Raw genomic sequence first — 72,089 nt, forward strand, 5'->3', positions numbered from 1 at the left:
GGCCACCTCTTTGGCCTTTCCTGATAGTAAAATTTCCTTACAGTCAATGTCTTTTTAACCACCTCCAAATAAATTCTCTACTTTATTTCCGATCACTGCTTGAGTGAAGATGTTTTCCTTAATATCTGATGAGTAAAAATATCACCATTTTTCCATAAGTTATTGCCTCAGTCTTTAGAGGTTAATCACTGTCACGACTGACTCTCAATCATACTTAGAACATCTTTTATCTTAAGTCCTAATTGCCCTGAACAATTTCGACCATTACTGGTTCGATCCATACTTTATCGTGGTTTAACACGTGCCCCACTTGGCAACATTATAATTACGTCATATTTCCTTTATCAACATTTCCATTCTTGAAAATTTTGAATATTACCTTTCTCATTGCAAAACTTCTAAGGTTATCCTTGAATCATTCCTCCTGTATTCCCTAGATACAGGGCATATCAAAATACCATTCACTATTACTAGAACCCTTGTCTATATACTTCTGAAAAATTTCTCCACTGATCCTTAAAGGTTATTATTACCTTAATGCTTTCCAATTCATACTGTCAAAACTCATACTATCCCTATCAAGGGTGAAATGCCAACCCTTATGCATTCCCCTAGGATTCGTTTTAAGTTACCGATGTTCTATCCTTAATTCCACCTTTAAAAAGGTACAAGCATCCTTCCATGGATAAATAAAGTCATATATCCCTGATATGGGTATCTTATTCAATCATTCCCACCTCGATAGTAAATGCCTAATTTCACAATAACATCTGTATACAAAATGAGGTTAATCAAAATGGCCTCCAAAAGATAACAACGGTTATCCGCTTTTCTTGCCTAATCTGGTAACGATAACATGGATGTTCTGGAAGATATTGGTCGTGTTCAACGTGAACTTCTTCTTAGTAATTCCTTATTTACTTTTGTTGTTTATCTCAACAGTCACCTTAATGTTGGGATATCTTTCATATCTGGCGTCTCCCTTTCTGGGTATCATGCCACCGGTCTTACACTTCACCTTCTTGAAGGTCACTTCCTTCATCCAATTTTCTTAATTTCTTACTTTCTTATCCCCTTAGTCTATCCGCGTCTCATTATTTATCCTTCGAATTATCTCAAGGTTTCCTCGAATCCTCCCAACTTACAGGGGATAAACTATATGCATCTCTTATGCCTTCAACCGTCAACTTTAACTCATGGTGAATCACCCTCATCCTGACGATCATATACTTTTCTATTTCTATTAATAGGAGTCTTTAGGGTTTCCTCATACCCAACTCCCTTATCATTCCTCAAACTCTGTTGCCTTTTTATTCCTTTCCACTTCAATTCCTTTTTATTTTCCTTTCTCTTATCATTATTTCATGAACCAACACAACATAAGCATTGATTTCAAATATCCCGTCATTCTGGATTCGCGTCTTCAGAACGAATCTTAACAACTTTTACAGCTTAGATTCATAATTCATCATACTCGTCTGCCTTTGTTCTGGCTCTAAAGCTTTTACACTATTCCATAACCTTGGGAATTACGATCCCGAAAACAATTGGCTGAACTTTAATCAGTTTATTATAATCTCTTGCTCCGTGCCTTCCTTGGCCTTTCACCAGCGGGTGGTCTCTCTCTTGGGAGGGTAAGTGACAAAATAGTCTTTTGTGGTTCGTCAATCATTTAGAATCTCAAATGATTCATCTATTTCCTTTAGCCAGGCTCTTGCCTCGACTGGGTCAGCTTGTTCCTTGGAACTCTGAGAGCTTAGCGACTTAAAGGTCATGAAAGAATTTCCCACCGCACTGTCTCCTCAGAGTGGTGGTTGGGGATAATAGTCTAAGTTCTGTCTAGACAGGTCTATGAATTGCCATATAGGAGTACCGTCTCGGGTCTCCTTTCCTTACTCGACTTTCTGTTTCCTTATTATGAAATGTTTCATCCTACTCCCCATAATCGGGGTCATCTTTTAATTTAAAATCCTCATTTTCCACTCCATTATGTCATGGGTTCCTTCTATCTTGATGGCGACCTCCCTGACTATCGCGTTCAGGGTTTGCTCTAAATCTTATTCCTCAAACTAGCTTTCATCTAAGATTTCATCTTTAGGCTCTTGAACATTTGGAACCCAATTTCTATAGGAATGCCTCATTATTCCTTTATCATCTTTCTCGGTATTAATCTCATATCTATTTGTTGGCTCTCTGCCTTCATTCATCACTTTTACTGGCACAATATTTTCTTTTCCAATAATTCGGGCTGTATTGCAATCTCAAACAGCTTTTCGGTACCGGCTCCGGTTACCTTCACTTCTATTTCCATTTTCTCAAAATCTCTTATAAACTCCCCAAAAGACATTATCATCTTGAGTCTCTCCTTTTTACTAAGGGCATCAGCCACCACATTGGCTTTCCCCCGAATGATAAAGAATCTCATAATCGTAATCCTTGATTAGCTCTAACCGCCTCCTCTGGCGTATGTTGAGCTCTTTCTACGCAAAAATGTACTAGAGCTCCTATGGTTTGTGTAAATCTTGCACTTCTCTCCATACAAGTAGTGCCTCCAATCTTTAGGGAAAAACTATTGCCATGAGCCCAAGCTCATGGGTGGGGATATCGAATTTTATACTTCCTTAATTGTCTTGACGCAGACGCGATTATCTTGCTGTGCTATATAAGAAGCACCCTAATTCCTTATGCGAAGCGTCACTTACAAATCACAAAATCTCATTTTTCATCCGGCAACGCCAACATATGGGCCGCCACCAACCTTTGCTTCAGTTGTTAAAATCTTTTCTCGCATTTCTCTGTCTATTCGAACTTCTCAGTCTTATGAGTAAGCCGCGTTAAAGGGGTTACTATCTTTACAAACTTGAACGAACCTCCGGTAGTGACCGGCCAATCCTACCTCTGGTAGTCGACCAAACCATGGTCATCAATTCATCAGTGGTCCTTTATCCAATCCTGTCAGGATCCTGCATGGGGTCCTCCTCAACAACTATCCCTACTAGGACAACATCCTCAATATCAACATCATCCGATCCTACATTAGGACACTCTATCGGATCCACAATCCGATCTCCAATTAGTAATAAAGTATCATCGCGATGTTGCTCCTCAACCTCAGGGTTCGGAGTCCTGCTACCATATACGATAACGAACTACGCTCCTATCACGATATTTATAAGGGTTCCCATAAGGGTTTTAACTGTCAGTGCTACGTTAGGTAGCCCGACTATGAACTTGGCAAGAGTTCTTATTATCTTAGTTAACTTATTATCTTAACATCCCATCATCTCTGAGGTTTATAACGCTTAGCTCTGATACCATTTCTGTAACACCCCCAGATCCGGGGTCGGGGATCCGGGTCGTCACGGTCTTTCTTTCCACAATATCACTTCACTTAATTAATAATAACCAACCTTATGCTGTGACCCCACACTAACATACACCACAACCCGTTATAGTCTCAGAGATGAAATTCAAATAAGTACAAGTCTTTGAATCCACAATTTAAAAGTTATTACAACCCAAAACGATTACTTGATAAATTTACAGTTAATTGCCATTATCTGCCACAAGTTATAATTATACATAATTGATTCTCGAAAGCAAATGGTCTAATCTACAATAGATCTACCTCTGCAGCTATAGCAGCTACGACATCAACGGGAAGACGCAGAACGCTTTCCACGCGCTTGCGCTGGGTCTGCTGGAGTCTGGTCATCTTTCCTAACTGTTGTTGTGTGATGAAAGAAGAAAGCAAGGGTGAGCAGCAAGCCCACCAAAATAATATGCATAATTATTTACAGTATATGAGTCTACTCATAATACTCATGAAAGTCTTGGTCAAAAGAAATGAACCAAGTTGATCACTTAATGCGATGAAGTCGCAAAATATTCAGTATATATATATATACATATATACTTTTCAAAATATTGGAAGTCCGCTTCCATGCATAATATACACAAAGTCCCAGTGTATAACTGTAAAAAAAAAATATATCGTTGCAAGGTGATCTCATATATCTAACCTTGTCTCAACGTTTTTCTGAAAATCTTTGTCATTCATAAGACAATTATTAATTAGATATAAGTTTAAAGGATGAAGTTACCAAATACTTCACTACACTTATATCATTCCCAAATACTACTTGAACTACCACCGTTCAAGTTATAATCAATTTCAAAAGTTCATCCCACTGATGAGACCACAAGATAAGACTTGAATAGATTCAATCTTTGAAATATTATTGAATGAAAAAGTTATGAGATACTTTATTTAGCCCCGATATATATATATCCACATATATATCCCTTTAAACATTTCCTGGAACCTCTGTTATGCAAAGTATGAACAGAGTTTGAAACATCCAATGAATTTTGGAAAGGAAAAGAATTTTGGCATAAACCCGATATCTCGCTGATCAGGCAAAGATACCAATAAGTAACCTTTTCTACTAGTAGATGGACGAATTCCCCACTGGTCATCACCCTGGTCATAATTAAGACCTATGCTGGACTGCCACTCAGCCACCTATGCATTTGATGGACTCCCACTGAGCCACTTACACAATAATAGACCGTACCTCGGCCTGTCGCTTATGCCGACTCAATGAGAGGGGCTTACTTCCCGAACGTTGGGCAAGTAATCAATTCATTTACCAAATCTGCAACCTTGTTGCGAATGTAAATACACCACAGAGCCGGATTTCCCAGGTTTTGAGCGAGTATTTAAATCCCCTTTAAAAAGGAAGATCTTAAATATAAAAATGAGTTTTGGGATCCGCTCTGACTTTTAAAAATCATTTTGAAGACTCGAAAACACTTTAAAGAGTGTTTGGAGTAAGACTGATTTAATGAAGTAAATCAGTCCCCAGAATATTAGAAAATATCTGAATATTATTAATTAAATAATATTCCCATAAAGAATAGCCTTTATAAAAATAATTGAAGTAGAAGTATTAAAATTTATACTTGAAACGAGTATTAAATAACCAAAGATATACTTATATGAAAGTATTATCTTCATTTGAATAATCGAAAATAAGTTTGATTATCGACATCTTATTCTTTAATAAAATAAAGAATATATCTCAGCAAATAATCGGAGTCATAGATCCTCAAATGAATATTCAAATAATATTCAATAAATAAAATAAGCTGAGTCATAATACCTCGAATGAATATTATAAATAATATTCATTAAATAAAATAAAGGAGTCATAAGTCCTCCGATGAATATTCAAATCATATTGAAATAATAAAATAAACTGAGTCATAACCCTCGAATGAATATTCAAATAATATTCATTAAATAATATAAAAGAGTCTTAAGTCCTCGAATGAATATTCAAAATAATATTCATTAAATAATATAAAAGAGTCATAAGTCCTCGAATGAATATTCAAAATAATATTCATTAAATAATATAAAAGAGTCATAAGTCCTCGAATGAATATTCAAAATAATATTCATTAAATAATATAAAAGAGTCATAAGTCCTCGAATGAATATTCAAAATAATATTCATTAAATAATATAAAAGAGTCATAAGTCCTCGAATGAATATTCAAAATAATATTCATTTAATATAAAGGAGTCATACGCCTTCGAATAATATTCGAAATAATACTCGATAATAAAATAAAGTTTAAAGTTATCGAATAAACCTTATTCGATTAATAGTTTGGAAAAACTATAACCATATATATATATAAATATATAAATATATATATATATATATCCATATCCATATAAACTCTACTCGGGATCCTCGACTCCCGGTTTTAGAAAATATTTTCACCTTTGGGTCCCTATACTAAGGGTATATGCAAGATACCGCTATCCTCTAGCATAGGTATTATCAACTGAACCAACAGATATATATTTCAAGAATACGAAACAGGCATGCATATATACCATATCACATGCTACAATATATCGCAAGAATTTGCTAAATAACCAACATGCATCTATCGCAAGATAATGCATATACAAGTGTATTCATCACAACAACAGTATAACGGATAGAATACTTGCCTGAGCGACTGGGGGTTACGAATGGCTCGGGACGAGTCTGGTAACCTATAAACAACAAGTAAGTTGGAATTAAACCAAAGTCACTTGTAAATCTATACTTTAACTAACTTAGACTCTAACGCTTGTTTTGCGCTCACTGATTCGCTTAAGTCACTCGGGTACCCTCGGCTCCACCATTTTTAATAATTTAACCTTTACGAGTTTTAAAGCGATTCCTTCGCGAGTGACTTACCAACTGCCTAAAACACTTACCATAAATGTTTCATGCATTAATTAACCCTTTTTGGTCTTTAACCTACATTTCAAAGTAAGGCGAGGGAAAAAGTTTCGTTCGCGAAACGCCGTTACTTGAAACGGTCGTTTCTCCTAAACCGTAAATCGGAATCGAACGAACTACATATCAAAACGAAGCTCGTAACATGAGCTATCTAAACATGGCAGTGGTCACAATCTAGCAGGGGGTCCTCGGGTCCTAATGTTATGTACAAAACAGTCTAAAGAAAATCGGACGTTACGACGGCTATGTTTACGCGATTACCAATATTTATACCACTCCAATTCTTTACCAATTCACTACAAACCACCCAACCATCATCAATACATCAAACACAACTTATATCAAGGCAAAGTCAGTCCATAATCTCAAGGTTTTCCAACTTATTCAACCACAAACATGATCTACTAATCCATAACTTAAGATTCATTAACCATTAACCAAGATTCATATCCAAAATCACCACAAATCCAACCCAACTATCTAACATACATGGATCTTGCTATACATACATGGATATTTCTATATAGACATTAATCCATCCATAAACTCATCAAAACTCAAAGTTCAAACTATAAGTTAAAGGTGAAAGTTGTTTATACCTCCTTGAAGCTTCCTAACACAACCCAAGAGCTTTGAATGCCTAAAAGAACCTTGATCCTTGCTTGTATAACCTTAATCTTTCATAAAAATCCAAGAAAACTAAAGTTATTTCTTGAAGGTTACTATTCACCATCTTTTTCCTTGATTTATAGAAAAAGATTGGCTTGGAATTAGAAGCTTAAACTTATAGGAAGTATGTAACTTAACTAGGAGAAGCTAGGATAATTACCTTGCTAAATAATAAGTGGTGGAGCTTGGATCTTCAAATTTTAAGAAATGGGCCGAGAGCTAGCTTGGGAAGAAGATATTTTTGTGTTTTGTTTGATGAAAATGAAATGATTTGCTTGGTTGGTTGATTTTTGTGTTGTTTTTGGTTAATGACTTAATTAACCTTGATTTTGTGTGGTTATAATTCAACCACACTTCCTTCCCTTCTATGTCATGCTTGTGTCACCTTGCACATGTCATTATGCTCCCACTTGTCCACACCTTGTGGTTTGATGATGTCACAATCCCTGGCTTCTTGTACAAGCTTGTCTCTTGGTCACTTATTTGTTTTACGGTTCGCTTATCTTTCGTTCTCGTTTATCGTTTGAGGGATCATACCCGGGATCTTATTACTTAGGTTCCCTTAACCTTTCTCAATATATTATATTCCTTTTATGATCCTCTCCTATAATCCTTTAATTTCAATCCTTTTTATCCTGTTACCTTATACTCAATTCTCTCCGTATCTTGTGGATTTCCGGGAAAAATCAAAGTGTTCGGAATTGGATTCTGACGATCTTTACATACACTTATATACCACATAGAGTACTAATAATATCCCATAAGATCAATAACAGAACCCCTACATAGCGTGGCATGAAAAATTTTCTCGTTCAGCAAAAACACTATTCATAAGGGTTTCAAAATTTCTCAAAAATTGGGGTTATTACACCAGGTATGGGCCTTATGAGTTCTTGGTAATGTCCTTTGGATTAACCAACGCCCCAGCGGCTTTCATGGATTTAATGAATAGAGTATTTAAGAAGTACTTGGACAAGTGTGTGATAGTTTTTATCGATGATATTTTGATCTACTCAAGGACTGAGGCGGAACATGCAGAGCATTTGAGAATAGCTCTAGGAATACTCAGAGAGGAACAGTTGTATGCCAAATTCTCGAAGTGTGAATTCTGGCGGAATGAAGTACAATTTTTAGGACATGTGATCAATAAAGAAGGAGTATTGGTCGACCCCTCCAAGATAGAGGCGGTCTCGAATTGGGAAAGGCCAACCACACCCACAGAGGTAAGGAGTTTCATAGGATTGGCCGGCTACTATCGTAGATTTGTACAGGACTTTGCGAAGATCGCAGCCCCTTTGACACGACTTACTCGTAAGACAGAGAAGTTTGAATGGACGGAGAAATGCGAGAACAGTTTTCAGGAATTAAAGAAAAGGTTGGTAACGGCCCCGGTGTTGGCATTGCCGGACGGAAAAGGAGATTTTATGATATATAGTGACGCGTCGCACAAAGGATTAGGGTGTGTGCTTATGCAGCACGGTAAAGTGATTGCGTATGCGTCGAGACAACTGAAGGAATACGAGATTAGATATCCTACTCATGACCTTGAGCTCGCGGCAATAGTATTTGTCTTAAAAATTTGGAGGCACTACCTGTATGGAGAGAAGTGCGAGATTTTCACAGACCATAAGAGCCTCAAGTACATATTTACGCAGAAAGAGCTCAACATGCGCCAGAGGAGATGGTTAGAACTAATCAAGGACTATGATTGTGAGATTCTCTATCATCCAGGGAAAGCCAATGTGGTGGCTGATGCCCTTAGTAGAAAGGAAAGACTCAGAATGATAACGACTTCGGAAGAATTGATAAGGGATTTTGAGAGAATGGAAATAGAAGTAAAGGTAACCGGAACCGGAACTGAAAAGCTTTTTGAGATCTCAATGCAGCCAGAGTTATTGGAAAAGATCAGATTGTGCCAAGAGAAATGGAAGAATCAACTTGGGAACTAGAGAGCGCAATGCTAGAAAAGTACCCCCATTTATTTTCTATTTGATTCCGGGACGGAATCCTTTTAAGGAGGGGAGACTGTAATAATCCCCAAAATTTTGAACTTTTTGTAACCCTTGTGAATAGTGTTTTAGCTGAATGAGAAAACTTTTCATGCCATAATATGTAGGGGTTCTGTTATGGATATTCTGAGATTTTATTAGTACTCTACATGGTATATAAGTGTATGTAAAGATCACCAAAATCCAATTCCGAACACTTTGATTTTTCCCGGAAATCCACTAGATACGGAAAGAATTGAGCATAAGGTAACAGGATAAAAAGGATTTAAATTAAAGGATTATAAGAGAGGATCATAAAAGGAATATAATATATTGAGAAAGGTTAAGGGAACCTAAGTAATAAGATCCCGGGTATGATCCCTCAAACGATAAACGAAAACGAAAGTTAAGCGAACCGTATAACAGATCAGCGGTCATTAGGCAAACAACTAGGAAGTTAATCAAAGAGATTAGTGGGGATGATGTCACCCAACCAATGAGAAGAGGACAAGGAGGGAAAGATGACATCATAGCATGACATAAGCATGACATGAGAAGGAAGGAAATGTGGTGGATTATTAACCACACAAAATCAGGGGCAAATAGGTAATTTACCAAAACAAAAACAAAACTACAACCAACCAAGCCAAATAATTCATTCTTCATCAAAAAAAAAACCAAGGCATTATTTCTTCATTGCTCTCGGCTTTTACTATTGCAAAGGAAGAAGAAATTCAAAACTCAAGATCAAGGCTTCCTAAATTGGTAAGATAATTCCCTAATCATCCTTATGCATAGTTATGGCTATATAATGAGTTTAAGCACCCCATTCATTCTCAATATTCTTCAATAAATCAATGAAGAAGACAATGAATAGTGACTTCAAGAATTTTAACTTGATTTTCTTGTTTTTCCTTTAAGATCCAAGCTTTCCTAAGACTCCTTTAAGCTACTCCCACCACTTCAAGGAAGGTATATCATCTCCAAACCCTAGATTCCTTTGTATTATAAGATGATTTTGATTATTATGGTGATGTAGTAGCTTAATTCTTGTGGTTTAGAGTGTGGGTTGGAGTGGTAGTGAAATGGAATGGTGAATCTTGTTGTTTTGGTTAAAAGAACTTAAGTATAGTTAAATTCAAGCTTAGGCATAAGTATAAATGTTAATATTGAATTTATTGGGGCTGTTATGATGTGATAAGGATGGACTTTGGTTGTATGAATGGATTGAGGTTGAATTGTGATGGTTTTTGAATGGTTTAAAATTGGGAAATCGCGTAAGCATAGCCGTCGTAATGTCCGATTTACTTTAGACTGCTTTTGTTCATAACATTAGGACCCGAGAACCCCCTGCTAGATGTTGACCATTGCCATGTTTAGATAGCTCATGTTACGAGCTTCATTTTGATATGTAGTTCGTTCGATTCCGATGCACGGTTTAGGAGAAACGACCGTTTCAAGTAACGGCATTTCGCGAACGAAACTTTTCCCCTCGCCTTACTTTGAAACATAGGTTAAAGACCAAAAAGGGTTAATTAATGTATGAAACAATTATGGTAAGTGTGTTAGGCAGTTGGTAAGACACCCGCGAAAGAATCGCCTTAAAACTCGTAATGGTTAATTTATTAAAAATGGTGGAGCCGAGGGTACTCGAGTGACTTAAGAGAATCAGTAAGCGCAAAACAAGCGTTAGAATCTAAGTTAGTTAAAGTATAGATTTACAAGTGACTTTGGTTTAATTCCAACTTACTTGTTGTTTATAGGTTATCAGACTCGTCCCGAGCTTTTTATCACCCCTAGTCGCTCAGGCAAGTTTTCTATCCGTTATACTGTTGTTGTGATGTATATGTGTATATGCATTATCTTGCGATAGATGCATGTTGGTTAATTAGCAAATGTGCGATATATTGAAGCATGCTGATATGGTATATATATGCATGCCTGTTTCGTATTCTTGCCATATATATCTGTTGGTTCAGTTGATAATACCTATGCTAGAGAATAGCGGTAATTTGCATATACCCTTAGTATAGGGACCCGAAGGTGAAAACATTTTCTAAAACCGGGAGTCGAGGATCCCGAGTAGATTTTATATATATATATATTTATATATATATGGTTATAGTTTTCCAAACTATTAATCGAATAAGGTTTATTCGATAACTTTATTTTATTTAATGAATATTATTTGAATATTCATCTGAGGGCTTATGACTCAGTTTATATTATTTAATGATTGTTAATTGGTTAGTCATTTGAGGATGTATTGACTCCTTTATTTTATTTAATGAATATTATTTATAGTATTCATTCGAGGTATTATGACTCCGCTTATTATTTAATAATATTCTTTATTTTATTAAAGAATAATGTTTCGATAATCAAACTTATTTTTGATTATTCAAATAAAGATAGTACTTTCATATAAGTATATCTTTGGTTATTTAATACTCATTTCAAGTATAAGTTTTAAAACTTCTACTTCGATTATTTTTATAAGGATTATCTTTATGAGAATATTATTTAAATAATAATATTCAGATATTTTCTAATATATCGGGACTGATTTATTTTAATAAATCAGCAGTACTCCAAACATTCTTAAAAAAATGTTTTCGAGTCTTCAAAATGATTTTTTTTAAGTTAGAGTGGACCCCAAAACTCATTTTTTTTATATTTAAGATCTTCCTTTCAAAGGGGATTTAAATACTCGCTCAAAACCTGGGGGATCCAGCTCTGTGGTGCATTTTACATTCGCAACGTGGTTGCTGATTTGAGAAAACAAATGAATTGATTACTTACCCAACGTTCGGTAAGTAAGCCCATCTAATTGAGTCGGCATAAGCGACAGGCCGGGGTACGGTCTATCAAAGTGTAAGTGGTTGGGTGGCAGTCCATCAACGCGTAAGAGGCCGGGTGGCGGTCCAGCACAAGGTCCTTATGTGGCCAGGGTGATGACCGGTGGGGGATTCATCCATCTACTAGTAGAAAAGGTTACTTATTGGTATCTTTGCCTGATCAGCAAGATATCGGGTTTATGCCAAAATTCTTTTCCTTTCCAAAATTCATTGGATGTTACAAACTCTGTTCATACTTTACATAACAGAGGTTCCAGGAAATGTTTAAGAGATATATATGTGGATATATATCGGGACTAAATAAAGTATCTCGTAACTTTATTTCATTCAATAATATTTCAAAGATTGAATCTATTCAAGTCTTAACTTGTGGTCTCATTTATGGGATGACTTTTTTTTTAAACCTATAATACTTTGAAAAGTGGTAGTTCAAGTAGCCTTATAAATGATATAAGTATAGTGAAGTATTTGGTAACTTCATCTTCCTTTAAGCTTATATCCAGTAAGTAATTTTCTTACTTTCGATAAAGGTTTTCAGTAAGTTATCTATTAGATACTTGCATTATTGATTACACTATATATTATCTTGCGAGCTGTAAGGCTCACTCTTGCTTTATTTCTTCATCACACAACAACAGTTAGGAAGGATGGCCAGACTCCAGCAGACCCAGCGCAAGAGCGTGGAAAGCGCCCCGCGCCTTCCCGTTGAGATCATAGCTGCTATAGCTGCAGAGGTAGATCTATCTGTAGATCAGACCATCTACTTTTGAGAATCAATTATGTATAATTATAACTTGTGGCAGATAATGGCAATTAACTGTAAATTTATCAAGTAATCATTTTGGGTTGTAATAACTTTTAAATTGTGGATTCAAAGACTTGTACTTATTTCAATTTCATCTCTGAGACTATAACGGGTTGTGGTGTGTGTTAGTGTGGGGTCACAGCATGAGGTTAATTATTATTAATTAAGTGAAGTGATATTGTGGAGAGAAAGTTCGTGACTACCCGGATCCCCGACCCCGGATCTGGGGGTGTTACAGTGTGTATAGAAGGTTGGCCTGGTTGGTACGATTAAGATGGTAGGATAAATTAGTATAGCTTATTAATAAAAAATTGCTACTAAAAATGGTTGCTCAGATTGTTTTGCAATGTATAAAATTGCATATATTTATAACAGGTAATAAATAATGATCAAGATGTCCCAAATAAAGGATTTGTAAGAGTGTTTGTATTATGGTTGTTGAGTGGCATTTATGACACTTTATAACGCTCCGTAAGCTCTGAATTGATGTATTTGTACTCAAGTTATTGGTGTTTTAATGTGTTTTTTAGTGTTTTTGCATTTCATGCATTAATCCGGTATTCAGGTGAATTAGCATTGATTTGATGCTAATATGGTGTTAGGATGGTGTCCAAGGAATAAAGGCTCGTGAAGACCAGCTCATTGTAGTAAGAAAAGTAGGCAATTTCAGTTTTTCCAGAAGGTCGGCGCCACGCGCGGTGCTAGCGCGCGGCCGCGCCAGAGAAGCAGAATATCAGCGCGCCCGCACTGGTGAAGCGCGCGCCCGCACCAGGATGGGATTCCAGATTCCTGTTTTAATTAGAAGACTATTTTTATGGGCTTCTGGATTAATTGGGTTGCTATTTAAAGACAATAAAAAGACGTTTTTCATAACAGAGCTTAAGGAGAAGACGACAAGAAGACCTATAGCACAATTCAACGAAGGCGAAGAAGATCTAGTTTTATACTTGTAGATATTTATTCTAAGTTGTAATCTTGGATGCTCATTTCTTATTTTGTTAAACCTAATACTCTGGATTACGTACTTAGTTTATTATTTGTTTTAAAAAGACTACGTTTATTATACCATGCTTTCATCGAAACCTACGTTGATGATGAGTCTGATTATGGGCTAATAGTTATCGTGGGGTTCTAGCGAATTTATTTATGGATCTCTTTAGTTAATTTGTTTCAATGCCTTAGTGTGTGATGATTGTATGATAGCCTAGTATTGGTTGTGCTTATTCGTCTTATGAGCGTTGTGAACTTATAAGATAGCGTGTTAATCTTTAATATAGCGAAATTGAATTTAAGGGTTTAGAACTTGTCATGCTAGCATAGGTTCATGTGTTATTGTTATGCATGATTCGTAGGTAATTTTAACCATCTTACTTGCCCTATGTAATCACGATAGATAACTTGTACATTAAATCGTTATGTTGTCAAATTCTATAGAAATATAGGGTCTCAATATAATTGATGTTTATCCAGCTTCCATCTCTTTTGTGGATGTCTGGTAGTATGGTATTCGTGCAACGAAAGTTGGTGTTTATCAGTTTCGTGTTATCTGATTAGTGTCATCACCATTATATGCTAAGGTTAAGAACGAAAAGGCTATTGAATGAAGTATTTAACAAAGTTAGAATCCCATGTTTGTGTTATATATTATTCAATTCTCTTTAATCTCTTAATTGATTTTCTCTAGTATAATTCTCAATAGTTAATTGTAGTTATAATCAAAACCCAATTTGTTATTCGTCTTAGCATTGAATAATAGCCATATCATTGTTGCATAAGTGCATAAATCACAAAGTTAACGTAAACCAGTCTCTGTGGGAACGAACTAGAAATAATTCTATATTACTTGCGAACGCGTTTACTTGCGTGAATTATTAGCACGTGTTTAGAGACTAACAAGTTTTTGGCGTCGCTGCCTGGGGCTCAGTGTTAACTTTTAGTTTATGTGTTTGTCATCAGTGATCGTTAAAGTTCATTGACTCGAACATTGTTACTTACCTACTCTTTTCCTTGTTGTGTTCAGGTACTCTAGCGAACGTGTATGCTTACGCGTTCGTTATAACAGTGGATGCTAGTTTTCTTTATGCTTTGAACCTTAATACTCTTGTGACGTACTTCATTATTTATTAAGTATTTTCATTAGTTTATATTATTGTGTTATTATCATGCTTTCATATGAACCCATGGTGACGATGAGTTCTATTATGGGCTAATCGTGATCATGGGATCCTAGCGGATTTACTATGGATTTCTTTGGTTAATTGTTTAATACCTTGATATGTGGTGATTGTATGATATCTAGCATAGGTTGTGCTTATTCATCTTATAGGCGTCACGAACATGTAAGATAGCCTGTTAATCTCTTGTGAAGCAACAGTGAATCTTGAGATTTAGAACTTGCCATGCTAGCATAGGTTCATGTATTGTATGCATGATTAGTGGGTAACTCTAACCGTTTTACTAGCCCTATGTAATCATCATGAATAACTTGCGCTTAAATCGTTATGTTGTCAAATTCTGTCACACCCCAACTTAAACAGCAGATTAAATATAGCTATTACAACATTTAATAATTAAATAAACATACCCAAAACCAAGATCTTAAAGTTTAGGGTTTGGAACAGCCCAACACTACCATCTATTACAACTGATTTTAAATACCGAATCCTCACACAAACTACTATCACTTATTCTACCTGAGCTCGAACATAAGCATCAGCATCACAGGTCTTACCAGGCAGTCTGCTTGAATCTAACCATAGCTGCTAGCTGTAATATCAGGGTAAAGCAAGGAGTGAGCCAAATGCTCAACAAGTGCTAAACAATACGATACAAAACATAAATCGAGATATATATTAAAGAATGTCAATGGGAAGATATAACCAATGATAACGAGAGATAAAACTTTGGGTGATGGCATCATTCCGTTTATATCAAAACAATTTCAAAATCATATCTTAATTAAAATCATTTTATGACGCTACGGATTACAGCCAGTGATCAGCCGCGAAGTAATCCCAAACCTCGCTGGGTTCTAAAACATTAATGGGAATCCCTAGGCAACTTTTAAGCCTAATATAAGTGTGGAAAGGACTCGCGTCTCAGTCCAGATCCACTATTCAAAGAAAACATTTATCCCCCTTTGGGACTAAAAACCCATATTTTATTTATTTCAAAAACTGATGCCGATTTATAACAAAATCTCTTTTACAGTAAACATTGTCACACCCCCAACTTAAATAGCAAAATAATTATAGCTATTACATCATTTTATTGAGTACTACACAACCAAAATCCAAGATCTTACAGTTTAGGGTTTGGAACAGCCCAACACTACCAACTATTACATCTGATTACAAATACCGAGTCCTCACACAACTATTATTACTTATTCTACCTGGGCTCGAACATAAGCATCCGCATCACAGGTCTTACGGGCAGTCTGCTTGAATCTAACCATGGCTGTTAGCTGTAATATCAGGGTAAAGCAAGAAGTGAGCCAAAAGCTCAACAAGTGCTAACAATACAACGCAAAGCATAAATCGAGATATACCTTTAGGAATGACAATGGAATGACATAATCAATGATAATCGAGAGATAAAACTTATGTAAGTTGGCATCATTTTGCTTGCATCAAAACAAATTTTAAAACCATTCTTAATCAAAATCATTTTATGACGCTACGGATTACAGCCGGTGATCAGCCGCGAAGTAATCCCGAACCTCGCTGGGTTCTAAAACATTATTGGGAATCCCTAGGCAACTTTTAAGCCTAATATAAGTGTGGAAAGGACTCGCGTCTCAGTCCAGATCCACCATTCAAGAAAACATTTGTCCCCCTTTGGGACTGAAAAATCCACCTTTTATTCATTTTGAAAACTGATGCCGATTTATGACAAAATCTCTTTTGACTGAAATCATTTTTTTTTATCAGGGGATTATAGATCAACTTGAAACACTGGAAATATGACACTAAATCTCAGGGCCATGATCCACTAGACTTTACTATATTAGGGTAATCGAGAGATTTCCATAAACAAGAATTTTGACAAGGAAATTAAGCAAGGCTATTGGATAATATGAAAGAGTAATGCCAAACTAGGCTGAAAGCAATGGTTGTAGACAAGGTATAGGTATTAGAACATCAAGAAGATAAGCATCACTGGTTCCAATAGGATAGAGGTGTTAAAATATAAAGAAAGTGATCATCAGCTCAAGATATAACAGGGTATCAAGCTTTTAGGGTAAGGATAGGGTTATCAAACAATCATGAATGAATTTAAGAAATGATTGGCTTTTAGGTATCAAGATAAAGTTTCTATCGAGGTTATTTCAAGAGTTGAATCAAAGCATCAGGGTGCAATATCAAGATTTCTCAGGGATCAATAGCATGATAATCAAAAGGATCAATAAGGTATTATAACAAATCTCTATTTTATCATGGCATTAAACTATCATGAAAGACTTTTGAACTACTTGCAATACGTACTCGAGGGTTCATGGCATCTCTATGTAACTCAAAGATAAACAAAAGATACTCTTGATTTAAATATATCAAAATGACTCAGGATAATTGCATCGATATATATATGAACTGTTTACAGCAAATACGAAGGTCAAGTTGAATCACTTGCCTTGAGATAGACTGGTCTGGTCTGATTGGTAGGAGCAACAACTGGAGCTTCACTCGACTTTTATGGCAAGTTTTCCCTCGTCTCGAGATCCTACATAAATAGTAATAATCCTCATTATAATATATTCTTTCCATCTTAACCTATTTACAACCCGAAATTAAACATGGATGGCACTTAGGCCTATACACACTTAATTCATATCCACCATTTATATTTTCAAATGTACACACGTAGCCACATAATCACATATCGTATATTAATACCAAATAACATCACATACACCATAACGCCACACTAGGCTTGGATGATCTCGACTCACCACTTAAATTACTTGGTCGCTAACTAAGCGAAGTCTTCGAATTTGGGCTTCCTAACTCAATGTGCCTTTCCTAAATTATCCAAAACCTATTGACCCTCACTTGTGCCTTTTGTTCTACTGACCTTATACTATCTTACAACTATGGTGGTCGACCTAATACTCACTTCTAAGTGTCCTAAAACTATGTGATAAGTGAAAGTGCTCACTGGTGTAAATTTCAGAATGGTAACTAAGGTTTCTTGAGTGCATTAGACACTCTTAAACTACAAGTTTTTCTTCAAAATTTTTACACAAGACTCTCCTGACCTAAGGGCATCTCATAAGCTTGATGTGGCTCAAAGGCCTGGCTTGGGCCTTCTTGGGCCTAAGCTAAAAGTCCAAGGTTCCCCTGTTTTTTTCTGGGCAGAAAATGCCCTGACTTGAATTAACTTGTGGCACATGGTTCTAGCTCATATCCTATGAACTATGGTTGGAAAAACTTCTCTGACATACCCTCTAACTAAGGCCCAATGGGCCTAATGAGGGCCTACCCATGACATGGCCAAATCTCCCTATTTCTAAGTTGCAACAAAACTGTCCCCTGCTGGACAGATTTTGTTATTCTACTTGTGCACCTAACCAAATGACATGCAAACCTCCAACCAACTCCTAAAACCTATTATATACTCCCCATACTAACTTCTGGTGGCTTGGGCCTCAAAGTGCACATCAATGACATGGTCAAAACTCACTCTAAACCTCAGGGTACTAAACTGATTTTTCTGCAGAAACTATAACTCTCATTTTCCAAGGTTTTGACTTGACAAACCCAACTAACAACAACTAAATACTTAAACCAAGACCTATACTTGGTATTCTACTGAACTAACTCCCTTTTTCTTAAAATACCCTTGGTGAGATCATCCTTACCTAAGGTGCAATTATGGCAAAACAAAAGAGACTACTCTTAACAAATCGCAAATCTTCATGCTTTTGAAACAACAAGATATATATTTTTATAAAAGATAACCACAAATTATTACCATGCAACAAGAAGCATAAATCAATATTATCATATTATTCCTACTGAAATTAAGGCTCACTAACAAAATCTTTTCCAAATGATCAAAATCTTACAACAAACTAAGAGAATTCCACATGCATGCATGCCTTCGGGTTTTTCAAACCAAAACAACATATTTTCTACATATATTCCATCTTAAAATTGACATGCAAGCCTAGCATAAGGTATACCTAGATGATCACTTAGCATGCAAGGAGTTTTATCAAATTTTCACCACAAAATTCAAGTCATTATCACATAAACATGCAAAAATTGAACAAAACAACAAGAATGATTTCAAGGACCATTCATTCGGCTCCCATATGGTCATGGCCGAATGAAATGGATGGAAATGGCCATTAAATCATCAAGAGTTTCCTTCTCAAGACTTGGCACTTATCCATTTATTGTAGTCCTCTCGAAAACAACCTTAAATCCATAAGAATCAAGATTGTATTTTGAGTTTCACTAAAACCTTTACATGCAACCCTCAAACTTAAACTTTCTACTCAAAACTCTTTGAAATATGAATGATCATGATATAGGAAGTAATATTTACTTGTATGGAAGGTGGAAACTTGAATGTGGAATGAAGAAAAGGGGAGGGGGTAGGTTTTCGGCTTAAAACCCGAGAGGAGAGGGGGAGGGCCGAGAGGAGAGGGAGGAGGGAGGAGAAGTGTGGAAATGGTGGAGTGAAAGTGGTGTGTTTGTCATGTTTACTTGGTTTTTATTTGCCCATAAGTGAGTGGATGAGAGAAATTACAATAGTAACCTTCCAATCATAGTTAGGTAGATTTGCATGCAAGGACAAAATAGTAATGTGGCTAGTAAAATGAAAGTGAGTGGGGTTGGAATTGCCCTCCTTGCCCCTTGGTTGAATAGAAGAGAGTTTGCATGCAAGGGTAATCATGTAATTTGATAATTATTAAGCAACTAATTTCCAAAGATTTATTTTTATATAATAAAATACAAGTTCAAAAATTATAAAATTTATACCATAAAATAACTTGGATTTTTAGAGACTTTATAAAATCATTTTCAAAATTTTGTGAACAAAATGTCTTTTAAAAGAAAATTTTTCCAAAGCTTAGAATATTCCTTATAAATCAAAAATAAAGAAATTAAATAAATTCTTGCTTTGAAAAATCATATACTACCCAAAGCAAATTTATAATGCAGAAATTTTCACTCACACAAACGTACAAGCATTGAGTATATTTTTATTTAACTTAATATTATTCACAAATAATATTACATAAAATGCCGGTCGTAACATCCTCTCCCCCTTAAGGGATTCTGTCCCCAGAATCTAAGAGAACAGATGAGGATACCGGGAACGCATATCAGACTCTAACTCCCAAGTCGACTCTTCGACCTTAGGGTTCCTCCAAAGTACTTTCACTAACTTTACTGATTTATTTCTAAGACTCTTTACTTGCCAGTCGAGTACTTTAACCGGTTGCTCCACAAATGACAGGTCTGCCTGAATTTCTACAGGTTCATATTCTATCACATGGCTAGCGTCAGGATTGTACTTCTTAAGCAACGACACATGGAACACATTATGCACATGCTGATACTGAGGTGGTAAGGCCAACTCGTAGGCCACCTTTCCTACTTGACTCAAAATCTCAAAAGGACCTACGTATCTAGGTGCTAACTTTCCTTTCTTGCCAAATCTTATCAACCCTTTCCTAGGTGACACTTTTAGCAACACAGCTTCGCCAATTTGGAATTGAACATCCTTACGCGCTGGATCCGCATACTTCCTCTGTCTATCTTGAGCAGCAAGCAACCTTTTCTGAATTAACTTGACTGAGTCATGCAACTGTTGTACCAATTCTGAGCCGAGAATTCTTCCTTCTCCTACTTCATCCCAACTTGTTGGTGATCTACATTTTCGCCCGTACAAAGCTTCATATGGTGGCATGCCGATACTGGAATGATAGCTGTTGTTATATGAAAATTCAATTAATGGCAGGTGGTCGTCCCAACTTCCAGCAAAATCGATTGCACAACTGCGCAACATGTCTTCAATTGTTTGAATTGTTCTTTCACTCTGGCCATCAGTCTGCGGGTGATACGCCGTGCTCATATTCAACTTCGTGCCAAGACATTCCTGGAATTGCTTCCAGAATCTTGAGTTAAATCGGGGATCTCTGTCTGAAACTATTGATACAGGTACTCCATGCCTTAATACGATTTCGTGCACATACAGATGAACCAACTTGTCCAGTGACGACTTCTCATTTATTGGAAGGAAATGCGCCGACTTCGTAAGACGATCAATTATAACCCATATTGCGTCATGTCCGGACTTTGTTCGTGGTAGTCCTACTATAAAGTCCATAGCGATGTTTTCCCATTTCCATTCTGGAATCTTCAGGGGCTGAATTAATCCGCTTGGTCGTTGGTGTTCTGCCTTTACTTTCTGACAGGTATAGCACTTCGCAACCCATTCTGCCACGTCTCTTTTCATATTTGGCCACCAAAAGTTCTTCTTTAAGTCTTGATACATCTTGGTGCTTCCCGGGTGGATTGAAAATTTCGAATGGTGGGCTTCATGGAGGATCTCATTCTTTAATTCAGATACATGGGGAATCCATATTCTGGATGAAAACCTTAGTATTCCTTGCTCATCCCTTTTAGTATTAATCTCTTCTCCAGATAACTGATTTTTCTCTTTTTCCATTACTTCCTCTTGATACTTCTTTATCTTTTCCAGTAGTGTTGGCTGAAAGGTCATTGCATGACAAACTTCTTTGACTTTCCCATAAGCACAAAGTTCCAATTCAAATTTTCCGATTTCTTCAGATAACTCTTTTGATGTTATCATTGCATTCAATCTTTCCTTCCGACTCAGCGCATCGGCCACTACGTTCGCCTTTCCAGGATGGTAATTTATCGAACAGTCATAGTCCTTAATCAATTCCAGCCATCTCCTCTGCCTCATATTGAGCTCTTTCTGAGTAAAAATGTACTTTAAGCTCTTGTGATCCGTGTAGATTTCACACTTTTCTCCATAGAGATAGTGTCTCCAAATCTTGAGTGCGAACACTATGGCGGCTAGTTCCAAGTCATGCGTCGGGTACTTTAGCTCGTGCGGCTTCAACTGTCTTGACGCATATGCTATTACCTTACTGTGTTGCATCAACACACAACCCAAACCCTTATGTGAAGCGTCGCTGAATATTACAAAATTCCCTTGATCATCTGGAAGTACTAACACCGGAGCTGTTACCAACTTCTGTTTTAACTCTTGAAAGCTATTTTCACATTCTGCACTCCATTCAAACTTTTGATTCTTTCTGGTTAACTTGGTCAATGGTGTGGCGATCTTCGAGAAATCCTTGACGAATCTTCTATAGTATCCGGCCAATCCTAGAAAACTTCGCACTTCCGTAGGAGTCCTTGGCCTCTCCCAACTCATAACTGCATCAATCTTCGCCGGATCCACTTTAATTCCATCATTTCCAATAACATGCCCCAAAAATTGAACTTCCTTTAACCAAAACTCACATTTGGTAAACTTGGCATACAACTTCTCTTGTCGGAGTATCTCCAATGCTATCCAGAGGTGCTGCATATGTTCTTCTTCCGATTTAGAATAAATAAGGATGTCATCAATAAATACCACGACAAATTTATCCAAATACTTCTTAAATACTCGATTCATCAGATCCATGAATGCGGCCGGAGCGTTGGTCAATCCAAACGGCATTACTAGGAATTCATAATGCCCATATCTGGTCCTAAATGCGGTCTTGGGAATATCTTCTTCCTTGATCTTTAATTGATGGTATCCCGATCTCAAGTCAATCTTCGAAAAACATTTTGCTCCCTTTAACTGATCAAAAAGGTCATCTATCCTTGGTAGCGGGTAGCGGTTCTTGATCGTTGCTTTATTCAACTCCCGGTAATCTATGCATAGACGCATACTCCCATCTTTCTTCTTCACAAAGAGAACAGGTGCTCCCCATGGCGACGTACTTGGTCGTATCACTCCCTTATCCAATAATTCTTGTAGCTGGTTCGCCAACTCTTTCATTTCTGCTGGTGCCATCCTATACGGAGCCTTTGAAACTGGTTCCGTGCCTGGAGCAAGGTTGATCTCGAACTCAATTTGTCGATCTGGTGGTAAGCCTGGTAGTTCGTCGGGAAACACATCGGGGAACTCATTAACTACAGGAATATCTTCCATGCTGGGGCTGCCTCTCTCTGAATCCACTACATATGCTAGGAACGACTCACAGCCTTTTCTAAGTAACTTCTTAGCCTGAATAATTGTAAGAAATAGTCGCTCTTGCCTCTGTCCCTTAAATACTACCTTCTCTCCACTCTTCGTCTTTAAATACACTCTCTTGGTCTTACAATTTATCTGAGCGCTATTCTCTCCTAACCAATCCATTCCTAAGATTATATCAAACTCTCCCAGCTTGAAGAGTATCAAGTCGGCCGAGAACTTATATCCCGAAATATCAATCTCACATTTTGGACAAAATTGATTCACAGGAATCTTCTCTTGGTTCGCAATTACCACATTTACTACCTCACTCATAGCCGTTTTATCACATTGGATCTTATCAACAAAAGATTCTGATATGAAAGATCTTGTGGCTCCCGAATCAATCAATACTTTGGCTTTGACATTATTGAGTAAAAGTGTACCTGCTATCACCTCAGAATTCTGAACAGCATCTTTCATCTTTAGATCAAATGTCCTTGCTGTTGCTTGCGGGGTTGGTGCGGGTGGTGGAGGTAATGCCAATACCTCAGCTGGCACGCTTGCACTGGTACTTGCCACGTTCATCAGAGCTCTGACTGGTCCTGTTGCCTTACACTCCCTAGCCATGTGTCCAGTCTTCCCACATTTGTAGCACGTAACTCCTGGCCTCGGCATCTTGCACTCATTTGCCAAATGTCCCTTCTGATTGCACCTATAACAGGTCATACTCAGCTTATTGCATACTCCGGGGTGCCTTCTTCCACAGTGCTTGCATTCTGGCCTCTGGAACCTGTTTTCTCCAACTTGCCCTTGGCTTGCCTGATTGTTCCCTTTTGATTCTTGCCTTTTGCCCAAATTTCCTTTCCTTTGAAAATTTCCGCCCTTCTGGAAACCAATCCTCTTTACATTCCGATCTTGCGAATTTCCAGCTTCAGACTTTTCTCCATAAAATGGAACCTTCCTCTTCTTGTTATCCCTCTCTTTCCTTGACTGCATCCCATTATTCTCAATCAGAGCAGCTTTCTGTACTACTCCCGCATAAGTCTCAAGTTCAAACATAGCCACCCTATCTCTGATCCAAGGCTCCAATCCTTGCTGAAATTTCTTTGCTTTTTCTTCCTCAGTGCTGGTATATTTTGTCACAAACCTTGACAACTCAGTGAACTTCTTCTCATATTCCAGTACAGTCATGTTTCCTTGCTTTAACTCAAGAAATTTTAGCTCCATCTGATTCTGCATGTACTTAGGGTAATACTTGTCCAGAAATAACTTCTTAAATCTCTCCCAAGAAATCTGCTGAGTGACTTCCATAGCTTTTACTGATTCCCACCAATAAATGACTTCTCCCTTCAAGAAGTAAGTGGCATACAGCGTCTTCTGATCGTCCCCTAACTGTACCAACTCAAAAGCCCTTTCTATCTCCTTGATCCATGTGTTTGCTATCACTGGATCAGTGGTATCATGAAATACAGGTGGATTCACACTCTGAAAAACCTTGAAAGTGACAATTTGTCTTGGTGGTACTGGTGGTTCAGGTGGTTGATATGGCTCACGGTTATCTTGGTTTTCAATTCGTTGTTGAAGAGTTAGTTGTTGTTGAGCTATAGCATTGGTTTGCTGTTGCAAGGTTTCCAGTAGTTGAAGAATGTTTGGGTCTGTGGTGGAGGTGGTTGTTGGGTTCTTCTTTTTGGGAGGCATGATCCTGAAATAAGAGTTGTGTTATAACAAATATGAATGATAAAATGATTCGAGGGTATCGCATGGCATTCTTGTTTACATATGGGGTCAAGTTTCCAGATATGATGACAAAACATAAAATAACAGTTGAGAGCAGATGGAACAATAGCACATAATTATTGAAATTTTAAAGGTCACAGTACATAGGATTGGGACATAGTCTGATTCTAGAAATAACAGGCTTATTTAAAGGAAAGACGGAAACAACTGGGGATTCCATAGAGTCTGATAGTACAACAACATGAAAGGTAAATGGAAAGAACTAAGGCTCCACTCCATCTGAACGGGGCTTGGTAGACTTTTCCTCTCGAAGTGTCTTCACAATGCTCTGGAGCTCATCCGCCACCATCTGAATGACATACTGGCTGGTACGGTCCCGGTGTGCTGGCATCTCCTCAAGCTTAGTGTTAACGTACCGAACCAAGGTCTCAAGTCTCGCAATCATCTGCTCCTTGGGCTTCCCTTCGTAGTTTCGGCTGTCCGGATACACGTTCTTCAGTCGGTCTATCAGTCGGTCGTACTTGCCCTGAAGCATGTCGAACTCGCGCCTCAACTCAGCATACACAGAGAAAGCAATAGCGTCGTCCGACCCAGAGGATGACGAGGAATGCGCCCTTTGCTGACAACCAATAAGAGGAGTATTAATAATAATTTACTTTACCTACTCTCTCGCATAATATCTATAACCTACTCACAAGTCCTATAACCTATTTGGGCTGTCCAGGGACTCTAAACCGTAGCTCTGATACCAAAACCTGTCACACCCCCAACTTAAATAGCAAAATAATTATAGCTATTACATCATTTTATTGAGTACTACACAACCAAAATCCAAGATCTTACAGTTTAGGGTTTGGAACAGCCCAACACTACCAACTATTACATCTGATTACAAATACCGAGTCCTCACACAACTATTATTACTTATTCTACCTGGGCTCGAACATAAGCATCCGCATCACAGGTCTTACGGGCAGTCTGCTTGAATCTAACCATGGCTGTTAGCTGTAATATCAGGGTAAAGCAAGAAGTGAGCCAAAAGCTCAACAAGTGCTAACAATACAACGCAAAGCATAAATCGAGATATACCTTTAGGAATGACAATGGAATGACATAATCAATGATAATCGAGAGATAAAACTTATGTGAGTTGGCATCATTTTGCTTGCATCAAAACAAATTTTAAAACCATTCTTAATCAAAATCATTTTATGACGCTACGGATTACAGCCGGTGATCAGCCGCGAAGTAATCCCGAACCTCGCTGGGTTCTAAAACATTATTGGGAATCCCTAGGCAACTTTTAAGCCTAATATAAGTGTGGAAAGGACTCGCGTCTCAGTCCAGATCCACCATTCAAGAAAACATTTGTCCCCCTTTGGGACTGAAAAATCCACCTTTTATTCATTTTGAAAACTGATGCCGATTTATGACAAAATCTCTTTTGACTGAAATCATTTTTTTTTATCAGGGGATTATAGATCAACTTGAAACACTGGAAATATGACACTAAATCTCAGGGCCATGATCCACTAGACTTTACTATATTAGGGTAATCGAGAGATTTCCATAAACAAGAATTTTGACAAGGAAATTAAGCAAGGCTATTGGATAATATGAAAGAGTAATGCCAAACTAGGCTGAAAGCAATGGTTGTAGACAAGGTATAGGTATTAGAACATCAAGAAGATAAGCATCACTGGTTCCAATAGGATAGAGGTGTTAAAATATAAAGAAAGTGATCATCAGCTCAAGATATAACAGGGTATCAAGCTTTTAGGGTAAGGATAGGGTTATCAAACAATCATGAATGAATTTAAGAAATGATTGGCTTTTAGGTATCAAGATAAAGTTTCTATCGAGGTTATTTCAAGAGTTGAATCAAAGCATCAGGGTGCAATATCAAGATTTCTCAGGGATCAATAGCATGATAATCAAAAGGATCAATAAGGTATTATAACAAATCTCTATTTTATCATGGCATTAAACTATCATGAAAGACTTTTGAACTACTTGCAATACGTACTCGAGGGTTCATGGCATCTCTATGTAACTCAAAGATAAACAAAAGATACTCTTGATTTAAATATATCAAAATGACTCAGGATAATTGCATCGATATATATATGAACTGTTTACAGCAAATACGAAGGTCAAGTTGAATCACTTGCCTTGAGATAGACTGGTCTGGTCTGATTGGTAGGAGCAACAACTGGAGCTTCACTCGACTTTTATGGCAAGTTTTCCCTCGTCTCGAGATCCTACATAAATAGTAATAATCCTCATTATAATATATTCTTTCCATCTTAACCTATTTACAACCCGAAATTAAACATGGATGGCACTTAGGCCTATACACACTTAATTCATATCCACCATTTATATTTTCAAATGTACACACGTAGCCACATAATCACATATCGTATATTAATACCAAATAACATCACATACACCATAACGCCACACTAGGCTTGGATGATCTCGACTCACCACTTAAATTACTTGGTCGCTAACTAAGCGAAGTCTTCGAATTTGGGCTTCCTAACTCAATGTGCCTTTCCTAAATTATCCAAAACCTATTGACCCTCACTTGTGCCTTTTGTTCTACTGACCTTATACTATCTTACAACTATGGTGGTCGACCTAATACTCACTTCTAAGTGTCCTAAAACTATGTGATAAGTGAAAGTGCTCACTGGTGTAAATTTCAGAATGGTAACTAAGGTTTCTTGAGTGCATTAGACACTCTTAAACTACAAGTTTTTCTTCAAAATTTTTACACAAGACTCTCCTGACCTAAGGGCATCTCATAAGCTTGATGTGGCTCAAAGGCCTGGCTTGGGCCTTCTTGGGCCTAAGCTAAAAGTCCAAGGTTCCCCTGTTTTTTTCTGGGCAGAAAATGCCCTGACTTGAATTAACTTGTGGCACATGGTTCTAGCTCATATCCTATGAACTATGGTTGGAAAAACTTCTCTGACATACCCTCTAACTAAGGCCCAATTGGGCCTAATGAGGGCCTACCCATGACATGGCCAAATCTCCCTATTTCTAAGTTGCAACAAAACTGTCCCCTGCTGGACAGATTTTGTTATTCTACTTGTGCACCTAACCAAATGACATGCAAACCTCCAACCAACTCCTAAAACCTATTATATACTCCCCATACTAACTTCTGGTGGCTTGGGCCTCAAAGTGCACATCAATGACATGGTCAAAACTCACTCTAAACCTCAGGGTACTAAACTGATTTTTCTGCAGAAACTATAACTCTCATTTTCCAAGGTTTTGACTTGACAAACCCAACTAACAACAACTAAATACTTAAACCAAGACCTATACTTGGTATTCTACTGAACTAACTCCCTTTTTCTTAAAATACCCTTGGTGAGATCATCCTTACCTAAGGTGCAATTATGGCAAAACAAAAGAGACTACTCTTAACAAATCGCAAATCTTCATGCTTTTGAAACAACAAGATATATATTTTTATAAAAGATAACCACAAATTATTACCATGCAACAAGAAGCATAAATCAATATTATCATATTATTCCTACTGAAATTAAGGCTCACTAACAAAATCTTTTCCAAATGATCAAAATCTTACAACAAACTAAGAGAATTCCACATGCATGCATGCCTTCGGGTTTTTCAAACCAAAACAACATATTTTCTACATATATTCCATCTTAAAATTGACATGCAAGCCTAGCATAAGGTATACCTAGATGATCACTTAGCATGCAAGGAGTTTTATCAAATTTTCACCACAAAATTCAAGTCATTATCACATAAACATGCAAAAATTGAACAAAACAACAAGAATAATTTCAAGGACCATTCATTCGGCTCCCATATGGTCATGGCCGAATGAAATGGATGGAAATGGCCATTAAATCATCAAGAGTTTCCTTCTCAAGACTTGGCACTTATCCATTTATTGTAGTCCTCTCGAAAACAACCTTAAATCCATAAGAATCAAGATTGTATTTTGAGTTTCACTAAAACCTTTACATGCAACCCTCAAACTTAAACTTTCTACTCAAAACTCTTTGAAATATGAATGATCATGATATAGGAAGTAATATTTACTTGTATGGAAGGTGGAAACTTGAATGTGGAATGAAGAAAAGGGGAGGGGGTAGGTTTTCGGCTTAAAACCCGAGAGGAGAGGGGGAGGGCCGAGAGGAGAGGGAGGAGGGAGGAGAAGTGTGGAAATGGTGGAGTGAAAGTGGTGTGTTTGTCATGTTTACTTGGTTTTTATTTGCCCATAAGTGAGTGGATGAGAGAAATTACAATAGTAACCTTCCAATCATAGTTAGGTAGATTTGCATGCAAGGACAAAATAGTAATGTGGCTAGTAAAATGAAAGTGAGTGGGGTTGGAATTGCCCTCCTTGCCCCTTGGTTGAATAGAAGAGAGTTTGCATGCAAGGGTAATCATGTAATTTGATAATTATTAAGCAACTAATTTCCAAAGATTTATTTTTATATAATAAAATACAAGTTCAAAAATTATAAAATTTATACCATAAAATAACTTGGATTTTTAGAGACTTTATAAAATCATTTTCAAAATTTTGTGAACAAAATGTCTTTTAAAAGAAAATTTTTCCAAAGCTTAGAATATTCCTTATAAATCAAAAATAAAGAAATTAAATAAATTCTTGCTTTGAAAAATCATATACTACCCAAAGCAAATTTATAATGCAGAAATTTTCACTCACACAAACGTACAAGCATTGAGTATATTTTTATTTAACTTAATATTATTCACAAATAATATTACATAAAATGCCGGTCGTAACAAACATTTTTTTTTATCAAAGGATTATAGATCAACTCGAAACACGGGAAATATGGTACTAAATCTCAGGGCCATGATTCACAAAACTATACTCTATTAAAGTAACTGAATGGTTTTCATATATCAAAGATTAGACAAGGGGATTTAGTGAGGCTATTGGATATTATAAAAGGATAATTCCAAATTGGGCTTTAAGCAAAGGTTTCTCATCAAGGTTCAAGTGCTGGATCATCAAGAAGATAGCCTTCATGAATACTAAGGGTATTAAGGTATGCAGAAATGATCTTTAACTCGGGATATATCAGAATTGTCAAGCTTCGGGATAAGAAAGAGGGGTATCAATCAATGAGGAATCATTTTGATAAGTATCTGACTATCAGGGTTCAAGGTAAGGTTCTATAGGGGTTCAAGTACCAGGATGAGATATCAATACTTAGGAATCATCAGCATATTAATCAAGAGAATCAACCAAGAGTTATAACTACCCTTTCTTTTATCATGGCATCACTATATAATTCAAAGATAAACATTATATACGCTTGATTTAATATATCAAATGACACAGGATAGTTGCAGCAATGTATGAACTATTAGCAGTAAATATGAAGGACAAGTTGAATCACTTGCCTTGAGAAAGGCTGGTCTGGTCTGACTGGTAGGAGCAACTGGAGCTTCACTCGACCTTTATGGCAAGTTTTCCCTCGTCTCGAGATCCTACATAATTAATAATAATCCTCATTATAATATATTCTCACCAACTTAACCTATTTATAACTCAAATTTAAACACGGATGTCACTTAGGCCTATATGTACTTAATTTATATTCACCTTCAATTTATAATGGCACACACATAGCCACATAATCACATATCATATATTAATACCAAATAACACCATAATGCAACACTAGGCTTGGATGATCTGTACTCACAACTTAAGTCACTTGGTCGCTAAACTAGACAAAGTCTTCTAATTTTGGCTTCCTAACTCGATGTGCCTTTACTAAACTATCCAAAACCTATTGACCCTCACTTGTGCCTTTTGCTCTACTGACCTTATACTATCTTACAACTATGGTGGTCAACCTAAATCTCACTCCTAAGTGTTCTAAAACTATGTGATAAGTAAAAGTGCTCACTGGTGCAAATTTCAGAATGACAACTATGGTTTCTTGAGTGCATTAGACACTCTTAAACTACAATTTTTCCTTCAAAACTTTTACACAAGACTCTCCTGACCTAAGGGCATCTCCCAAACTTGATGTGGCTCAAGGGCCTGGCTTGGGCCTTCTTGGGCCTAAGCTAAAAGTCCATGGTTCCCCTATTTTTCTGGGCAGAAAACGCCCTAACTTGAATTAACTTGTGACACATGGTTCTAACTCATATCCTATGAACTATGGTTGGAAAAACTTCTCTGACACTCCCTCTAACTAAGGCCCAACAGGGCCTAATGAGGGCCTACCCATGACATGGTCAAATATCCCTATTTCTAAGTTGCAACAAAACTGTCCCCTGCTGGACAGATTTTGTTATTCTACTTGTGCACCTAACCAAATGACATGCAAACCTCCAACCAACACCTAAAACCTTTTATATACTCCCAATACTAACTTCTGGTGGCTTGGGCCTCAAAGTGCACATCAATGACATGGTTAAAACTCACTCTAAACCTCAGGGTACTAAACTAATTTTCTGCAGAAATTATAACTCTCCTTTCTCCAAGGTTTTGACTTGACAAACTCAACCACCAACAACCCAATACCCAAACCAAGACTTAAACATGATGATCTACCGAACTAACTCCCTTATACTCAAAATAATTTTGGTGGAGATCATCCTTACCTAAGGTGCAATTATGGCAAAACAAAAGAAACCACATTTCACAACTCACAAATCATCAAGTTTTTGAAACAACAAGTTATGCATTTTTATAAAAGATATACACAAATTATTACCATACATCAAGAAGCATTAATCAATATTAAAACATTATTCCTACTGAAATTAAATCTTACTAATAATAATCTTTCCAAATGATTAAAATCTTATAACATTCTAAGAGAAATCCACATGTATGCATGTCTTCGAGTTTTGTAAGCCAAACAACATGTTTTCTAAATATTTTTGCAAAGAAATTTACATGCAAGCCTAGCATGAGCTATATCTAGATGATCACCTAGCATGCAAGGAGTTTCATCAAAATTTTACTACAAAATTCAAGCCATTAGCACATAAACATGCAAAAATTGAACAAAGCAATAAGAATGGTCTCAAGGACCATTCATTCGGCTCCTCTATGGTCATGGCCGAATAAAATGGAAGGGAATGGCCATTTAATATCAAGAGTTTCCTTCTCAAGACTTGGCACTTCACCATTCCTTGTAGTCCTCTAAAAAACAACCTTAAACTCACAAGAATCAAGGTTGTACTTTGAGTTTCAACTAAAACCTTAACATGCAACCATAAAACTTAAACTTTCTACTCAAAACTCTTTGAAATATAAGTGATCATGGTATGGGAAGTAACATTTACTTGTGTAAAAGGTGGCAACTTGATTGAGAAAGAAAGAAAATGGGGAGGGGGGTTGATCTCGGCAAAACCCGAGAGTGAGGGGGGAGAGGAGGCCGAGAGTGAGAGAGAGGAGGGAGGGAAGAAAGAGTGTGGTGGTGAGTGGAGTGTGAAATGATCATGGCTTTCGCTTGTTTTTATGGTTTTTGTTTTGACAAATGTGAGTGGGAATAGGAATTGACATGACTACCCTTCCACTTATACTTGGATCATTTTGCATGCAAGGGTAAAGAAGGAATTTGGCTAGAAATATAAGAGTTAGTGGGGTGGTAATTGTCTCTTTAGCCCTTTTGGATTGAATAGAAAGGATTTGCATGCAAGGACAACTATGTAATTTTCTAATTATGACAATTAACATTTATAAAGATTTATTTTTATAAAATAAAATACAAGTTCAAAATTTATAAAATTTATACCATAAAATAACTTGGATTTTTAGAAATTTTATAAAACTACTTTTGAATTTTGTGAGCAAATAACTTTTAAAAAGATATTTATTCAAGGTTTAAAAATATTCCTTATAAATCAAAAAAATGAAAGAAATAAATAAACTTTTGCTTTGAAAATTCATATACCACATAACGAAAATTTAAGACGCAGAATTCTCATTCACACAAGCATACAATAGTTGCATATATTGGCATTCGGCTTTATAATTACACCAAATTTACAATTAATATTACACGAAAATGCCGGTTGTAACATCCTCTCCCCCTTAAGGGGTTCTGTCCCCAGAATCTAAGAGAACAGATGAGGATACCGGGAACGCATATCAGACTCTAACTCCCAAGTCGATTCTTTGACCTTAGGGTTCCTCCAAAGTACTTTTACTAACTTTACTGACTTATTTCTAAGACTCTTCTCTTGCTAGTCGAGTATTTTGACCGGTTGCTCCACAAATGACAGGTCTGCCTAAATTTCTACTGGTTCATATTCTATTACATGGCTAGCGTCAGGATTGTACTTCTTAAGCAATGACACATGGAACACATTATGCACGTGCTGATACTGAGGTGGTAAGGTCAACTCGTAGGCCACCTTCCCTACTTGACTCAAAATTTCAAAAGGACCTATGTATCTAGGTGCTAACTTCCCTTTCTTGCCAAATCTAGACAACCCTTTTCTAGGTGACACCTTCAACAAAACAGCTTCGCCAATTTGGAATTGAACATCCTTACGTGTCGGATCCGCATACTTCCTCTGTCTATCTTGAGCAGCAAGTAGCCTTTTCTGAATTAACTTGACTGAGTCATGCAATTGTTGTACCAATTCTGAGCCGAGAGTCCTTCCTTCTCCTACTTCATCCCAACTTGTTGGTGATCTACATTTTCTCCCGTACAAAGCTTCGTATGGTGGCATGCCGATACTGGAATGATAGCTATTGTTGTAAGAGAATTCAATCAACGGCAAGTGGTCGTCCCAACTTTCTGCAAAATCGATTCCACAACTGCGCAACATGTCTTCAATTGTTTGAATTGTCCTTTCGCTTTGTCCATCAGTCTGCGGGTGGTATGCCGGGCTCATATTCAACTTCGTGCCAAGACATTCCTGAAATTGCTTCTGAAATCTCGAGTTAAATCGGGGATCTCTGTCTGAAACTATTGATACAGGTACTCCATGCCTTAATACAATTTCGCGCACATATAGATGAACCAATTTGTCTAATGACGACTTCTCGTTAATTGGAAGGAAATGCGCTGACTTTGTAAGACGGTCAACTATAACCCATATAGCGTCATGCCCGGATTTCATTCGCGGTAGTCCTACTATAAAGTCCATAGCGATATTTTCCCATTTCCATTCTGGAATCTTTAGGGGCTGAATTAATCCGCTTGGTCGTTGATGTTCTGCCTTCATTTTCTGACAAGTATAACACTTCGCAACCCATTCCGCTACCTCTCGCTTCATATTTGGCCACCAAAAGTTTTTCTTTAAGCCCCGATACATCTTGGTACTTCCCGGGTGGATTGAAAATTTCGAATTGTGGGCTTCGTGTAGGATCTCATTCTTTATTTCAGGTACACGAGGAATTCATATTCTAGAAGAAAACCTTAGTATCCCTTGCTCATCCCTTTGAGTATTAATCTCCTCTTCAGATAACTGATTCTTCTCTTTTTCCATTACTTCTTCTTGACATTTCTTTATCTTTTCCACTAGTGTTGGCTGAAAAGTCATTGCGCGACAAACTTCTTCAACTTTTCCACAATCACAAAGTTCCAGTTCAAATCTCTTGATTTCTTCAGATAACTCCTTTGAGGTTGTCATCATATTCAGTCTCTCCTTCCTACTTAGAGCATCGGCCACAACATTCGCCTTTCCAGGATGGTAATTTATCGAACAGTCATAGTCCTTGATCAATTCCAGCCATCTCCTCTGCCTCATATTGAGCTCCTTCTGAGTGAAAATGTACTTTAAACTCTTGTGATCCGTGTAGATTTCACATTTTTCTCCGTAAAGGTAATGTCTCCAGATCTTAAGTGCGAACACTATGGCAGCTAGTTCCAAGTCATGCGTCGGGTACTTCAACTCATGCGGTTTCAACTATCTTGACGCATATGCGATCACCTTACTGTGTTGCATTAACACACAGCCCAAACCCTTATGTGAAGCATCGCTGAATATTACAAAGTTTCCTTGATCATCTGGAAGTACTAACACCGAAGCTGTTACCAATCTCTGTTTCAACTCTTGAAAGCTATCCTCACATTCTGCACTCCATTCAAACTTTTGATTCTTTCTGGTTAACTTGGTCAATGGCGTGGCGATTTTCGAAAAATCCTTGACGAACCTTCTATAGTATCCTGCCAACCCTAGAAAACTTCGCACTTCCGTAGGAGTCTTTGGCCTCTCCCAACTCATAACTGCCTCAATCTTTGCCGGATCCACTTTAACTCCTTCATTTCCAATGACATGCCCCAAAAATTGAACTTCCTCTAACCAAAACTCACATTTGGTAAACTTGGCATACAACTTCTCTTGACGAAGTATTTCCAATACTATCCAGAGGTGTTGTTTATGTTCTTCTTCCGACTTAGAATAAATAAGGATGTCATCAATGAACACCACGACAAACTTGTCCAAATACTTCTTAAATACTCGATTCATTAAATCCATAAATGCGGCCGGGGCGTTGGTCAATCTAAACGGCATTACTAGGAATTCATAATGCCCATATCTGGTCCTATATGCTATCTTGGGAATATCTTCTTCTTTGATCTTTAATTGATGGTATCCCGATCTGAAGTCAATCTTTGAAAAGCACTTTGCTCCTTTCAGCTGATCAAAAAGGTCATCTATTCTTGGTAGCGGGTAGCGGTTCTTGATCGTTACCTTATTCAACTCCCGATAATCTATGCATAGTCGCATACTCCCATCTTTCTTCTTGACAAACAGAACCGGTGCTCCCCATGGCGACGTACTTGGCCGTATCACTCTTTTATCTAACAATTTTTGTAGCTGGCTCGCCAACTCTTTCATTTCTGCTGGTGTCATCCTATATGGGGCCTTTGAAACTGGTTCTATTCCTGGAGCAAGGTTGATCTCGAACTCGATTTGTCGATCTGGTGGTAAGCCTGGTAGTTCGTCGGGAAACACATCTGGGAACTCGTTAACTACAGGGATATCTTCTATGTTGGGGTTGCCCTTTTCTGAATCCACTACATAAGCTAGGAACGACTCACAACCTTTTCTAAGTAGCTTCTTAGCCTGAACAATTTGTAAGAAATAGTTGCTCTTGCCTTTGCCCCTTAAATACTACCTTCTCTCCACTCTTCGCCTTTAAATACACTTTCTTGGTCTTACAATTAATCTGAGCGTTATTTTCTCCTAACCAATCCATGCCTAAAATTATATCAAACTCTCCCAACTTGAAGAGTATCAAGTCGGCTGAGAACTTGTACCCCGAAATATCAATCTCACATTTCGGACATAATTGATTCACAGGAATCTTCTCTTGGTTCGCAATTACCACATTTACTACCTCGCTCATAATCATTTTATCACATTGAAGCTTATCAACAAAAGATTCTGATATGAAAGATCTTGTTGCTCCCGAATCAATCAATACTTTAGCTTTGACATTATTGAGTAAAAGTGTACCTGCTATCACCTCTGAATTCTGAACAGCATCCTTCATCTTCAGATCAAATGTCCTTGCTGTTGCTTGCGGGGTTGGTGTAGGTGGTGGAGGTAATGCCAATACCTCAACTGGCACGCTCGCACTGGTACTTGCCACATTCATCAGAGCTTTGACTGGTCCGGTTGCCTTGCACTCCCTTGCTATGTGTCCAATTTTCCCACACTTGTAGCACATAACTCCTGGCTTCGGCATCTTGCATTCATTTGCCAAATGTCCCTTCTGATTGCACCTATAGCATGTCATGCTCAACTTATTATACACTTTGGGGTGCCTTCTTCCACAGTGCTTGCATTCGGGTCTCTGGAATCTGTTTTCTCCAACTTGTCCTTGGCCTGCCTGGCTGCTCCCCTTTGATTCTTGCCTTTTACCCAAATTTCCCTTCTTTTGAAAATTTCCACCCTTCTGGAATCCGATCCTCTTTACATTTCGATCTTGTAAACTTCCCGCTTCAGACTTTTCTCCATAAAATGGAACCTTCCTCTTCTTGTTATCCCTCTCCTTCCTTGACTGCATCCCATTATTCTCAATCAGAGCAGCTTTTTGAACTACTCCCGCATAAGTTTCAAGCTCAAACATAGCCACTCTATCTCTGATCCAAGGCTCCAATCCTTGCTGAAATTTCTTTGCTTTTTCCTCCTCGGTGCTGGTATACTTTGTCACAAACCTTGACAACTCAGTGAACTTCTTCTCATACTCCAATACATTCATGTTCCCTTACTTCAGCTCCAAAAATTTAAGCTCCATCTGATTCTGCATGTACTTAGGGTAATACTTGTCCAAAAATAACTTCTTAAATCTCTCCCAAGAAACCTGCTGAGTGACTTCCATAGCTTTTACTGATTCCCACCAATAGATGACTTTGCCCTTCAAAAAGTTAGTAGTATACGGCGTCTTCTGATCGTCTCCTAACTATACCAACTCAAAAGCCCTTTCCATCTCCTTGATCCATGTGTTAGCTATTACTGAATCAGTGGTATCATGAAATACAGGTGGATTCACATTCTGAAAAGCCTTGAAAGTGACAATTTGTCTAGGTGGTACTGGTGGTTCAGGTGGTTGGTGTGGTTCACGGTTATCTTGGTTTTCAATTCGGTGTTGAAGAGTTAGTTGTTGTTGAGCTATAGCATTGGTTTGATGTTGCAAAGTTTCCAGTAGTCGAAGAACATTTGGGTCTGTGGTGGATGTGGTTGTTGGGTTCTTCTTTTTGGGAGGAATGATCCTGAAATAAGAGTTATGTCAAAACAGATATGAATAATAAAACAATTCGAGGGTATCGCATGGCATTCTTATTTACATGTGAGGTCAGGTTTCAAATTAAGCAGATATGATGATGCATATAAAAGCGTATAATAACAGTTGAGAGAAATTGGAACAATAGAGCATGATTATTGAAATTTAAAGGTCACAATACATGGGATTAGAACAAAGTCTGATTCTAGGATCAACAGGCTTATTTAAAGGAAATAACGGAAACAACTGGGAATTCTACGGAGTCTGATAGTACAACAACATGAAAGGTAAATGGAAAGAACTAAGGCTCCAGTCCATCTGAACGGGGCTTGGTAGTCTTTTCCTCTCGAAGCGTCTTCACAATGCTTTGGAGCTCATCCGCCACCATCTGAATGACATACTGGCTGGTACGGTCCCAGTACGCTGGCATCTCCTCAAGCTTAGTGTTGACGTACTGAACCAAGGTCTCAAGTCTCGCAGTCATCTGCTCCTTGGGCTTCCCTTCGTAGTTTCGGCTGTCCGGGTACACGTTCTTCAGTCGGTCTATCAATCGGTCGTACTTTTCCTGAAGCATGTCGAAATCGCGCCTCAACTCAGCATACACCGTGAAAGCAATAGTGTCGTCCGAACCAGAAGATGACGAGGAATGCGCCCTTTGCTGACAACCAATAAGAGGAGTATTAATAATAAACTTACTTAACCTACTCTCTCGCATATTATCTATAACCTACACATATACCCTTTAACCTATTTGGGCTGTCCAGGGACTCTAAACCGTAGCTCTGATACCAAAACCTGTCACACCCCAACTTAAACAGCAGATTAAATATAGCTATTACAACATTTAATAATTAAATAAACATACCCAAAACCAAGATCTTACAGTTTAGGGTTTGGAATAGCCCAACACTACCATCTATTATAACTGATTTTAAATACCGAGTCCTCACACAAACTACTATCACTTATTCTACCTGAGCTCGAACATAAGCATCAGCATCACAAGTCTTACGGGCAGTCTGCTTGAATCTAACCATAGCTGCTAGCTGTAATATCAGGGTAAAGCAAGGAATGCTCAACAAGTGCTAAATAATACGATACAAAACATAAATCAAGATATATATTAAAGAATGTGAATGGGAAGACATAACCAGTGATAACGAGAGATAAAACTTTGGGTGATGGCATCATTCCATTTGTATCAAAATAATTTCAAAATCATATCTTAATCAAAATCATTTTATGACGCTACGGATTACAGCCGGTGATCAGCCGCGAAGTAATCCCGAACCTCGCTGGGTTCTAAAACATTAATGGGAATCCCTAGGCAACTTTTAAGCCTAATATAAGTGTGGAAAGGACTCGCGTCTCAGTCCAGATCCACTATTCAAAGAAAACATTTATCCCCCTTTGGGACTAAAAACCCACATTTTATTTATTTCAAAAATTGATGCCGATTTAAAATAAAATCTCTTTTACAGTAAACATTTTTTTTTATCAAGGGATTATAGATCAACTCGAAACACGGGAAATATGGTACTAAATCTCAGGGCCATGATTCACAAAACTATACTCTATTAAAGTAACTGAATGGTTTTCATATATCAAAAATTAGACAAGGGGATTTAGTGAGGCTATTGGATATTATAAAAGGGTAATGCCAAATTGGGGTTTAAGCAAAGGTTTCTCATCAAGGTTCAAGTGCTGGATCATCAAGAAGATAAGCTTCATGAATACTAAGGGTGTTAAGGTATGCAGAAATGATCTTTAACTCAGGATATATCAGAATTGTCAAGCTTCAGGATAAGAAAGAGGGGTATCAATCAATGAGGAATCATTTTGATAAGTATCTGACTATCAGGGTTCAAGGTAAGGTTCTATAGGGGTTCAAGTACCAGGATGAGATATCAATACTTAGGAATCATCAGCATGTTAATCAAGAGAATCAACCAAGAGTAATAACTACCCTTTCTTTTATCATGGCATCACTATATAATTCAAAGATAAACATTATATACGCTTGATTTAATATATCAAATGACACAGGATAGTTGCAGCAATGTATGAACTATTAGCAGTAAATATGAAGGACAAGTTGAATCACTTGCCTTGAGAAAGGCTGGTCTGGTCTGACTGGTAGGAGCAACTGGAGCTTCACTCGATCTTTATGGCAAGTTTTCCCTCGTCTCGAGATCCTACATAATTATAATAATCCTCATTATAATATATTCTCACCAACTTAACCTATTTACAACTCGAATTTAAACACGGATGGCACTTAGGCCTATATGTACTTAATTTATATTCACCTTTAATTTATAATGGCACACACATAGCCACATAATCACATATCATATATTAATACCAAATAACACCATATACAACATAATGCAACACTAGGCTTGGATGATCTCGACTCACAACTTAAGTCACTTGGTCGCAAAACTAGACAAAGTCTTCTAATTTTGGCTTCCTAACTCGATGTGCCTTTACTAAACTATCCAAAACCTATTGACCCTCACTTATGCCTTTTGCTCTACTGACCTTATACTATCTTACAACTATGGTGGTCAACCTAAATCTCACTCCTAAGTGTTCTAAAACTATGTGATAAGTGAAAGTGCTCACTGGTGCAAATTTCAGAATGATAACTATGGTTTCTTGAGTGCATTAGAAACTCTTAAACTACAAGTTTTACTTCAAAACTTTTACACAAGACTCTCCTGACCTAAGGGCATCTCCCAAACTTGATGTGGCTCAAGGGCCTGGGTTGGGCCTTCTTGAGCCTAAGCTAAAAGTCCATGGTTCCCCTGTTTTTCTGGGCAGAAAACGCCCTAACTTGACTTAACTTGTGACACATGGTTCTAACTCATATCCTATGAACTATGGTTGGAAAAACTTCTCTGACACTCCCTCTAACTAATGCCCAACAGGGCCTAACGAGGGCCTACCCATGACATGGTCAAATCTCCCTATTTCTAAGTTGCAACAAAACTGTCCCCTGCTGGACAGATTTTGTTATTCTACTTGTGCACCTAACCAAATGACATGCAAACCTCCAAACAACACCTAAAACCTTTTATATACTCCCAATACTAACTTCTGGTGGCTTGGGCCTCAAATTGCACATCAATGACATGGTCAAAACTCACTCTAAACCTCAGGGTACTAAACTAATTTTCTGCAGAAATTATAACTCTCCTTTCTCCAAGGTTTTGACTTGACAAACTCAACCACCAATAACTCAATACCCAAACCAAGACTTAAACATGGTGATCTACCGAACTAACTCCCTTATACTCAAAATAATTTTGGTGGAGATCATCCTTACCTAAGGTGCAATTATGGCAAAACAAAAGAAACCACATTTCACAACTCACAAATCATCAAGTTTTTGAAACAACAAGTTATGCATTTTTATAAAAGATATACACAAATTATTACCATACATCAAGAAGCATTAATCAATATTAACACATTATTCCTACTGAAATTAAATCTTACTAATAAAAATCTTTCCAAATGATCAAAATCTTATAACATTCTAAGAGAAATCCACATGCATGCATGTCTTCGAGTTTTGCAAGTCAAACAACATGTTTTCTAAATATGTTTTACCAAGAAATTTACATGCAAGCCTAGCATGAGCTATATCTAGATGATCACCTAGCATGCAAGGAGTTTCATCAAATTTTTACTATAAAATTCAAGCCATTATCACATAAACATGCAAAAATTGAACAAAGCAACAAGAATGGTCTCAAGGACCATTCATTCGGCTCCCCTGTAACACCCCCAAATCCGGGGTCGGGGATCCGGGTTGTCACGAGTTCCATTTCCCTTAATAACACCCAATCTTATTAAACGATCAACTACTCTGTACTGTAACCCCACAATATACACACACACACCACAAGTTATAGTCTCAGAGATGAATACTCAAAAATAACACAAGTCCTTATATTCCACAATTATAAACCGTTACACCTTAAAAAAGTTCTGAATAAATTTACATATTCCTTTCCATTATTATAATTCATATTATACATAATTCTGGTTCATCAATAGTTGAAAACCTAGCCTATTGGTAGCTCCTACCTCAGCTACGGCGACATCAATACTTCCAGAAGACTGCGGAACGTTTTCTAACCGCTTGCGAATCGGGAGCTTGGTCCTGTTCATCTTTTCTATCTGTTGTTGTGTGCTGAAAGAAGAAAGCAAGGGTGAGCAGCAAGCCCACCAAAATAATATATATAATGATTAACAATATATGAGCCTTCTCATAGTACTCATGAAAGTCTTGATCAAAAGAAATGAACCAAGTTTGATATCTTAATGCGATGAAGTCACAAAATATTCAGTATATATATACATATATACTTTTCAAAATCTTGGAAGTCCTTTTCCATGCATAATATACACAGAGTTCCAGTTTATAACTGTATAAAACTTTCGTTGCAAGGTGATCTCATATATCTAACCTTGTCTCAACGCTTTTCTGAAAATCTTTGATATGCATAAGGTAATCATTTACTAGATATAAGTTTAAAAGATGAAGTTACAAGATACTCCAATATACTTATATCTTTTCCAAATACTACTTGAACTACCACCGTTCAAGTTATAATGAGCTTTCAACAGTTCATCACATAGATGAGACTACAAGACAAGATTCGAATAGATTAATCTTTGAATATCATTATAAATAATAAAGTTACGAGATACTTCATTAAGTCCCGATATATATATATACACCTATATATATACATTCTTTATACAGTTCCTGAAAACCTCTGTCATGTAAAGTATGAACAGAGTTTGTAACATCTAATAAATTTTTGGAAGGAAAAAAAAGAATTGTGGCATAAACCCGATATCTTGCTGATCAGGAAAAGATACCAATAAGTAACCTTTTCTACTAGTAGATGGACGAATTCCCCACTGGACATCACCCTGGCCGCAATAGGACCTTATGCTGGACTGCCACTCAGCCACTTACGCATTTGATGGACTCCCACGGAGCCACTTACACTATCATGGACGCCCATTGAGCCCATGTTGCTTATGCCGACTCGATAGATGGACTTAATTCCCGAACGTTGGGTAAGTAATCAATTCATTTACCAAAACCGCAACCTTGTTGCGAATATAAAATACACCACAGAGCCGGATCCCTCTGGTTTTGAGCGAGTATTTAAATCCCCTTTAAAAAAGGAAGATCTTAAATATATAAAAATGAGTTTTGGGATCCGCTCTAACTTTTAAAAATCATTTTAAAGACTAGAAAACACTTTAAAGAGTATTTGGAGTAATGCTGATTTAATGAAATAAATCAGTCCCGATATATTAGAAAATATCTGAATATTATTATTTAAATAATATTCCTTTAAAGAATAATCTTTATACAAATAATTGAAGTAGAAGTTGTAAAACTTATACTTGAAATGAGTATTAAATAACCAAAGATATACTTATACGAAAGTACTATATTTATTTCAATAATCAAAGATAAGTTTGATTATCGACACCTTATTCTTTAATAAAATAAAGAATATATCTCAGCAAATAATCGGAGTCATAGATCCTCAAATGAATATTCCAATAATATTCATTAGATAATATAAACTGAGTCATAAGCCCTCGAATGAATATTTGAAATAATATTCATTAAATAAAATAAAAGGAGTCATAAGTCCTCGAGTGAATATTCAAGTAATATTCATTAAATAAAAAAAAGGAGTCATAAGTCCTCGAGTGAATATTCAAGTAATATTCATTAAATAAAATAAAAGGAGTCATAAATCCTAGAATGAATATTGAAGTAATATTCACTAATTAAAATAAAAGGAGTCATAAGTCCTCGAGTAAATATTCAAGTAATATTCATTAAATAAAATAAAAGGAGTCATAAATCCTCGAATGAATATTCAAGTAATATTCATTAATTAATATAAAGTTATCGAATAAACCTTATTCGATTAATAGTTTTAAAAACTATTCATATATATATATATATGTATATATATAATACTCGGGAGCCTCGCCTCCCGGTTTTAAAAAAAGTTCGCCTTTGGATCCCCTATACAAAGGGTATACTCAAATACCGCTTATCTCTAGTATAACACCCCCAAATCCGGGGTCGGGGATCCGGGTTGTCACGAGTTCCATTTCCCTTAATAACACCCAATCTTAATAATTACTCAACTACTCTGTACTGTGACCCCACAATAAACACACACACCATACGTTATAGTCTCAGAGATGAACATCCAAAAAAATAACCACAAGTCATTTTATTCCACAATTATCTGCCAATACACCTTAAAAGGTTTTCTGAATAAATTTACATTTCTTTGCCATTATTACAATTCATAATTATACATAAATCTGGTACATTAGAAGTTGAAAGCCTAGCCTATTGGTAGTTCCTACCTCAGCTACGGCGGCATCAATGCTTCTAGAAAACTGCGGAACGTCTCCTAATCGCTTGCGAATCGGGAGCTTGGTCCTGTTCATCCTTTCTATCTGTTGTTGTGTGATGAAAGAAGAAAGCAAGGGTGAGCAGCAAGCCCACCAAAATAATATGTATAATGATTAATAGTATATGAGCCTTCTCTTAGTACTCATGAAAGTCTTGGTCAAAAGAAATGAACCAAGTTGATATCTTAATGCGATGAAGTCGCAAAATATTCAGTATATATATATACATATATATACTTTTCAAAATATTGAAAGTCCTCTTCCATGCATAATATACACAAAGTCCCAGTGTATAACTTTATAAAAAAAAATATCGTTGCAAGGTGATCTCATATATCTAACCTTGTCTCAACGTTTTTCTGAAAATCTTTGTCATACATAAGACAATTATTAATTAGATATAAGCTTAAAAGATGAAGTTACCAAATACTCCAATATACTTATATCTTTTCCAAATACTACTTGAACTACCACCGTTCAAGTTATAATTAATTTCAAAAGTTCATCACATAGATGAGACTATAAGACAAGATTTGGATAGATTAAATCTTTAAAATATTATCAAAATAAAATGAAGTTACGAGATACTTCATTTGATGTAAACATCATTTTGAAAACTTGACCCTGCCAACACCCAACAATCGCCCAACCGTAGCCTTTCTATCGAAGTGCTCTGGGTAGTGTTGCAGAAATTATCCAATTGGATGATGAACTCATTACGGGAGTTTGCCGCGCCAGGAAGACCACTTACGATGATCAGTCGTAGTAGTACAACCCCACCATTTTCTACATGTAGAGGAGAACCTGTCGGATTTACTTGTCAACCGAACACTGAACTCCTAAGGAATGGACCGCCTTAGCGGAACTTCCAGGCCATTTGGGCCAATATAATAAGGCTGGGCCGGCGCTACTCGGCCACTTACGCCACTCCTAGTTCAGATGAAATCCATGACTCTGAAACGTAAAGCTCGTCCCCACTTTCCCCAAGTAGAAACTTGTTGATACGGCTCCACCAAGAAGTCGTATCTATTTGGAAAGGAGAACTCACCGATATTTCCCAGGCGATGCCTGTTAATGGATTAACTTGTTCCAAGAATTTTACTTCCCGAGTGTTGGGTAAGTAATCAATTCATTTATCAAAACAGCAACCTTGTTGCGAATATAAAACACACCACAGAGCCGGATCCCTCAGGTTTTGAGCGAGTATTTAAATCCCCTTAAAAAGGAAGATCTTAAATATAAAAATGAGTTTTGGGATCCGCTCTAACTTTTAAAAATCATTTTGAAGACTCGAAAACACTTTATAGAGTGTTTGGAGTAAAGCTGATTTAATGAAGTAAATCAGTCCCCAGAATATTTAGAAAATGACTGAATATTATTATTTAAATAATATTCCCATAAAGAATAATCTTTATAAAAATAATTGAAGTAGAAGTATTAAAACTTATACTTGAAATGGATATCAAATAACCAAAGATATACTTATATGAAAGTACTATCTTTATTTGAATAATCGAAAATAAGTTTGATTATTGACACCTTATTCTTTAATAAAATAAAGAATATATCTCAGCAAATAATCGGAGTCATAGATCCTCAAATGAATATTCAAATAATATTCATTAAATAATATAAACTGAGTCATAAGCCCTCGAATGAATATTCAAATAATATTCAGATAATAAAATAAAAGGAGTCATAAGTCCTCGAATGAATATTCAAAATAATATTCATTTAATAAAAATGAGTCATACGCCTTCGAATAATATTTGAAATAATATTCAATAATAAAATAAAGCTAAAGTTATCGAATAAACCTTATTCGATTAATAGTTTTGAAAACTATGACCATATATATAAGTATATATATATATATATATATTTATATCCATATATACAAAACCTACTCGGGATCCTCGACTCCCGGTTTTAGAAAATATTTTCACCTTTGGGTCCCTATACTAAGGGTATATGCAAATTACCGCTATCCTCTAGCATAGGTATTATCAACTGAATCAATTGAATCAACAGATATATATCAAGATTACGAAACAGACATGCATATATACCATATCAGCATGCTCCAATATATCGCAAAATTTGCTAATAACAATCATGCACTTATCACAAGATAATGCATATACATATATTTACATCACAACAACAGTATAACGGGTAGAAAACTTGCCTGAGCGACTGGGGGTTACGAATGGCTCGGGACGAGTCTGGTAACCTATAAACAACAAGTAAGTTGGAATTAAGCCAAAGTCACTTGTAAATCTATACATTAACCAACTTAGACTCTAACGCTCGCTTTGCGCTTACTGATTCTCTTAAGTCACTCGAGTACCCTCGGCTCCACCATTTTTAATAATTTAACCATTACGAGTTTTAAGGCGATTCCTTCGCGAGTGTCTTACCAACTGCCTAACACACTTACCATAAATGTTTCATACATTAATTAACCCTTTTTGGTCTTTAACCTATGTTTCAAAGTAAGGCGAGGGGAAAAGTTTCGTTCGCGAAACGCCGTTACTTGAAACGGTCGTTTCTCCTAAACCGTGCATCGGAATCGAACGAACTACATATCAAAACGAAGCTCGTAACATGAGCTATCTAGACATGGCAATGGTCATAATCTAGCAGGGGGTTCTGGGGTCCTAATGTTATGCACAAAAACAGTCTAAAGAAAATCGGACGTTACGACGGCTATGTTTACGCGATTTCCCAATTTAAAACCATTCAAAACCAACCACAATTCAACCCCAAATCAATCATACAACCAACACCCATCCAAACCACATCATAACAGCCCCAACAAATCCACATTAACCATTTATACTTATTCCCCACATGAACTAAAAGCTTTACTTAGGTTCTTTAACTAATTAACAAGATTAACAACTCCAACAATACCACAAAACCAACTAACCTCTAAAAACTCAACCAAACTTCAAACAATCAAGCACCATGCTTCACATATACTATATCAATCATATTCAATCCTAATTACTCAAAACTAAAGCTAGGGTTAGTAGTTTATACCTTCCTTGGAGAGTGGAGAATCAAGAGAATGACTTGGAATCACCCTTAAAGTCCTTATCCAAGCTTAATCTAAACAAAACTTCAAGAACACAAATTTTATTTCTTGAAAACACTATTCACCATCTTCTTCCATGATTTATAGAAAAAGATTGGCTTGGAATTAGAAGCTTAAACTTATAGGAAGTATGTAACTATCCATGGGGAAGCTTAGATAATTACCTTGCTAAATAGTAAGTGGAGGAGCTTGGACTTTCATTTTTTAAGAAAAGCACCCGAGAGCATGAAGAAGAAGAAGAGAGATTTTTGTGTTTTGTTTGGTGAAATGAAATGTTTTGGCTTGGTTGGTTGATTTTTGTTGTTTGATTTAGTCAATTACCTTATTGCCCTTGAATTTGTGTGGTTAAAAAGTCACCACATCTCCTTCCTTCCCATGTCATGCTTGTGTCATCCTCATGATGTCATCCTCCCCTCCTTGTCCTCTTCTCATTGGTTGGGTGACATCATCCTCTCTAATCCCTTTGATTAACTTCCTAATTGTTTGCCTAATGACCGCTGATCTGTTATACGGTTCACTTTACTTTCGTTTTCGTTTATCGTTTGAGGGATCATGCCCGGGATCTCATTACTTAGGTTCCCTTAACCTTTCTCAATACATTATATTCCTTTTTATGATCCTCTATTATAATCCTTTAATTTAAATCCTTTTATCCTGTTACCTTATACTCAATTCTTTCCGTATCTATTGGATTTCCGAGAAAAAATCAAAGTGTTCGGATTTGGATTCTGACGATCTTTACATACACTTATATCCCATATAAAGTACTAATAAAATCTCAGAATATCCATATCAGAACCCCTACATAGTGTGGCATGAAAAGTTTTCTCATTCAGCAAAAACACTATTCATAAGGGTTTCAAAATTTCCCAAAAATTGGGGTTATTACAGTCTCCCCTCCTTAAAAGGATTCCGTCCCGGAATCAGATAGAAATGAATAGGGATACCTTCTTAGTATTGCACTTTCTAACTCTCAAGTCAATTTTCCCACATTGTGGTTCTACCATCAAACTCTTACTAGTTTGATAACCCTTCTCCTAAGCACTCGTTCCTTCTTAATCTATACCTTTCCTGGTTGCTCCATATAGGTTACGTCTGGTTGCATGTCTATGCGCTCATATGCCCCTATTTATCTGGCATCCGAATTACATTTTCTTAACATTGATACGTGGAACACGTTATGAACTTGCTACATATTCGGGGGTAGGGCTAGCTCATATGCTATCTTCCCAATATGTCTTAATATATCCAAGGGTCCAACAATTCATGGACTTAGCTTCCCTTTCTTTCCGAACCTCATCCTTCCTTTCCAAGGGAATACCTATAACAACACTAGGTCCCCTACTTCCTATTCTTTGTCCTTCCGTGTCAAATCAACATACTTCTTATGTCCATCTTGGGCTACTACCAGCCGTCCTCTGATTAGATCTATTATATCCCTGGTCCTTTGGACTACTGCGGTTCCGAGCATCTTACGCTCTACAACTTCATCCTAACATAAGGGAGATCGACATTGTCTTCCCTCAAGGATCTCATAAGGCGATATCTCAATACTGACATATGATCTATTATCGTAAGAAAACTCAATCCGTGTTAAGTGATCATTCCAAATTCTTTCAAGTCTATTGCACAGACTCTTATTATAGCTTTTAACATTAGAGCTTTTGCTTCTCAATACCCATTCTTTTCCAGTTCGTAATCGCTACTACCTTCCGTTCCTAATATTATACTAGTTATACTTTTGCTCGTTAGCGTTCTATAACCTTTTAATAACCACGTCAACCTTAGTATCACGAATGTGTTTCCATTCCGCATACTACCACCACTTTATTACTCCTTTTTCAGTTGTTTCTATTTTCCAAAATTTGATCAATCATATAGAAGTAAAGGAATTTGTTGAGAGATCACTATGATCATGAACACTTGTTACATTGCATAGTTAGTACAGAAGGTGGCCAGCCTTTAGTACTTGACAAGCAATTAAACAATAGATGGTATCCTACTAGGCTTCTATCACACAGATAGATAGTCATTCGGCAATACCTCCCCTTTCTGGAAGGGTTGTTCTTCTCAGCTTACATGAAATGAAAAGAAGAGAAAAGAACGAACTGAAGAGAATTGTATATTCATAAAAAAAAATTATTGCCATAAAATATCTGGCTTGGAATCTACCTCTGAACTATAGAGGTTTGTCATAGGAGAACAAAACATATACGTATTTATATCAACATCAAGTATTATAGCATCATATTTCGCATGCCTAAATATTTTTGCCATTCCGTCCATCATTCTATGGACTCATGCTCTTCCTTGAGCTTATACACAATCACCTTTGAAACTCCCTCGACATCGAAAATCGAATCTGGGATCTCATTCTATACATCATCGTTACTAGAATTCTATGCTTGCACCGCAACCTTCCTCGTATAATAATACGATTCTCTATTGATAAGAAAGAATAATTATTCACTAGGTAGATACTCTACTTAATTAGTCTATCAATGATAACTTATACACTACCACGACCCGATTAGTGGTACTCAATCTCAACACCCATTCCAATACAACTCTCATGGTTGTAATCAGCTCACTACTCGCAGAATCATTGCTGCCTTACTATGGTCCTCCACTGACCTACTGTCGTCATTCACTTTTCCATAAAATCTTAATATCTAACCATACGGAGTCCATACATGTCGTATCAAATCATTCTATGGAGGTAACCTAATCACCATTCCTGATTCATGAAGAACACTCCTGATCCTGACATACATACATGACATGAAGCAGATAAAATTGCAGAAGAGTTTCAATCAAAGCAACGATAGCAGGTTAATACCATTCTAAATCATATGCCTTAAATAGAAGACTTACTCAAAGGTTCGTCTAGTCCTTTTTGAAACATGGTCCTGGATTATCTCAAGATAGGACCTTCTAAGATAGATAGCCCGTTCATGGCGATTACACGAATTAAACCTTTACCAACTACTATTACGGTTGGGTATTGCACAGTCATCAGAAGGAATGTCAATCTTCCAAACCATAATACAACCTTCACAGTTTTAACCATCATCACTGTATTCTTTTGGCACAAACGCCTACAATTATCCTCTTACCTTTAAAGTGTCGGCCACCTCTTTGGCCTTTCCTGATAGTAAAATTTCCTTACAGTCAATGTCACTTTAACCACCTCCAAATAAATTTTCTACCTTATTTCAATCACAGCTTATGTGAAAATGCTTTCCTTAAAATCTGATGAGTAAAAAAAATCACCATTTTTCCATAAGTTATTGCCTCAGTCTTTAGAGGTTAATCACTGTCACGACTGACTCTCAATCATACTTAGAACATCTTTTATCTTAGGCCCTAATTGCCCTGAACAATTTCGACCTTTACTGGTTCGATCCATACTTTCTCGTGGTTAAACACGTGCCCCACTTGGCATCATTATAATTACGTCATATTTCCTTTATCAACATTTCTATTCTTGAGAATTTTGAATATTACCTTTCTCATTATAAAACCTCTAAGGTTATCCTTGAATCGTTCCTCCTGTATTCCCTAGATACAGGGCATATCAAAATACCATATACTAATACTAGAATCATTGTCTATATACTTTTGAAAAAAATTTCTCCACTGATTCTTTAAAGGTTGTTGTTACCTTAATCCTTTCCAATTCATTCTGTCAAAACTCATACTATCCCTATTAAGGGTGAAATGCCAACCTTAATGCATTCCCCTAGGATTCATTTTAAGTTACCGATGTTCTATCCTTAATTCCACCTTTAAAAAGGTACATGCATCCTTCCATGGATAATCAAGTCATATATCCCTGATAAGGGTGTCTTATTCAATCATTCCCACCTCGATAGTATATGCCAAATTTCACAATAACATCTGCATTCAAAATGAGGTCAATCAATATGGCCTTCAAAAGATTACAACAGTTATCCACTTTTATTTCCTAGATTGGGTAACGATAACAAGGATGTTCTGGAAGATATTGGTCGTGTTCAACGTGAACTTCTTCTTAATAATTCCTTATTTACTTTTGTTGTTTATCTCAACAGTCACCTCAATGTTGGGATATCTTTCATACCTGGCGTCTCCCTTTCTGGGTATCGAGCCACCGGTCTTACACTTCACATTCTTGAAGGTCACTTCCTTCATCCAATTTTCCTACTTTCTTACTTTCTTGTCTCCTTAGTCTATCCGCGTCTTATTATTTATCCTTCGAACTATCTAAAAGTTTCCTTGAATCCTCCCAACTTAAAGGGGATAAAATATATGTATCTCTTATGCCTTCAACCATCAATTTTAACTCATGGTAAATCACCCTCATCCTGACGATTACATACTTTTCTATTTCTATTGCTACGAGTCTTTAGGGTTTCCTCATACCCATCTTCCTTATCATTCCTCCAACTCTATCGCCTTTATATTCCTTTCCACTTCAGTTTCTTTTTATTTTCATTTCCATTACAACCATTACATGAACCAACACTACATAAGCATTGATTTCAACCATCCCGTCATTCTGGATTCGTGTCCTCAGAATGAATCTTGACAACTTTTACATCTTAGATTCATAATTCATCATACTCGTCTACCTTTGTTCTGGCTCTAAAGCTTTTACACTATCTCCTTATCTCGCTCGACTTTTGCTTTCTTAGTCTAAATATTTCTTCCTACTCCCCATAATTGGGGTCATTTTTTTTTTAATTTAAAATCCTCATTTTCCACTCCATTATGTCATGGGTTCCTTCTATTTTGATGGCGACCTCCCTGACTATCACGTTCAGGGTTTGCTCTAAATCTTATTCCTCAAACTATGGCTCTCATCTAAGTTCTCATCCTTACGCTCTTGAACTTTCGGAACCCAAATTCTATAGGAATACCTCATTATTCCCTTATCATCTTTCTCGGTATTAATCTCATATTTATTTGTTGGCTCTCTGCCTTCATTCATCACCTTTCTCTGGCACCGTATGCTCTTTTCCAATAATTTGGTCTCTATTGCAATCTCAAACAGCTTTTCGGTACCGGCTCCGGTTACCTTCACTACTATTTCCAAAATCTCTTATAAATTCTCCCAAAGACATTATCATCTTGAGTCTCTCCTTTTTACTAAGGGCATCAGCCACCATATTGGCTTTCCCCGAATGATAAAGAATCTCCCAATCATTATTCTTGATTAGCTCTAACTGCCTCCTCTGGTATATGTTGAGTTCTTTCTACGTGAAAACGTACTAGAGCACTTATGGCTTAGGTAATTCTCGCACTTCTCTCCATACAAGTAGTGCCTCCAATCTTTAGGGTAAAACTATTGCCACGAGCCTAAGCTCATGGGCGGGGATATCGAATTTCATATTACCTTAATTGTCTTGACATGTACGCGATTACCTTACCGTGCTGCATAAGCACGCACCCTAAGCCCTTGTGCGAAGCGTCACTACACTTCACAAAATCTCATTTTCCATCCGGCAACGCCAACATAGGGAACGTCACCAACCTTTGCTTCAGTTCTTAAAAGCTGTTCTCGCATTTCTCTGTCCATTCGAACTTCCCAGTCTTACGAGTAAGCCGCGTTAAAGGGGCTACTATCTTTACAAACTTGAACGAACCTCCGGTAGTGACCGGCCAAACCTACCTCTGGTAGTTGACCTAACCATGGTCATCAATTCATCAGTGGTCCTTTATCCAATTTTGTCAGGATCCTCCATGGGATCCTCCTCAACAACTATCCCTTCTAGGACAACATCCTCAACCGCTACATCCTCAATATCAACATCATCCGGTCCTGCATTAGGACACTCTATCGGATCCACAATCCGATCTCCAATTAGTAATAAAACATCATCGCGCTGTTGCTCCTCAACCTCAGGGTTCGAAGTCCCGCTACCATATACGATAACGAACTACGCTCCTATCACGATATTTATAAGGGTTCCCATAAGGGTTTTAACTGTCAGTACTACGTTAGGTAGCCCGACTATGAACTTGGCAAGAGTTCTTATTATCTTTGTGAACTTATTATCTTAACGTCACATCATCTCTGAGGTTTATAACGCTTAGCTCTGATACCATTCCTGTAACACCCCCAAATCCGGGGTCGGGGATCCGGGTTGTCACGAGTTCCATTTCCCTTAATAACACCCAATCTTAATAATTACTCAACTACTCTGTACTGTGACCCCACAATAAACACACACACCATACGTTATAGTCTCAGAGATGAACATCCAAAAAAATAACCACAAGTCATTTTATTCCACAATTATCTGCCAATACACCTTAAAAGGTTTTCTGAATAAATTTACATTTCTTTGCCATTATTACAATTCATAATTATACATAAATCTGGTACATTAGAAGTTGAAAGCCTAGCCTATTGGTAGTTCCTACCTCAGCTACGGCGGCATCAATACTTCTAGAAAACTGCGGAACGTCTCCTAATCGCTTGCGAATCGGGAGCTTGGTCCTGTTCATCCTTTCTATCTGTTGTTGTGTGATGAAAGAAGAAAGCAAGGGTGAGCAGCAAGCCCACCAAAATAATATGTATAATGATTAATAGTATATGAGCCTTCTCTTAGTACTCATGAAAGTCTTGGTCAAAAGAAATGAACCAAGTTGATATCTTAATGCGATGAAGTCGCAAAATATTCAGTATATATATATACATATATATACTTTTCAAAATATTGAAAGTCCTCTTCCATGCATAATATACACAAAGTCCCAGTGTATAACTTTATAAAAAAAAAATATCGTTGCAAGGTGATCTCATATATCTAACCTTGTCTCAACGTTTTTCTGAAAATCTTTGTCATACATAAGACAATTATTAATTAGATATAAGCTTAAAAGATGAAGTTACCAAATACTCCAATATACTTATATCTTTTCCAAATACTACTTGAACTACCACCGTTCAAGTTATAATTAATTTCAAAAGTTCATCACATAGATGAGACTATAAGACAAGATTTGGATAGATTAAATCTTTAAAATATTATCAAAATAAAATGAAGTTACGAGATACTTCATTTGATGTAAACATCATTTTGAAAACTTGACCCTGCCAACACCCAACAATCGCCCAACCGTAGCCTTTCTATCGAAGTGCTCTGGGTAGTGTTGCAGAAATTATCCAATTGGATGATGAACTTATTACGGGAGTTTGCCGCGCCAGGAAGACCACTTACGATGATCAGTCGTAGTAGTACAACCCCACCATTTTCTACATGTAGAGGAGAACCTGTCGGATTTACTTGTCAACCGAACACTGAACTCCTAAGGAATGGACCGCCTTAGCGGAACTTCCAGGCCATTTGGGCCAATATAATAAGGCTGGGCCGGCGCTACTCGGCCACTTACGCCACTCCTAGTTCAGATGAAATCCATGACTCTGAAACGTAAAGCTCGTCCCCACTTTCCCCAAGTAGAAACTTGTTGATACGGCTCCACCAAGAAGTCGTATCTATTTGGAAAGGAGAACTCACCGATATTTCCCAGGCGATGCCTGTTAATGGATTAACTTGTTCCAAGAATTTTACTTCCCGAGTGTTGGGTAAGTAATCAATTCATTTATCAAAACAGCAACCTTGTTGCGAATATAAAACACACCACAGAGCCGGATCCCTCAGGTTTTGAGCGAGTATTTAAATCCCCTTAAAAAGGAAGATCTTAAATATAAAAATGAGTTTTGGGATCCGCTCTAACTTTTAAAAATCATTTTGAAGACTCGAAAACACTTTATAGAGTGTTTGGAGTAAAGCTGATTTAATGAAGTAAATCAGTCCCCAGAATATTTAGAAAATGACTGAATATTATTATTTAAATAATATTCCCATAAAGAATAATCTTTATAAAAATAATTGAAGTAGAAGTATTAAAACTTATACTTGAAATGGATATCAAATAACCAAAGATATACTTATATGAAAGTACTATCTTTATTTGAATAATCGAAAATAAGTTTGATTATTGACACCTTATTCTTTAATAAAATAAAGAATATATCTCAGCAAATAATCGGAGTCATAGATCCTCAAATGAATATTCAAATGAATATTCATTAAATAATATAAACTGAGTCATAAGCCCTCGAATGAATATTCAAATAATATTCAGATAATAAAATAAAAGGAGTCATAAGTCCTCGAATGAATATTCAAAATAATATTCATTTAATAAAAATGAGTCATACGCCTTCGAATAATATTCGAAATAATATTCAATAATAAAATAAAGCTAAAGTTATCGAATAAACCTTATTCGATTAATAGTTTTGAAAACTATGACCATATATATATATAAGTATATATATATATATATATTTATATCCATATATATAAAACCTACTCCGGATCCTCGACTCCCGGTTTTAGAAAATATTTTCACCTTTGGGTCCCTATACTAAGGGTATATGCAAATTACCGCTATCCTCTAGCATAGGTATTATCAACTGAATCAATTGAATCAACAGATATATATCAAGATTACGAAACAGACATGCATATATACCATATCAGCATGCTCCAATATATCGCAAAATTTGCTAATAACAATCATGCACTTATCACAAGATAATGCATATACATATATTTACATCACAACAACAGTATAACGGGTAGAAAACTTGCCTGAGCGACTGGGGGTTACGAATGGCTCGGGACGAGTCTGGTAACCTATAAACAACAAGTAAGTTGGAATTAAGCCAAAGTCACTTGTAAATCTATACATTAACCAACTTAGACTCTAACGCTCGCTTTGCGCTTACTGATTCTCTTAAGTCACTCGAGTACCCTCGGCTCCACCATTTTTAATAATTTAACCATTACGAGTTTTAAGGCGATTCCTTCGCGAGTGTCTTACCAACTGCCTAACACACTTACCATAAATGTTTCATACATTAATTAACCCTTTTTGATCTTTAACCTATGTTTCAAAGTAAGGCGAGGGGAAAAGTTTCGTTCGCGAAACGCCGTTATTTGAAACGGTCGTTTCTCCTAAACCGTGCATCGGAATCGAACGAACTACATATCAAAACGAAGCTTGTAACATGAGCTATCTAGACATGGCAATGGTCATAATCTAGCAGGGGGTTCTCGGGTCCTAATGTTATGCACAAAAACAGTCTAAAGAAAATCGGACGTTACGACGGCTATGTTTACGCGATTTCCCAATTTAAAACCATTCAAAAGCAACCACAATTCAACCCCAAATCAATCATACAACCAACACCCATCCAAACCACATCATAACAGCCCCAACAAATCCACATTAACCATTTATACTTATTCCCCACATGAACTAAAAGCTTTACTTAGGTTCTTTAACTAATTAACAAGATTAACAACTCCAACAATACCACAAAACCAACTAACCTCTAAAAACTCAACCAAACTTCAAACAATCAAGCACCATGCTTCACATATACTATATCAATCATATTCAATCCTAATTACTCAAAACTAAAGCTAGGGTTAGTAGTTTATACCTTCCTTGGAGAGTGGAGAATCAAGAGAATGGCTTGGAATCACCCTTAAAGTCCTTATCCAAGCTTAATCTAAACAAAACTTCAAGAACACAAATTTTATTTCTTGAAAACACTATTCACCATATTCTTCCATGATTTATAGAAAAAGATTGGCTTGGAATTAGAAGCTTAAACTTATAGGAAGTATGTAACTATCCATGGGGAAGCTTAGATAATTACCTTGCTAAATAGTAAGTGGAGGAGCTTGGACTTTCATTTTTTAAGAAAAGCACCCGAGAGCATGAAGAAGAAGAAGAGAGATTTTTGTGTTTTGTTTGGTGAAATGAAATGTTTTGGCTTGGTTGGTTGATTTTTGTTGTTTGATTTAGTCAATTACCTTATTGCCCTTGAATTTGTGTGGTTAAAAAGTCACCACATCTCCTTCCTTCCCATGTCATGCTTGTGTCATCCTCATGATGTCATCCTCCCCTCCTTGTCCTCTTCTCATTGGTTGGGTGACTTCATCCTCTCTAATCCCTTTGATTAACTTCCTAATTGTTTGCCTAATGACCGCTGATCTGTTATACGGTTTGCTTAACTTTCGTTTTCGTTTATCGTTTGAGGAATCATACCCGGGATCTCATTACTTAGGTTCCCTTAACCTTTCTCAATACATTATATTCCTTTTTATGATCCTCTATTATAATCCTTTAATTTAAATCCTTTTATCCTGTTACCTTATACTCAATTCTTTCCGTATCTATTGGATTTCCGAGAAAAAATCAAAGTGTTCGGATTTGGATTCTGACGATCGTTACATACACTTATATCCCATATAAAGTACTAATAAAATCTCAGAATATCCATATCAGAACCCCTACATAGTGTGGCATGAAAAGTTTTCTCATTCAGCAAAAACACTATTCATAAGGGTTTCAAAATTTCCCAAAAATTGGGGTTATTACATCTAGCATAGGTATTATCAACTGAATCAACAGATATATGCATCAAGAATACGAAACAGGCATGCATATATACCATATCACATGCTACAATAAATCGCAAGAATTTGCTAATAACAATCATGCATTTATCACAAGATCATGTATATACACATATACATCACAACAACAGTTATACAGGTAGAAAACTTGCCTGAGCGACTGAGGGTTATAAATGGCTCGGGACGAGTCTGGTAACCTATAAACAACATGTGAGTTGGAATTAAACCAAAGTCACTTGTAAATCTATACTTTAACCAAATTAGACTCTAACGCTCGCTTTGCGCTTACTGATTCTCTTAAGTCACTCGAGTACCCTTGGCTCCACCATTTTTAATAATTTAACCATTACGAGTTTCAAGGCGATTCCTCCGCGAGTGTCTTACCAACTTCCTATTACACTTTACATAAATGTTTCATACTCCAATTAGTCCTTTAAGGTCTTTATCCTATGTTTCAAAGTAAGGCGAGGGGTAATGGTTCGTTCGCGAAACGTCGTTACTTAAAACGGCCGTTTCTCCTAAACCGTACATCGGAATCAAACGAACCACATATCAAAACGAAGCTCGTAACATGAACTATCTAAACATGGGGGTTAAAACCTAGCAGGGATTTCTCGGGTCCTAATGTTATGAACAAAAGCAGTCTAAAGTAAATCGGACATTACGACGGCTATGTTTACGCGATTTCCCAATTTTATACCATTCCAATTCAATCACCAATCAATCCCAATTCATTCATACAACCAACATCCATCCACACTACATCATAACAGCCCCAATCAACTCAATATTAACAATTATACTTATTCTTAAACTTGAATTTAAACTATACTTAAGTCCTTTAACCAAACGATAAGATTTCAACATTCAATTCACCACCATTCCAACCCAAACTCTAAACCAACAAGCATTAAGCTAATCTATTACCATAACAACCAAAATCATCCTAATATACAAAGTAAAGCTAGGGTTTGGAGATGATATACCTTTCTTGAAGTGATGTAAGTAGCTAGAAAGCCTTAAGAAGCCTTGGGATGTCTTAGGGATGCTTGGATCTTAAAGGAAAAACAAGAAAAATCAAGTTAAAAATCTTGAAATCACTATTCATTATCTTCTTCATTGATTTCTTGGAGAAGATTATGAATGATTTGGAGGCTTAAACTCATAGGATAGCCATAACTATGCATAAGGAGTACTAGAGAATTATCTTACCAATTTAGGAAGCTTGGAACATGAATTTTGAAAATTCTTCTCTTTGAAATGGGAAAAAGCCGAGAGCAATGTGGGAGAAATGAAATGATTTTATTTTTTGATTTGCTTAGCTTAGCTTGGTTGTTTTTGTTTTGTTTTTGGTTAATTACCTTTCTAACCTTGAACTTTGTGTGGTTTTAAATCAACCACATCTCCTTCCCATTATGTCATGCTTATATCATGCTTATGATGTCATCATCCCTTACTTGCCCTCTTCTTATTGGTTGGATGACCTCATCATCCCTAACCTCCTTGATTAACTCCCTAATTGTTTGCCTAATGACCGCTGATCTGTTATACGGTTCGCTTAACTTTCGTTCTCGTTTCTCGTTTGAGGGATCATACCCGAGATCTTATTACTTGGGTTTCCTTAACCTTTCTCAATATATTATATTCCTTTTATGATCCTCTCTTAAATCCTTTAATTTAAATCCTTTTTATCCTATTACCTTATACTCAATTCTTTCCGTATCTAGTGGGTTTCTGGGAAAAATCAAAGTGTTCGGAATTGGATTCTGACGATCTTTACATACACTTATATACCATATAGAGTACTAATAAAATCTCAGAATATCAATCAAAGAACCCCTACATAGTGTGGCATGAACAGTTTTCTTATTCAGCAAATCAGCAAAAACACTATTCATAAGGGTTACCAAAAAGTTCAAAATTTTGAGGTTATTACAGTCTCCCCTCCTTAAAAGGATTCCGTCCCGGAATCAGATAAAATGAATAGGGATACTTTCTTAGCATTGCACTTTCTAACTCTCAAGTCAATTTTCCCACATTGTGGTTCTACCATTAAACTCTGACTAGTTTGATAACCCTTCTCCCAAGCACTTGCTCATTTTCAATCTATAACCTTTCCCGGTTGCTCCATATAGGTTACGTCTGGTTGCATGTCTATGCGCTCATATGCCCCTTATTTGTCTGGCATCCGAATTATACTTCCTTAACATTGGTACGTGGAACACGCTATGATTTTGCTACAGGTTCGGGGGTAGGACTAGCTCATATGCTAACTTCCCAATACGTCTTAATACCTCAAAGGGTCCAACAGTTCGAGGGCTTAGCTTTCCTTTCTTTTGAAACCTCATCCATCCTTTCCCAGGGAATACCTATAACAACACTAGGTCCCCTACTTCCTATTCTTTGTCCTTTCGTGTCGAATCAACATACTTCTTATGTCCATCTCGGGCTACTACCAGCCGTCCTCTGATTAGATCTAGTATATCCTTGGTCCTTTGGACCACTGCTGGTCTGAGCATCTTGCGCTCTACAATCTTCATCCTAACATAAGGGAGATCGACATTGTCTTCCCTCAAGGATCTCATAAGGCGACATCTCGATAATGACATATGATCTATTGTCGTAAGAAAACTCAATCCGTGTTAAGTGATCATTCCAATTTCTTTCAAGTCTATTGCACAGACTCTCATTATAGCTTTTAGCATTAGAGCTTTTGCTTCTTAATACCCATTCTTTTCTAGTTCGTAATCGCTACTACCTTTTGTTCCTAATATTATACTGGTTATACTTTTGCTCGTTAGCGTTCTATAACCTTTTAATAACCACGTCAACCTTAGTATCACGAATGTGTTTCCATTCCGAATACCACCACAAGTTTACTACTCCTTTTTCAGCTGCTTCTATCTTCGAAAGCTTAGTCCTTCATATAGAAGTAAAAAAAATTATTGAGAGATCACTATGATCATGAACACTTGTTATATCGCGTAGTTAGTACAGAAGGTGGCCAGCCTTTAGTACTTGACAAGCAATTAAATAACATGTGGTATCCTACTAGGCTTCTATCACACAGATAGATAGTCATTCGGCAATACCTCCCCTTCTGGAAGGGTTGTTCTTCTCAACTTACATGAAATGAAAATGAGAGAAAAGAACGAATTGAAGAGAATTGTATATATAAAAAAAATATACTGCCACCAAATATCTGGCTTGGAACCTACCTCTGAACTATAGAGGTTTATCATAGGAGAACAAAACATATATGTATTTATATCAACATCAAGTATTATAGCATCGTATTTCACATGCTTAAATATTCTTTGCTATTCCGTCCCTCATTCTATGGACCCATGCTCTTCCTCGAGCTTATACACAATCACCTTTGAAACTCCCTCGATATTGAAAAATCGAATCTGGGGTCTCATTCTAGACATCATCGTTACTAGAATTCTATGCTTGCACCGCAACCTTCCTCATATAGTAATACGACTCTCTTTTCATAAGAGGGAATAAATATTCAATAGGTAGATACTCTACTTAATTAGTCTATCCATAATAACTTATACACTACCACGACCCGATTAGTGGTACTTAATCTCAACCTCCATTCCAATACAACTCTCATTATTGTAATCAGCTCATTACTCGCAGAATCATTGCTGCATTACTATGGTCCACTACTGACCTACTGTTGTCATTCACGTTCCATGAAATCTTAATATCTAACCATACGGAGTCCATACATGACGTATCAAATCCTTCTAAGGAGGTAACATAATCACCATTCATGATTCATGAAGAACACTCCTGATCCTGATATACATACATGACATGAAGTAGATAAAATTGCAGAAGAGTTTTAATCAAAGCAACGATAGCATGTTAATACCATTCTTAATCATATGCCTTCAATAGAAGACTTAACTCAAAGGTTTGTTTGGTCCTTTTTGAAATATGGTCCTGGCTTATTCTCAAGATAGGACCTTCTAAGATGGATAGCCCGCTAATGGCGATTACACATATTAAACCTTTACCCAACTACTATTACGGTTGTGTATTGCACAGTCATCAGAAGGAATGTCAATCTTCCGAACCGTAATACAACCTTCCCGGCTTCAACCATCATCACTGTATTCCTCTCGCACGAGCGCCTATAATTATCCTCTTACATTTAAAGTGTCGGTCACCTCTTTGGCCTTTCCTGATGGTAAAATTTCCTTACAGTCAATGTCATTTTAACCACCTCCAAATAAATTTTCTACCTTATTTCAATCACTGCTTTTGTGAAAATGCTTTTCTTAAAATCTGATGAGTAAAATAAATAAAAAATTATCACCATTTTTCCATAAGTTATTGCCTCAGTCTTTAGAGGTTAATCACTGTTATCTTAGGCCCTAATGGCCCTGAACAATTTTGACCTTTACTGGTTCGATCCATACTATCTCGTGGTTTAACACATGCCCCACTTGGCATCATTATAATTACGTCATATTTCCTTTATCAACATTTTTACTCTTGAGAATTTTGAATATTACCTTTCTCCTTGTAAAACCTCTAAGGTTATCCTTGAATCGTTCCTCCTGTATTCCCTAGATACAGGGCATATCGAAATACCCTTTACTAATACTAGAACCATTGTCTACATGTTTCTGAAAAATTTCCCCACTGATACTTAAAGGTTGTTATTACCTTAATCCTTTCCAATTCATACTGTCAAAACTCATACTATCCCTATTAAGGGTGAAATGCCAACCTTTATGCATTCTCCTAGGATTCATTTTAAGTTACTGATGTTATATCCATAATTCTACCTTAAAAAGGGTACATGCATCCTTCCATGGATAAATCAAGTCATATATCCCTGGTAGGGGTGTCTTATTCAATCATTCCCACCTCGATATTATATGCCTAATTTCACAATAACATCTGTATTCAAAATGAGGTCAATCAATATGGCCTCCAAAAGATAACAACGGTTATCCGCTTTTCTTGCCTAATTTGGTAACGATAACAAGGATGTTCTGGAAGATATTGGTCATGTTCAACGTGAACCTCTTCTTAATAATTCCTTATTTACTTTTGTTGTTTATCTCAACAGTCACCTCAATGTTGGGATATCTTTCATACCCGGCGTCTCCCTTTCTGGGTATCGAGCCACCGGTCTTACACTTCACATTCTTGAAGGTCACTTCCTTCATCCAATTTTCCTAATTTCTTACTTCCTTGTCTCCTCAGTCTATCCGCGTCTCATTATTTATCCTTCGAATTATCTCAAGGTTTCCTCGAATCCTCCCAACTTACAGGGGATAAAATATATGTATCTCTTATGCTTTCAACCATCAATTTTAACTCATGGTGAATCACCCTCATCCTGCATACTCTTCTATTTCTATTGCTACGAGTCTTTAGGATTTCCTCATACCCAACTCCCTTATCATACCTCAAACTCTATTGCCTTTATATTCCTTTCCACTTCAGTTTCTTTTTATTTTCCTTTCTCTTATCATTATTTCATGAACCAACACAACATAAGCATTGATTTCAAACATCCCGTCATTCTGGATTCGTGTCCTCAGAACGAATCTTGACAACTTTTACAACTTAGCGTCATATTTCATCATACTCGTCCGCCTTTGTTCTGGCTCTAAAGCTTTTACATTCTCTCCATAACCTTGGGAATGACTTTCCCGAAAACAATCGACTGAACTTTAATCAGTTTATCATAACCTCTGACTCCGTGCCTTTCTTGGCCTTTCACCAGCGGGTGGTCTCTCTCTTAGGAGGGTAAGTGACAAAAACAGTCTTTTGTGATTCGTCAATCATTTAGAATCTCAAATGATTCCTATATTTCCTTTAGCCAGGCTCTTGCCTCGACCGGGTCAACCTGTTCCTTGGAACTCTGAGAGTTTAGTAACTTAAAGGTCATGAAAGAATTTCTCACCGCATTGTTTCCCCAAGGTGGTGGTTGGGGATATTAGTCTAAGTTCTTTTTTTTTGACAGGTCCATGAATTGCCGTATAGGAGTACCGTCTCGGGTCTCCTTTCCTCGCTCGACTTCTGTTTTCTCAGTCTAAATATTTCTTCCTACTCCCCATAATCGGGGTCATCTTTTAATTTAAACTCCTCATTTTCCACTTTATTATTTTTTGGGTTCCTTATATCTTAATTGTGACCTCCCTGATTATCACATTCAAGGTTTGCCCCTAATCTTATTCCTTGTGGGGGCATATTACTTGGAAATTTTTTTGAGAATCTCTGGATATTTGCCTTACTTTGCTTAAGTCTTTCCCTCGTTCAGTCCTTGCACGATTGCAAATTATGAATTCTCAAGTTCGATAAACTTCATGACACTCTCTTAAGTATTAATAGAGCAATTAACAATGTGATCTTATCACAGACAAACTGATCTGAACTGAAATTAACGAATATATACATAACCATTTGTTCGAGGGTACAACAACTGGACACATTAAAGAGAATTACATCAATTGATCTGATCGCTTCTATCCCAAAAGTACTACCATAGATAATCATCTAGTCATTAAAACTAATCATCCATAACTTAGGCTAATCCTCCAAAAGCGGTGCTGCATGAAATTCTTGTCAGATTGCTCAAACTCTGCACACTATCATGGATCAAGAAATGCGGGCATGCACAACATCCCTAACCTGCTCCATTAAAGCGGTGATGAGGTCTAAGATAGTTGCAAGTAGAGCTGGATCAATCTGACCCTCAAGATGGCCTCTAGCTGTAACACGGGTGGTAGCCTCAATCCTTTCCATGCTATGAGCTAATCCTGCCGAAAGTACCCCGCCCTCAATCCTTGGTGCAGTAAGTCGATCCAACAGATCACTCCTAACATTACGGGCCTCGGACAGGCCACCCAAAGTCATGTGATAATTGGCGATAAGAGAAGCTTGAGTGGTAGCATCTAGCAGTCCATGGGGTGCAGATGGCGCAGACCCAGGAGATCCAAACGGATAACCAAGTACGGTATCAGGTGACAATGGTGCAGGAGATAAATGTGGCATTTCCTCAGTAGGTGCTGGGCTCTGTACCGGGGATGGAACAGGAATTGGTGGAACCTCATGGATGTCTACAGGAACCTCTGGAAGAGGGTCTGATACTGGTATAATTGGGGTCGTGGAAGGCCCCACTCCTTCTGTCCTCATTAACCTTTGTGCCCTTGGTAACTCTTCATCCTCTAGTGCCACCCTCGCGGCCATTCTTGCTCTGGTAGTCGCCCTAACTATGGTCATCAATTCCTCAGCGGTCCTCTCTTCATTCTCATCAGGATCCTCCATGAGATCCTCCTCAGCCACAATCCTTTCCGGAATAACATCCTCAACCGCAACATTCTCAATATGAATCTCATCCGGTCCCTCATTAGGGTACTCTATCGGATTCACAATTTGATCTCCAACATGTAATAAAATATCCTCATGCTGATGCTCCTGAACCTCAGGGTTCGGTACCCCGTTGCCCTATACGAGAACGAACTATGTTACTATCACGATATTTATAAGGGTTCCCATAAGGGTTTTAACTGTCAGTACTACGTTAGGTAGCCCGACTATGAACTTGGCAAGAGTTCTTATTATCTTAGTGAACTTATTATCTTAACGTCACATCATCTCTGAGGTTTATAACGCTTAGCTCTGATACCATTTCTGTAACACCCCCAAATCCGGGGTCGGGGATCCGGGTTGTCACGAGTTCCATTTCCCTTAATAACACCCAATCTTATTAAACGATCAACTACTCTGTACTGTGACCCCACAATATACACACACACCACAAGTTATAGTCTCAGAGATAAATACTCAAAAATAACACAAGTCCTTATATTCCACAATTATAAACCGTTACACCTTAAAAGGGTTCTGAATAAATTTACATATTCCTTACCATTATTATAATTCATATTATACATAATTCTGGTTCATCAATAGTTGAAAACCTAGCCTATTGGTAGCTCCTACCTCAGCTACGGCGGCATCAATGCTTCCAGAAGACTGCAGAACGTTTTCTAACCGCTTGCGAATCGGGAGCTTGGTACTGTTCATCTTTTCTATCTGTTGTTGTGTGATGAAAGAAGAAAGTAAGGGTGAGCAGCAAGCCCACCAAAATAATATATATAATGATTAACAATATGTGAGCCTTCTCATAGTACTCATGAAAGTCTTGGTCAAAAGAAATGAACCAAGTTTGATATCTTAATGCGATGAAGTCGCAAAATATTCAGTATATATATACATATATACTTTTCAAAATCTTGGAAGTCCTTTTCCATGCATAATATACACAGAGTTCCAGTTTATAACTGTATAAAACTATCGTTGCAAGGTGATCTCATATATCTAACCTTGTCTCAATGTTTTTCTGAAAATCTTTGATAGACATAAGGTAATCATTTACTAGATATAAGTTTAAAAGATGAAGTTACAAGATACTCCAATATACTTATATCTTTTCCAAATACTACTTGAACTACCACCGTTCAAGTTATAATGAGCTTTCAACAGTTCATCACATAGATGAGACTACAAGACAAGATTCGAATAGATTAATCTTTGAATATCATTATAAATAATGAAGTTACGAGATACTTCATTAAGTCCCGATATATATACACCTATATATATACATTCTTTATACAGTTCCTGAAAACCTCTGTCATGTAAAGTATGAATAGAGTTTGTAACATCCAATAAATTTTTGGAAGGAAAAAAAAGAATTGTGGCATAAACCCGATATCTTGCTGATCAGGCAAAGATACCAATAAGTAACATTTTCTACTAGTAGATGGACGAATTCCCCACTGGTCATCACCCTGGCCGCAATAGGACCTTATGCTGGACTGCCACTCAGCCACTTACGCATTTGATGGACTCCCACTAAGCCACTTACACTATCATGGACGCCCACTGAGCCCATGTTGCTTATGCCGACTCGATAGATGGACTTACTTCCCGAACGTTGGGTAAGTAATCAATTCATTTACCAAAACCGCAACCTTGTTGCGAATATAAAATATACCACAGAGCCGGATCCCTCTGGTTTTGAGCGAGTATTTAAATCCCCTTTAAAAAAGGAAGATCTTAAATATATAAAAATGAGTTTTGGGATCCGCTCTAACTTTTAAAAATCATTTTAAAGACTAGAAAACACTTTAAAGAGTGTTTGGAGTAATGCTGATTTAATGAAATAAATCAGTCCCGATATATTAGAAAATATCTGAATATTATTATTTAAATAATATTCCCTTAAAGAATAATCTTTATACAAATAATTAAAGTAGAAGTTGTAAAACTTATACTTGAAATGAGTATTAAATAACCAAAGATATACTTATACGAAAGTACTATCTTTATTTGAATAATCAAAGATAAGTTTGATTATCGACACCTTATTCTTTAATAAAATAAAGAATATATCTCAGCAAATAATCGGAGTCATAGATCCTCAAATGAATATTCCAATAATATTCATTAGATAATATAAACTGAGTCATAAGCCCTCGAATGAATATTCGAAATAATATTCATTAAATAAAATAAAAGGAGTCATAAGTCCTCGAGTGAATATTCAAGTAATATTCATTAAATAAAAAAAAGGAGTCATAAGTCCTCGAGTGAATATTCAAGTAATATTCATTAAATAAAATAAAAGAAGTCATAAATCCTCGAATGAATATTCAAGTAATATTCACTAATTAAAATAAAAGGAGTCATAAGTCCTCGAGTGAATATTCAAGTAATATTCATTAAATAAAATAAAAGGAGTCATAAATCCTCGAATGAATATTCAAGTAATATTCATTAATTAATATAAAGTTATCGAATAAACCTAATTCGATTAATAGTTTTAAAAACTATTCATATATATATATATGTATATATATAATACTCGGGAGCCTCGCCTCCCGGTTTTAAAAAAAGTTCGCCTTTGGATCCCCTATACTAAGGGTATACTCAAATACCGCTTATCTCTAGCATAGGTATTATCAACTGAATCAACAGATATATGCATCAAGAATACGAAACAGGCATGCATATATACCATATCACATGCTACAATATATCGCAAGAATTTGCTAATAACAATCTTGCATTTATCACAAGATCATGCATATACACATATACATCACAACAACAGTTATACGGGTAGAAAACTTGCCTGAGCGACTAGGGGTTACAAATGGCTCGGGACGAGTCTGGTAACCTATAAACAACATGTGAGTTGGAATTAAACCAAAGTCACTTGTAAATCTATACTTTAACCAAATTAGACTCTAACGCTCGCTTTGCGCTTACTGATTCTCTTAAGTCACTCGAGTACCCTCGGCTCCACCATTTTTAATAATTTAACCATTACGAGTTTTAAGGCGATTCCTTCGCGAGTGTCTTACCAACTGCCTATTACACTTTACATAAATGTTTCATACTCCAATTAATCCTTTAAGGTCTTTATACTATGTTTCAAAGTAAGGCGAGGGGTAATGGTTCGTTCGCGAAACGTCGTTACTTAAAACGGCCGCTTCTCCTAAACCGTACATCGGAATCAAACGAACCACATATCAAAATGAAGCTCGTAACATGAACTATCTAAACATGGCAATGGTCAAAACCTAGCAGGGAGTTCTCCGGTCCTAATGTTATGAACAAAAGCAGTCTAAAGTAAATCGGACATTACGACGGCTATGTTTACGCGATTTCCCAATTTTATACCATTCCATTTCAATCACCAATCAATCCCAATTCATTCATACAACCAACATCCATCCACACTACATCATAATAGCCCCAATCAACTCAATATTAACAATTATACTTATTCTTAAACTTGAATTTAAACTATACTTAAGTCCTTTAACCAAACCATAAGATTTCAACATTCAATTCACCACCATTCCAACCCAAACTCTAAACCAACAAGCATTAAGCTACTCTATTACCATAACAACCAAAATCATCCTAATATACAAAGTAAAGCTAGGATTTGGAGATGATATACCTTCCTTGAAGTGATGTGAGTAGCTAGGAAGCCTTAAGAAGCCTTGGGATGTCTTAGGGATGCTTGGATCTTAAAGGAAAAACAAGAAAAATCAAGTTAAAAATCTTGAAATCACTATTCATTATCTTCTTCATTGATTTCTTGGAGAAGATTGTGAATGATTTGGAGGCTTAAACTCATAGGATAGCCATAACTATGCATAAAGAGTACTAGAGAATTATCTTACCAATTTAGGAAGCTTGGAACTTGAATTTTGAAAATTCTTCTCTTTGAAATGGGAAAAAGCCGAGAGCAATGTGGGAGAAATGAAATGATTTTATGTTTTTGATTTGCTTAGCTTAGCTTGGTTGTTTTTGTTTTGTTTTTGGTTAATTACCTTTCTAACCTTGAACTTTGTGTGGTTTTAAATCAACCACATCTCCTTCCCCTTATGTCATGCTTATGTCATGCTTATGATGTTATCATCCCTTACTTGCCCTCTTCTTATTGGTTGGATGACCTCATCATCCCTAACCTCCTTGATTAACTCCCTAATTGTTTGCCTAAAGACCGCTGATCTGTTATACGATTCGCTTAACTTTCGTTCTCGTTTCTCGTTTGAGGGATCATACTCGGGATCTTATTACTTGGGTTTCCTTAACCTTTCTCAATACATTATATTCCTTTTATGATCCTCTCTTAAAATCCTTTAATTTAAATCCTTTTTATCCTATTACCTTATACTCAATTCTTTCCGTATCTAGTGGGTTTCTGGGAAAAATCAAAGTGTTCGGAATTGGATTCTGACGATCTTTACATACACTTATATACCATATAGAGTACTAATAAAATCCTAGAATATCAATCAAAGAACCCCTACATAGTGTGGCATGAACAGTTTTCTTATTCAGCAAATCAGCAAAAACACTATTCATAAGGGTTACCAAAAAGTTCAAATTTTGAGGTTATTACATCCCCTATGGTAATGGCCGAATGAAATGGAAGGGAATGGCCATTTAACATCAAGAGTTTCCTTCTCAAGACTTGGCAGTTCACCATTCCTTGTAGTCCTCTAAAAAAAACAACCTTAAACTCACAAGAATCAAGGTTGTACTTTGAGTTTCAACTAAAACCTTAACATGCAACCATAAAACTTAAACTTTCTACTCAAAACTCTTTGAAATATAAGTGATCATGGTATGGGAAGTAACATTTACTTGTGTAAAAGGTGGAAACTTGATTGAGAAAGAAAGAAAATGGGGAGGGGGGTTGATCTCGACAAAACCCGAGAGTGAGGGAGGAGAGGAGGCCGAGAGTGAGAGAGAGGAGGGAGGGAAGAAAGAGTGTGGTGGTGAGTGGAGTGTGAAATGATCATGGCTTTTGCTTGTTTTTATGGTTTTTGTTTTGACAAATGTGAGTGGGAATAGGAATTGCATGACTATCCTTCCACTTATACTTGGATCATTTTGCATGCAAGGGTATAGAAGGAATTTGGCTAGAAATATAAAAGTTAGTGGGGTGATAATTGTCTCTTTAGCCCTTTTGGATTGAATAGAAAGGATTTGCATGCAAGGACAACTATGTAATTTGCTAATTATGACAATTAACATTTATAAGGATTTATTTTTATAAAATAAAATACAAGTTCAAAATTTATAAAATTTATACCATAAAATAACTTGGATTTTTAGAAATTTTATAAAACTACTTTTGAATTTTGTGAGCAAATAACTTTTAAAAAGATATTTATTCAAGGTTTAAAAATATTCCTTATAAATCAAAAAAAATGAAAGAAATAAATAAACTTTTGCTTTGAAAATTAATATACCACATAACGAAAATTTAAGACGCAGAATTCTCATTCACACAAGCATACAATAGTTGCATATATTGGCATTCGGCTTTATAATTACACCAAATTTACAATTAATATTACACGAAAATACCGGTTGTAACAAATTCTGTAGACATATAGGGTCTCAATATAATTGATGCCTATTCAACTTCCATCTTAATTGTGGATGCTTGGTAGAATGGTATTCGTACAACAAAAGTTGGCGTTTATCAGTTTCGTGTTGTTCGATTAATATCATCACCATTACATGCTAAGGTTAATGACAATAACTATTGAATGAAGTAGTAATGAAGTTAGGATCTCATGTGTGTTTAATATTATTAATTTAAGTGTTTAATTCTCGTAGTTAATATTAGTTAACCAACCTTAATTGTTATTGTCTTGACATTGAAGAATAATCATACATTGGTGAGTAAGTGTTAATTAGATATAATTAATCAGAGTCTATGTAGCAACGAACTATAAATCATTCTATATTACTTGTGAACGCATATACTTGAGTGAATTATTAGCGCATGCTTTGTGCCTAACAAGTTTTTGGCGCCACTGTCGGGGACTCGGTGTTAATTTGTTTAGTTTATGTACTTGTCATCAGTGGTCATTAGGATTCATTGATTAAGACTTGTTACTTACTGCTTCCGGTTGTGTTTCAGGTACTCTAGCGAGCATTATGCAAACACGTTCTCGCACTCACAAGAGAAATCTGGATAAAGCTGAGGAGACAGATACAGATCTTGACTTTCCGGAGAAGATAGTTGTAATAACCGGGAAAATTATGTGAATATTATATGTTAAATAAATGAATATTATGTGTTTTATAAATTTAGAGTAATTATTTCCATGTTATGAGATGTTATAGCTGTTATGTGTGTTTCTGTGCGGACCAGAAAATTTTCGATTGATTAAAAGGTGTTTAAAACTGTAATTATCTGTACCTATCTGCAATCGAGACGCGTATTTATTAGCGTCTTTATTAAGGTACTCATTTTATTTCAAGATATATGCGTTTGAATGTATTTTACGTGTTTTCGGGATTTTCTGGTAATTAAGGGATTGTTTCCGTTTTTCAAAAATCAACGAACCGGGACCCCACCGGGACGACAAACCCCACAAAATCTGTATTTTTATTTTTATAAAATTATTCGTATTTCAAATACCCTGTATCTTTGTATTTTTGAATTATTTGCAATTTTCGGGGAATTTTGACATTAATTTTGTATTTTATCGTTTTTAAAATTATTCCCCGTAATTATTATTTTGGGACTAAATTATTGTAATTTAGGGATAAAAACACCCTTAAACAATTTTGGGGATATAATTTGTTGTAAGTATAAATAGCTGATTCCTGTTTTATTGATTATTTTTATTTTATAAAAAAATTCAGAAAATTCATAAACACCAAGAACAACTTTGGGGGTGAGAATTTCTTCCTTAACTTCAATCGTGATTTTTGATCGATTCTGGAAACCAAATCAGACGTGCTAGTAACCAAAATCTTCCTCTCGAAGAGAGCTTTCCATTAATACCGATATCTTGATCTGAGGTACAACAAATTGAAAAGTCGATTTTTATCCTTTTATTCTTGAAAATCGTTTTTGTTTTTGGATGATTCTGGGTTGATTTTGATGTTACAGATAGTTTTAGAATGATGTTTAGAGTCGATTTATGTATGAATTTGCATCATTTTAGTTCGAAATCGTGTTAGTCGAGTTTTGGGTTTTAATTTTTTTTTTATTATTATTATTTTGATTTTCTGGAGTTGTTGTTGATTGTTAGATGTTAATGATATGATGGTGGGATTCTAAATTTCTTCAGCTTTAACTTCGTATATAGACTGTTGGTTTTGGTT

The sequence above is a fragment of the Apium graveolens genome, chromosome 10 (assembly GCF_009905375.1).
Source record: "Apium graveolens cultivar Ventura chromosome 10, ASM990537v1, whole genome shotgun sequence".
NCBI lineage: Eukaryota > Viridiplantae > Streptophyta > Magnoliopsida > Apiales > Apiaceae > Apium > Apium graveolens.